Below are 72,089 nucleotides of genomic sequence, written 5' to 3' on the forward strand. Positions count from 1 at the left end.
TCGTGTATTAGTCCTTGTTGTGTGTAGCCTTGGCCTGTCATTGGTTCTGTCTATATCCAAAGAAATAAAGTTTTTATCCAGTTTGTAAATATGGTTTATATGATCGCATATTTCTGCATTTTATGTCTGTGTCAGTGCGTGCACTACAGGTAGTGAATGTGCTGACCAGTTGCTATAGGTTTTCTGGAAATTGGTAGCAAGGGAAGATGTGCTGGTGTTCCCACTGAGGGAAAGGTGTCAGGAGTCCTCACGGGACAGAGATTGTCCCACCTGGGGCAACACTTTCCATTGGAGCTTTGCAGTCCCTGGAGTCCAGGGAATCTAACTATGAGCACAAAGCCAGGGGAGAACAGGCATCCTTCATTCTGCTGTTCATGGAAGTGCTTGTATTGTAATTGAAATTTAATCTGAGTTCATGAAATGTTTATGAACCTGAAACAATTGTATAAAGTTTCAGTCAGTTGCACTGCAATTTGATTTGCATATTTGTTTTTGGAAAGGAGCACGGGCCTTCAAAAACCACAAAAGAGAATATTTTTTCTTTATTTTTGAATTTTTAGTTGATCTAAGGTAGGTTACTGGAGTCTCTTGGGTGATGCCCAGGATTAAGAGGGGCTGTTTGGACTCCATTTTCTCAAAAGAAGTAGCTACAAGCTTTCAGCCCTTGTGTTACCTTTGAATCAGTTGAAAAATAACATGGCAATAAGCAGTGGCAGGCCTCCCAAAGTGTCAGCTGAGGGCTTCGTTATGTATTCTTTCCCCCAGAAGGATTACCCAGGAGAGTGCAAGGGGGAGTGCAACTGCCTGAGTGCTGCTCTAGAGACGCTGGAATGTGTTTAATTCAGCAGAAGCTGAAGGCAGTTAGAATGCTGCATATTCGTTTCCATAAGAAAAAAAAAACCAAACAACAGAGAGAGGTACTATCTGAGGACTTTAGATTATGTGGCTTCTTGAGCTGCTCCGGAGATGTAGGTAGTTTAGAAAAATCTCTTGACCTTTTCAGGCTTCCTCTGCCATGATGGTTACACGGAGCTGTGTAAAATGATAGGTAGTTTACAGCTGGCCTTCCCTGGGGTGAAGCTGATTTACAACACGCTTTGTGTGTAATTTGGCTGTAGAGAGACAGTTTTACACCCAGCTTTGCGTTTTGGCTATGATGAGGACTGTAAAAATGCCGTGATCCTGGAATGTGCATGTTCTTGAATCGTTTCTTCTTGGAGATGCAGGGCTTGCTTAGGATGGTGGTAGGCTGAGGTAACCCACTGACTTAATATCTAGATCTAGACTGATTAGATAATCTTCTGAATGAATGCATAATTATTTTTCTGAGTCAATGGAGTTACTGTGTCTGAGCCAGTCCTGACTTCCACTCAAAGGAAAGATTGGGCAGCTGCTTCCCTTCCTCCTCCTCCTCCTCCTCCTCCTCCTCTTCCTTCTCCTTCCTTGAGGTCACTAATTCTTCAACTTAATCATGCCTTGAGTGATCCTGAAGTAGCAGGCCTTGCAGAGATCTTATTTTCTGGAAGGTGGAGAGGCACACATCCTTGTTTATAAGTATTGACAATCCAACGGGTTCAGTGCCAGGAGTCCCGCAGTGTCCCCTGCTGAGCCACAGCAGCGGTGCTCTTGGTGCTGGGCTATCTCTGCTTGTCTCTGCTGGGTACCCTGACCCCTTGCAGCCTGGCCCTCAGCTGAAAGCCTGCTCATGGGGCTCTGGCAGCTGCTCACCCCACTGCCAGTAACACTGTCGTATTCTGGGGACCGAACCCACAGAATAGCTCCCAGCAGCCACCTGTAATCAATATCTGTTATCCTCTACCTTGTAGGACAGAGTGCTGATGCTGAGCTGAGCACTCATACTTTGGACCATTTGGTTGTCAAGGTTAGATAACATGGGGTATGACGTCCCACATCTCCTGAGCTCAGGATGTAAGGCAGGGGGGTTGCACTGCATGAGCTCAGTATGGGACAGCTTGATTTGTAGGAAGGCTTGGAATGGGATCCCCCTCCACCATGGACCAAGAGGGACCAGGACTCAAAGAAAGCTGAATGCTTCCCTTTTCTTCACAAATACATTCCATTCACCTAAACTTTTAAATATCTGCCCAGAGAATTGACATGCTGGATGCTTTGTGGACTACCCCTAAGAATCCCAGCTGGCAAAAGTAATTACAGCATATGTTATTACTGTGCATTAATTTTAATATCTGTTTTTTAAAAAAATTAATGCCAAGAGTCTGCTTATTAACAGGTATTGCCACAACAGCAAAAAGCTAATGTACTGATTTTGGAAAACAACTCTAGCATAACACTGATGCTGATATATTTGCAAAAGCCTAAGCCCACTACCTTAAATATTCATTAAATTATTACCTCAGTGCATGATAGGCATTTGAAGAATGATTTATATACTTGAAATAGAAAAGAAAGTACTGCTATGTTTTCCTCTCTGTTTCATATATATATATATATATAAATATTTTTTGTGTGTGTGTGTGTTACGACAAAATATTCTATCTACACATGGAGAATGTGTGTGTCTGTCTTCCTGTGTCAGAGGAGAAGACTGTCCGTAGGTTCATTCATCCTCTCCTAATTCTTAATTTAATAGAAAAGTCAACCTGGCCTTTAAAAAATAATTTGCAATATAATTGTTTTTAGAGGGGATTTTTTAGATGACTTTGGAAACAAGCTGTTTAAACCTCTTTGAATCTGTCATAGTTAGTCAGGATAATTGATTTTGATATTACTTGTAATGTTTTCAGTAATGTTTTATAGAAAAATGGACACATGTTTTATATTTGTGGCTGCATATATTTGCAGTTAAAGAGGTGGAGAGCAGAATTTGAACTTTTCTTTTTAGTACTGAGAGTGAAAAAAATTAACACAGCTATGGGAAATTTTGTCCAAACAAGCTTTACTGCTGGCAAGTTAGCAGTGTATCTTTCCTTCCCCTCCCCCCCGTCTGTTGATTTTATTTTTTTTTCCTGTCTTGGCTTTTTTTCTTTTGGTTTGTTATATGTTCACATTTCTGGGCCGATGTTTCTTATTAAATTACAGACACATGTTGAGTTGAATCATTTAATCTTGCAAGCTGGAGTCCAGTTTTCTTGCATAAGAAAAATCTCTTTAGATTCTTTAGGACAAAAAGCATCATGTCTTTAAGTTCTCCGAAAGCATTTAATAAAGCATGAAAAGATATGACATCAATCCCACTAAAACACAAGGGCAAATGAATGATGTTACTGTAAATCTTTACATCAATCACGCCCAGGACTTTCGAAACAATATAGTTTTGTTTGCATTTCAGAAGTGACAAACAACTCTACTGACTGGCTTTACATAGTCACTTTCCATTAGTCAAGACCAGAAGCAAGTCAGAATTAAAATGTGGCCCTTGGTTGCCAGGCAGCCGAGTTGTCTTGACATGGTGGTTAGTTTCCTTTTCATCCAGTGACAACAGTGAAATGAAAGAAGTTTTGAAAAACTTGATAATGGTTTTCAAAGGAGGAGGATAATTGGTGGGGCTAGCTTGTGCAGCTCTGTGTGGAAACTTTCGTCTGTGGTAAGGGAAGACTGTCACTAAAAATTTAAACTCTTGTACACAAACTTGACCTGGAATCTTCTCCAGGTTTTCACTGGTTCATTTGTAGAACACTTCTCTCAGCCCAAGGGGTGCTGGGATGAAAGCGTTAGGACAGATGGGTAAAGCCCCAAAGGAAGAAAAGAATCAATAGTTGTGATTTAATCCATCAGTGAAAGGGAGGAATTAAGTAAAATCCTTAAAATGGGGAATTTGTAAAAGATCTTTTGATAGTACCTATAGCTGAAAATAATTTATCGTCTGATTGCTGTTGAAAGTTAATGGCATTTGGGCCTAGAAAAGCATATTTTTGACACATTTTGCCAGATATTAAGCAATTTTCCTGCTGTTATTTTTGATATTCTTTAGACAATAGATAATTTAATTCAAACAAATTTCCCCAAGATGACAAAAACCTAAAGCATAACAGGATGATTGCAAGATAAGCTTTTGCTGCTGATGTTAATAATGCAAAAGCTAATGGGACATTAATATTAATAATAATATAAGTTGATATGAAGCAATATTTGTGGTAAACTGTTATAAAAGTCAAATGTATGCATAGCTGTCCATATCATTCATTTGTTAAAAGAAAAGGGGGGGGGGGGGGAAGCTCAGCAAAATGTACCCATAATGAAAGAAGGGACCAATTAGGATTGGATTAACATTCATGGTTATTTACAGTTGTTTTTGTACTTGTTCTTGTGCTCTGACTTCCTAAAATTTCACAACCCAAAGATTTAGAAAAATGGGGTTGTTTAGACGCGAGGTGCAATGAAGTGGCTGCAGCCATTGTGCAGACACCACCTCTCTCATTATACCCTCTCAATCAACACTCGGCACACAGGAAACCGCAATAAAGCCCATCTGCCACGGTTAATCTGCAGGCAAACCCACACCCATGTCTGTGCCCGTTACTCTCCAGCCTTATTATTCTCAGATCCAAAGCTTCATAAGGGATCAGCCAAAGTCCATTAAAGTAAATAATAGCTAGAAATGACAGGCTTAGCAAGGATTGGGAGGAAGTTGAAGACCAATCTGAGCTGTGAGCTCTGATTAATAGAGAAAAGCATTAGGAGAAAAGGGGAGAAAAATGACCTCAGCCTGCTCCAAAGAATTCCTGAACCTTGGTTGTTAGGGCAAGTGCTACCATCTGAGACGTTAGTGATCCTTGAATTTCCTTCACTTTGATGCAGCTCAAATGGGAAAATTTTGAAGGTTCAGCAAGGCCCCAGACCTCAGCTGGAAAGCCGTCTGGAGTCAACCCTGTCAAAATTCTCTTGTGGAAAAGAAAGCCTTTATTAGCTAGATTGCAACGAAAACCCCACAGCCTCTAAGAAGAGAATGCATAATATAGATTGCATATACATTAATTATTGGAGGGCATTTAATTGTTCTCATCTGTATCCAAATGTGTGCAAAAGATCTTTTAAAACCATTCAGTATGTTTTTTTTTAAAAAACAAAGGCACAAAACCAAAAAACAAAACCAAACACCTTCTCATACCGTTTTTCTTTGTTCAGCTCGATTTTTAATAGAAGGTTCAGTTCATTGACAAGTGAGAGGATACCCTGCTTGGAGTACTGGTAGATAAAGTTGATGCTTGCAAGGATGTTGCATGTAATACTTGCTCTTCTCTGTGTCAATTGTGTGTTGTACATGAACATATTATACAGAAACCAGCATCAAGTGAGTCCTGTGCAAGGATTTCTTTTTCTAGTGCTGAAGAAAATTACTGCTCTGAAAACAGGAACTTGGGCAGTTAGAAAATATTTTCTGCTGTTTCTTTGCATATATTACCTACCTCTCTTCCAAGCATATGGTTGTAATATGTTTTATTTTGGTTACTGGAGAGAATGAGTAGTCATTTACTATTCATCAAAGTTATTTACTTTTTCTGCTTCTTAAAAATCCATTGTGCAATTAAGAAAGTGAATGTGCCACTGCACCTTTGCAACTTCAGCTGAGCAAAGCCCTAACAATAAGGAGCTTGTAAATGATTTTAGATCTAGCTAAGGAATAGCATTGAACTGATCAATCTCAGACAGCAACCCAAGCAGAACTATCAAGAAACATCTGGTGCAGCTGTACAGGTGTTTCTGTGTCCCTGATGAATTTTTTGGGGAAAATATTAATGATCTGAATGAGGGCTTCTTGTCAGGGCAGCTCTTGTGATGATACATTCCTTCTAAAAGGTAATGTCTCAGTATGCAATTTTCATAAACAAGATGAAGGGGATGCTGATGAAAACGATGACGCTGCCGTGATATTGCTGATCACTTGGCTGAAGCCCCACTCATGTGCACGTGATGCAATTTTCATATTTTAATCCTAAGTAGAACCAAAAATGACAATTATGAAAAGACAAAATAGATACCACCAACAGCTGTAATTGCTATCTACACTGCTTGAGGATGGGCAAAAGACACAGTAAATCAATATTAAGATCTCTACATATGCAGGTATCACAAGGACATCATATAACATCATTATAAGGAAATCCTAATAAAATTTGGACAGCTATTCCAAAGAATACGGGGTGAACATGGAGTGTGTGTGCAGCTAACTAGTTCTCTGTAGTTTCAGATGATGTCTTAAGAGGAAAAAAAGTCTGCCTTTATAAAAGGGTGTGTTTCTGTAGGAAGAAAAACAAACGTATTTTAGAAAAAAGCTTTTTTTTTTTTTTTAAATAGATGAATACTAGTGGCAGCTTCAACATTTTTCTGTTGGTCATGGTGGAATGATAAGATTGTGAAGGATGAAGTCTCACTGGCATTCTTTTAAAGTACATAAGATACAATGCCTTTTTCTGTCCTGAAACAGAGGTGACATGTTTTATTTGGAACATTGGGTCTAACTACTGAAACTGTGTGCCTTCTCAGAGAATTCCATATTAAAAATTAAAAATATTTCCATGTTCAAGAAAATGTACATGATTTTCAGTAGAGTGGAAGCAAATAATATTGCAATGTGACTTATGCATAGGATTTTGTAGTGATTAAAATACAATGAAATATGAAAATGTTGAACGTAAGCAGGATCTGTATGCCACTAAATATTCAAGACACTAAGATAACTGAACAAAAAAAAGCAGTAAACAAACAGAGGAAGCAAGCTATTAAGAGGAACAAATATTCTCCTTTGCTTTTTTTTAATTATTGTAAAACCAGCACTATGATATTGCGTAGAAAGCCTGCATGTACAGTCTGACTTTAGCAACAACCTTTTAAGATGTCTTTACACCATCAAGTTTTCTGCTTAATATAAACCAGAGTTAGCCTGTCATTTATCTCTTGGCATATGTGTGATGTTGTCCAAGATGTGTTTCCTTTTGACTAAGTGCTATCTAACAGAGTTTTCTGTACTCATCTTCTCACAGTATTGAAAGCAAGGGTCTCGTAGCACATCATGGGTACCTTGGTTAGTTTTCTGTGCTGTGTTTCACTGAAACAACTGGGGTTTCACATGTACTTTTTCTCTTGTTTCCAAGTAAAAGGCTGGCTAATACTAATGATATGTCCAGTAACTTCCTCTCAGACCTCAACCTCACACTGGAAATACATTTGGGTTTTAATGTAGACTCTGCCCAATGCCTAACTGGAGCTGAACTCTTTAGCAATAATGTTTGTTGTTTTTTTTAATGAAGGTATAAATAATACTATAAATTTGAATGGGCTTTGGAATTCATTAGTTTACACAGAAATAGAAATAATAATCTCTCAGCTACATTTGATCAAGTGATCCAAAGAGTCCATAGCTGAAGTCAAACACCTTTCTGTCTGTGAGAATTTAAAAACAAACAAACAAACAAACAAGAAAGCAGGTTGTGGCATTGAATCCATATTTCTCTGTTTATTATACAGGAACTCCAGTTTACAATTTCCTCTTATGTTATTGGTTAGCCTCCCTTGGATATTTTGTTGCTGGTTATATACTTAAATATATCTGCAGTTTACAGATACTTCTATAAATTTTGTTTATTTTACTCTAAGCTCCTTATTCCTTACTAGAAAGAATATTTTTAGTGACACATTTAGTGTAGGCTTGCTGCTTATAAACATGAAGTTGTGCATGCAGAGACAGATTTGCCCAATTTCCAAATATAAAGACAATAACAACTTGTACTTTTCTGTCATTTTCTGTTAAGTTCACTGAAAAGCAGTGAGTTTTTTCCCTGTGGATCACCAGGAGGTTGTATTTGCTCTAGCCCAGTCCACAGAATGATGTCACCTCGTGTTTTGTTTAACACCTGGCATGTTGCACAGTCCCCTATATGTTACACGTACCTGGAAAGTTGTAACGAGTGACTGTCTGGGTGTGTTTCAGTGTGGTGCAAATGTACAAAGTGCAATTCTGGTTAAAGTTACTTCTCTTAGTGAATTTCTGCAGGGAAAAAACCACCGCCTATGCTGGTAAGATGACAGTGCTGTATATTTTTAATAGATGCTGCAGTGATTAGATACTGCAGGAAAAATGGAAATCTATCAATTCTAACCAAAAGCTAATGACTGTAAAATTTTCTGATCAGCCTTTGGCATAGTTTGGGGAAGTTAGGGCCAATTCACTTACCGTAAGGCATCTCTGGCCTTTATGTTCTCTAGCATTTCTGACACCCATCACCTCAGGGAGCCAGTTCTCACTTTGCCTTATTTACTTGTGGCAAAAGCCCCATTTCTCATTCTGTTACACTGCAAGGGGTAAGTGCAAAGCCCTCCTCTTCCTCTTTTTGTCCCATTCATTTCCATGTCCCAGAGCAAAGGAATAGTGCAGGGCACTGTTGCTGGAACCATCAGGAACTTTTGCATCTGCTGCCTTCCTGAAATAGAAGGAAAATATAAATATTTGGCCCCAAGATAATTTATTTATATGGGAACAGAAATTTGTTTTAGAGAATCCATGTCAAGGACTCCCGTGAGTCTTTTAGACACCTCAGGATTACCTCCAAGAGAGCAGGGACTTCATTTCTACTGTAAACATGCTTGCAGTTCACCACAAACATGTCAATAATGGTAACAAATAGCCCCACTATGTGTCGTACATTGGGAGCCAGGGGAAGCGCGTGCGAAAGCTATTTTTAGAGATGAAGCAGGAGGACTCATTTATACTTCATGAGTAACACAAAGATTAAAACAACTAAAGTTTTTAAAGATTGTGCCCACGTTTGGGGGGTAGTGTACCAAAAATCTGGGGGAGTAAAGGGGGAGAAATAGGAGAAATGAAGTGCTATTTATCCTGTCATTATCTTACCAGTCTGTGTTTCTTTGGACAGTAATCACGGGACCCAGATGCTAAGGGTAAGTGATATTTTCCCACAAGCAGTTTCTGGCTCGTTGGCAGCTTTTGGAGGCAGTTGTGTTGGCAGCCTTGGAGCTGCCTCTGGCTCTGTTTTGTGCCTTTGCTCCTGATGGGCTGCCTGGGCTGCCCTGTGCTGCTGGATGCCATTTCCCCACGTCAGCCCATGGGCTTTCTGCAGCTTTACCCTGCACAAATCCCCCGTGAAATAGAGAAACGGGCTCTTCTGAGGCAGAAAGGGAGTCTGTTTCCTGGCTGTTGTAGACATTAGGAGAATTACTACTTCAGGTACTTGGGGAAACTTCGTCCATTTTGCAGTTTTTGGCTTCCCCAAACTGTGATATTGGTCACAAAGGCACAGCCAGGTACAAGCCCAGGTTAGTCCTTCTTCCACTCCTCTCCACCCCACCCCGGCCTTTTTTTTTTTAAACTGTCTTTTATCTCTGCTACTCTATTTTGTGGTCTTTTTAATTGTACCCTATTTATGGTATATTAACAACACCACACCACCAGAAAGTAAATACAGTATCTCAAATATGACTATAAGAGTAAAAAAAAAAGATGAGTTCTCTACTTGGCAGCAATGGCAGATTCCCTCCCCCCCCCCCCCCCCCCCCCCCCCCCCCCGGTTTACCTGTAACTTGATAATGCTTTAAAATATAAATATGCATAAAATACACTGTTTGTGAGTAATTCTGCATATTCTGTCTGGAGCAGGTAGATAAAACTATCTTAAAATGTTTTTAAACGTTATTCTGTCTTTTAGATACATGTGTTGCTGTGCAGTCAATATACAATATTTCTTTTACATATGTATTATTGAACAAAATTGGAAGAATTATATTTCTAAAAGAGATTTGTCAGTAGGACTCCTGGGCTTTTTAATAAATCCGGTAATAATATTATACGTGTTTTTGCATTGTTTCCCTTTTTTCCCCTGGTTTGATCTACTTCATTTGCAGCTGAATTTAAAAAAAAAAAAGTATTTCTTGAGTAGTGATTAATTTCTCTGTGGATTTCTGACTTCCAGCTTATTAATTTTGGATTTTTTGTTATAATTAGTAAATTGCATATTTGTCAAATTATGACAAATAAAATGCAGAAAATTCTGCTGCAGCTTTACCTGCAAAAGCAGATCTGTAGAGGTTTTTTTCCGCTGAGTTCTCTATGTGCTTTCTAGTGTGCTAGTTCCCAGCTAGAAAGCTGTCAGATCACTTGTTAGATTTGACTGGAATTGCGTATCATTTTGAGATTACTGTTGTACACCGAATCGTTTCCTGGAAATTCATATACTGAAAATGTTTATTAATTGTTTTTTCATATGCTGTTTGTTTGGATTTTTAAATAGAAATAATGAACTCACTAGAAATAAGAAAACAGAAACCCTCTCAACCAATTTGTGTGAGCTCTTTTACACTTTGATGTCACCAAATCTGTGTAATTCTATCTCTGTCAGGAAATTACCAGATGCCAGAGATTCCTCAATGAAATACTAACAGCCCATACTCCTAAAAATGTACGATTCTTAAACTTTACTTTTATTAGCCTGACATAAAAGACCACTGTGGATTTCTTGGCCATTTTTTTTGTGAATTGATCAATAATATTTTTGTTCAATATTAGTTATGCAAGAATCTAAAGGAAAAAATTACTCTACTTGCAAAGGGGTAGTCTTGGGTTAAATTTGCAAATTTTTTTTCTTTTTTAAGTCAAACACCAGTAAAGACTATTCAAAATCTAGACATATTTAGAATATGTTTTTCCTACAATCCAGTTTTATCAATTTTCTTTCAGAACACTGTGGCTTGTGACAAAATCTCTTTGTGGTGACCAATCCTTACTGGGTTCCTGCTGTTCAAAGATTTGTGCCCATTACCTAGGGTTTGCAGAACTGGACTTGTAGGTTATAAACTATTTGTCCCATAGTTTTTAGATTGGTTTGAAATGCTGTGAGATCAGTGGAAACTGTCATTTAACATGTTTACATATTTAAATGTTTACAGCTTTTCTGCACAGGTGAGCTTGTACTACACAAAACCAAACCAACAAAGAAAGAAATCAACAAATGAAAAATCGAACCAACAACCCCCACTAAACCAAACAAATAAACAAAACCCGCTAAAAGCAAGAAAGCCACAGTGTCTAACGTTCGCCCTGCACTGTGGGTACAGTTATTGGATACATCCCTAAACTATTCTGGAGCACTACTTTCCAAACTGAATCCCCCTTTTTTTTAATGAAATACCTGAAGGATAATATTAGTGTTTCATATTGTCCGTCCACATGGCCGCTGGTTCCTGTGCTTTCCTCACTAAACTAATGTAACTAAACAGGATTGTTCATTTTCCTCCCTGCAGTGCTTCAGTCCCGAAAAGTTTCTTCAAAGGAACTCCCTTTGGGGCTGGGACTGGTGCAGCTCTGCAGACTGGAGCTCTCACTGTACTTCAAAGCAGAGCAGGTCTCGCCGCTGCCTGGAGCCCGCTTGCCCCAGGAGGTGTCACTGTTGGGACTAGCAGGGCGAGCTCCAGAGCTGCTGTTTATTTTTTAAAGGCTGCATTGACCATGAGGTAGGAATTGACCTGTATTACAACTCCTTCCCTACCCCCAGCCTTTCTGGTGAAAGGTAATCAGAGGGAAAATTAGCTGGTGGCTTCTATGGCGTGATGGACACACAAAAATTGTACAAAAAGACAGTGAATGCTGGGTACTGTGGGAAATACAAACTATATATACAGGCTTGTTAAAATACGGATTTTTTTCCTATTCTTTCGGTGCTTGTAAATTATACTGGAGAAACTGGCATGCTATAACTTTTTTGTTTTTCATTTTAATAGTCTTTCAGCTGAAGGACAGATGAATTTATGTGATGTGAGATCTGTGGTGTGAATGTTAAGATCTTACTAGATAATGCTCTTAGGATATTTGATGCTTATTAAATCCTTTTCTATTTAGAAAAAAAAAAAGTATATTTATAGATCACCCAAGGGTTGAAAATTTTCTAACCGTAAGTATAATGCAAATAATCTGTGTGACTTCCTAAGGATTTACTAGAGACCCTAGACTTTAAAAAAAAAAAAAAAAATTAGGAATTACTGTGATGTGCATTCTGCACACACACACACACACACAAATCTTAGTAAGTTAGGCTAAGGTTTTGGAGCAACCTATCACAATCTGAGGTAAGTTGCTTAACTGATTAATTTTATTTGCCATCAACATTTTGCACTTTATTTCTGGAATCAATTCTTCTTTCAGCCTTCAACTTTGGGATTTATTTCACCAGACCTGTCAGTTTGCCCATTCTCCATAGGTTTTTAGAAGTTTCCTGTCTATACAGGGGTAAGTTAAAACCTAGTGAGTCGCATTCTCTGCCTAGTAGATATTTCTTATTCCTGTGGTTTGTGGTTAATAAGTAGAATAATAAGAATTAAAGAAAGAAAGTCAATTTAGTTTTAAATGTCTTCAAACTCACACTTCATATTTTCATTTAAAGGATACAACAGAAACTTTTTTTTTCCCCAGAGAAAACTGCTGATATTAGCATAAAGCACAACAACCATTGCCTGAAACACTAAATTTTACCTGAATGGGGGATTTTGAAGTTCTTTGTCTTTATGTTGTCACTGTGAAAAGCCCAGAGAAGCAGGGTTCCTCTATCATTCAATAACTTCCTTTTCTTGAGCTCTTGATTTAATTTCTCTGAGCTTTGATGTGTGTTTTAGTCTAGTTGTGACAAATGCATATATAAAATGCCACATGCATATGAGAATTTCAAATGTAAATGGATTAAACCCCCAACTTTAAGGAGAGCCCTGTCCACAAAAGAAAATGATTACCCAATAATTTTTAGACCTATAATCTTAAAATGTCTCAAAATGTCATAGAGGCAAACACATCACAGCCAGGATAAATCTTTCTAGTCTTCTTACTTTTTTTTTTTTTTAAAAAGCAAAGTTATACCTTACATGATAGCTTCAAAAAAGCACAATTATCCTATGTTTTGCACCATATATTTATCAGTAATCCGTTCTGTGTGCAACTTTAAGATAAAAGCTTGTAGCTACTTCAGTGCTTGCTTTTCCAAGTCACTTAAAAATGGAAAAATTGCAGCTGGAGAGGCTGGCCAGTAGAGGCCTCTCTAGATTTGCCTTACAATTAAGGACTCTGACTGCCTGAAATCAGTCGCAGTGAGCAAAAGTACTTGAAAAGATTCTGTGGTGTATGGGGGGGTGGAAAGATCACTTTTTAATGCCCTTTTAAGTTGCAAGATGTTGATTAATGTTGCCCTTTACATTAATGATGTTTCAAGTAAAAGAAAACAAATTTAAAATGGATAAATTCTATTGAGGATGCATTAATTAAACAGAGACTTTACCATATGCTGTGGCTGGAGTGCTTGCTGGCCTTTCTGTTGTTGTTACCTGTGTAAAATCCACCCTATCCTCTACATGAATGCCCAAGCTGAATAGCCATTTGAATGCAAGCTTTAGTTTGATTCGCCATACAAGGGGTACTGTGTCACTGTGTTTTCTTTCTAGGAGTCACTAAGTGATTTCTATATCTGTTGTCATGGTGATATAGCAAAGCAGGGGAAAATGGGGGCAACTCCAGGCTTTCTCTACACCCTCTGCACTAAGAACTAAGATGTTGTTAGCAGGCCTATAAAACATTGGGCTTTATCTGGGCCTTCTTTTTGTTCTCTGATTGTCAATAAAACTCATTTTAAGGGTAACAAGGACATCTAAATGTCATCTGTCACAGTGTTAGAGAGATTAAGTTTGTTTAGGAACTTGTGCTGGACAAAAGGCCACTATTTGTTCGGCAGATACAAAGCGATGTTGGCCATCAGCAATCGTGATTTAGAAGGAGGCTGCGTGGAGCATCCAGGAAAGATCAGCTCAGTTGCAGGTGATAGAAGAGGCTCCTTGACATGACAGCATTTAAAACAACACCAAAACAAATATGGTTTTGAGTCAGGAGCGGTTTTATCAAGGTTTTGTTCTCTTGGGTTGGCTTTTTTTTGTTACTTATCAGCATTGTAGATCACACATTACTAGAGTAGCTACATAGACCTGAGGGAAGAAAACAGCCATTGACAGTGAACAGCCTGTTTAAAAACATGACACACACACCTGATAGTCCTTGAATGAATAAAAAAAGAAGAGGGAAAGGAGGTTTTTCATGGAAAATCCAACAATAATAGGTGCTGCATTAACTCAGCATTTACTTAATAATGAGGCTAAATGGAAAGTACAGATTAATGAAGACATTGGTGTTATTAGAATCAAATCCTGCGGTTCATATGCTTTTCTTAATAATGAACATTGTGGCTATTGGAGAGGAAGAACAGGATTTTTTCTATTAATTTGGCACAGATCCCAGATCTCATTGAACCAGAACCTATCCTGTACAAAATGCAACCCATGGCCTTTATGTTCCACAGTCTTGCCGTTTAATATTTGCGTTAATCCAGAAAAAAAAGCTTTTCTTTTTTCAAATTAAAGAAAAACAAAGAATGATCTTTAAGCCTAGACAATAATTAAATAACACAGACCAGCCATGTTGATTTTAGCACAAAGATTGGTTGAAAAATGTCCCTAGAAGGGAGATGTGATGGTGTTAATTGAACTACAACTACGTTTGATTCTAACATTTGTGTTTGGTTAGTAATATGGTGTGTAATGCTGACTGAAATACTTTGTGGGTTGTTGTGTATTTAGTGAGACATAAAGGAGAATATTCAGGACATTTATCTTGACAGGTAAAAATATTTCAGTCTCATTCAATGAGATTCCTCTGTTTCAAACACCAAACAAGGAGGATTTGAGATGCAGCTGAACAATGGAGTTGGCAAAGCTGAGTGCTCATTTTGCAATATGCTCCATGTAAAACGTTTGTTTGACATGTGGAAGGAAGCTGCATAACCTACTCGGTGGTGGGTTGTGTGCATCGTGGAGTTACCAGCTCCCTGCTGAAGTGTTTCCCGTTGTGATGCCCCAGCCGTGCTCCCTGAGGGTCAGCAGAGTGAATGGGGGAGGCATACAGCATGGCACAGGAGAGCAGGGGTGACCCATAGGGAGGAAAAGCATGACAGAATGTGGCTTCTCAGGGAATTGGGCCTTTCCCTCTAAAAAGCTACTCCAGATCAACCCATCAGCTTGGCTCTGCATGTGGATATGAGTAACTATGGCTGAAGAATTAAGAGCACCCAGAGCATGCTGTCTAATCTTCTGTTTTCCCCCTATCAATCACAAAGGAGCATTCAGAGTGAAATTAAATGCAAACACCACAGTAAATCCCCTAGAAGTAAACTTTGTCTGATATGATGAGTATATTGTCTCATCCCCTCTCTGGATATGTGACAGTAAAAATTTAACATGTGCAACTAGGTGTATAGTAAAACTCACTACAACATTTTCAGGTCTTGGACACTGTTTAAAACAATTTCTTGTCTAGTTGCTGAAAAGTTGTGTAGAGGTTGTTTCTAGAAAGGACAGAAACCACTTTCACTATTTACTGGAGGCCTGACATCCATTCGTGCCTCAGAGGGCAGCCAAAGATGCCCGATGGGAGAAGATCAGCATTGCTCTCTTGTCTCTTTCTATATCACTATATCCAGGGAATGTAGAATTGTGGCAGGGAACCTCTCTACCACCTACAGCTTCCTCCTGGGAAGGAGGCTTTCCCATCGAAGCAATTTACATGGTTTTCTGACCTCTCTGTGACCAGGCTCTGGTAAATTGCTTATTATCAGGAGGCCAAAATCCAGGCTTTAGTATTCAGTATTGGAATCTGTTGACAGAAAAAACCCAAACAAACAAACAAACAAAACCCACCAAAAATATACTGCAAAGATGTTGTGAGAAAAAAGAAAAGAATGGGTTTTTTTCATTTTCAGACTTCTTTATGTTCATGACCTGCCACTCTCCTGTCTTCTGTTATTTTAGGTATGTAGTCTGCTATTCATTCAGCTACTCTCCACAGTCTGCACTGACCTTCAAGACCAGACTTGGTCCAGAAGTCAGGGGATCCTGTCTCACTTGTTCCTGCTCTAATTCCACCTGCTTTGAAGGAGACATCTCATTTTTTTCCCTCTAGAACAGTTGTAGCATTTGTGAAATCTTCATGAGACCTTGTTGGACCCTTGTGCAAAGGGAAGTCTTGTGATGTGAAATGCCCTCTTACTGTGGAGCAAGCTAAGACAAAGGAATGAGTGAGTGATGTTTGACTCAGGTATTTGATCCTTGCCCACTTATCTTTATGTGTAAATTTAGTTTTTACATTTTCTTTCCCTGCCTCTGCCGTGAAATTCTGTGCAAGCTATCACCTTGGCATCACTGGGACAGCTAAGGGCTACTCAGTGTGAGAAAGGGCTGCAGAATTAGGCCTCAGCTAGGAAATGTTTTAGGGGCATCAAAAGCCTGACCCCTTCTCTGGCTTCAGAGAAGTTATTGCTAAGTATTATTAGACTGTTCAAACTGGGACACTCGTCATAGTGCCGGGAGCAGAGAGTGCTCCAGGTTCAGTAGGCATTCTGCATCAGTAGGGTCTCCAGGAGCAAGCCAGCAGCCTTTGAGCTTCTCAGGAGCTTTTGGCAATAAGTGGGCAAAGGTGCCTGTGAGTCTTGGTTCACGAAACTGCTTCATCAAGGCCTGGATGTAGATTCCCTTCCCTGCACTGAGAAGCACCTGGTGTCATTCAGTGTATTTTTTTGATGTGAAGTAAAGCCCTGTTGGTTGGTGAGTGCCTTCAGCACACACTGAAGTGGTCAGGAGCAGAGGGCATTTGCCCATAGTTGACAAACACAGACCTCTAGTTTTAAGTTGAGAAATTTCCTGATTGTACACGGACAACTTGAATGTTGTGGGAACGTTTTAGATGTTATTAGAGAAACTGCTCAGAAATGAAAAGGGGAATAATAAAATTACATTTTGTTCTTCTCTGACACAGATATTATCTTGGTTATATTTGGTAAGATGGTTTTGTTGGTAGTACTTGTTTCCATGTTAGTACTGCTTGTGGTTTAGGTAGTAAAAGAGCAATGAATTAACTGTCTGCACTGAAAGGAGAAAAGTGTGTCACCTTCTATTGGAATAGCAGGGAGTCAGAAAATATTTTTTTATTATTATTATTATGATTAATGATTACATAAGATATGTGACTGTTCAAATTCCCTTAGTAATGAGTTTAATGTTACATTTACTGAACCAGCCCAGTTAAAGAAGTTATTGCTGTTTAAAGTGAATTCTTACAAATAATAAGAAAAAATTAGCAAGACAGCAAAAATGAGTTTTACTATGGTTTTATAACTGTTCAGTTACTGTGAATTGCTAAGATTTGTAAAGATCTTTGAAGATGAAAAGCTCTGTGTAATATTATTATAGTGGCTTGTAGAAAGTAAAAGGAAAAAACCCAGTTCATCCTGTTATAATCCTTTTAGAAATTTTAACAAATCCAACAGCTTTCAAGTAGTGGAAATATTTCAGAAAGTGCTACCACCACTACTGCTGTTGCTCCAGGCTATATTATCATATACCATAGTGTGCATGCAAGCAAAGCTTAACTAAGGTCATTCTAATGAATTCTGAACGTTACATGGACTTAATTTAGCTTTCTGTCCTGTATGAAAGGCAACCTCTTCATGCTGCAGCACCCAGCAGAAACCCCTGAGTCGTCTTATCAACCTCATCTGCATTTTTCATCATCTGGAAGAGCTGCAGCATGAAGAGGTTAGCATGAAGTAGTGCTCAGTCTATGAACTCAGTGGACGTCTGTACTTCTTCCACCTTTAGCAGAGGGGCTGAACATAGGGGTTTTTTCAACCTAAAAAGAACTGAAAGTGTATTTTATTTGGCTATCTCTACTTCTGGCTCCAGTTCCATTCTCTCATGTTTGTTACCAAATTTGAGTTCTTGGGTACAAAAGGACAGTGTTTTGCCATATTCCTTTGATATCAGCTCTCTGCTCCATTCACAGGGGAGCTGCAAGGCTTCAGTGGCATTCCAGGGAGCCATTTCCCTGTTGCTGATAGAGAAGACAGGTTGAAATCCTGATCTCAGGAGTTCAGATCAGCGCTGCATGGCTGGGGAGCTGGTCTGGCTGGGCCAGAGCACATTGCACTCAATCCTTTCTGCCTGGATGGAGCTCCTTCCAGCCCCACTTCCTTCCTCCTACAGGTGCCACAGAAGAGGGTTTAAAAAAGTTTTAGTAAGTAAACACAGCTCATCATCCCAGGAACCAAGTCAGAGTGTCTGAAAATAGGGAAAGTCCCAGAGATTTAGTGTTCTTTACAAACTATAAATTCTTATTCTCTCTAATCACTGTGGATATTCTTTCCTTTGTAAAAGTTCAACTGTGGTAAATTCTTGCTCTTAAAGAAATCCAGTGTTGGTGAGCTCCAGAAATGAAAATTTCCTTTTTGAGAAAAATGAAATACAAAAATGAGAAGAAAAAATTCTCAAGATTTCCCCATTCCCACTTTTGGTGCAAATATTAATTGATGATCACTGAAATATTTTACTTTGATAGCATTTGACTGCGTCTTTTTAACTTTAATCTGATGCATGCTATGATGAAAGAAGCCTAATCAACCAGTTAAAGTTTAAATGCAATATTTTACTTTCTCTGAAAAATATTTTTTAGATTTATAACATTTGTAGATATTGCTATACTTTATTAATAATGCTTCAGTTTATACTACATTGCACTATACAACAGAAAATGGAAAATATTTTATTTATCTCTCTACCATAGTTCAATTATGAAACGAAAATAGTAAGTTTCTTGTTATCATAGTTGCATTTGCCATTTATTCACTTCAGTAAATCCCTTGTTCTTAGGTGCAGTTTTCAACCTTTCCCAGCTATTCAGTGTTCATACTTGGATAATGTCCTTCTTATGTGCCTCCTTTCTAATGTAAATAACCCTGTGCTTTTAACTTCCCTTCAGGTGAGGGGTTTGATTTTTTTAGATTCTTGGCTATTCTTAATTATCTTTCTATTTTATCAGCTTCCCATTTATCTCTGCATTATTATCCTTTTGCTCAAAAATGAGTAGAAATAATGATGTATTTTCAAAAGTGCTTTATCATTGATAAAGTCATTTAATGATGTTTTTATTTTTGCTATCATGTTCTTGCATCATATTTGCTTTTTTTCACTGCAGTTCAATACTGTTTTGTTCAATACCATTTGTGTCATCTGTCTTTCTGAATGGATGCTAAATGAAAACATTTTAAGAATCACTAGAAGAAAAAAAGTCACTGAAAAAAACCCATATATTTGCACATTAAAATATATTTATTATCATGGCACCTCTTCACCCATCTAACCTACATCTCTCCAAGGGTGAATCACAGCCATCTTTGGCTGCTCATGGTTTATATAACAAAACCAGGTGCGTTCTGCATTGCTTTTGATTCTGCAGCAAGAGCACATAGCTGTAATTTTACTCAAATCCCCAGCAAGATTTTGCTTAAATTGCTCTGTATTTGTGTACTAGCTTCTTGCATTTCAGCTATCTGCATTTTCTTCATAGTGAATATTGCCAAGCTACTAAGATGCTTAATGGATTCTTACTGAAATGTGACTGTCTTTTCACAGTCTCACAGGAAACTGCAGAAGGACTGAAGGCACCTGTATGTGAGACTTGGAATGGTTTTCCTTACCTTTAGAGATCCAACTCTACCAGGAGGCTGATCTTTCCTGTCCTCCTTGAGGGGGTCTGTTCTCGAGCCAACAGATCGCATCTGGTGGTGCTGGTTTGCAGAGAGACAACGGTACAAGCTCCTGGGAGTAAATCTCAGCATTACAGGTATGGCCAATTGTAAATTCTCAGTCTTGGTTTGTTTCATTAAGTATTAAGTTCAGTGGACTTTAGCACATATGTCCTACTAATATTGCACGATGTTTTGGCTTCTTTGTCTGTGTTGACATAAAACAGAGTTGCAAGATCAAGACACGTATTCACCTCAAGACAGAACTGTTATTTCCAAGTATCAAGCATGAGGAGCTTTTTGTGTGGATACTTTGATTATTTTGGTTCTTGGAGCCCTTGCCTACTTTATATTTTTTATCCAGTGTACTCAATGTGGCAGTCTTTTACTTCTCATCTTCCAACTGCTACCATAGGCACCCTGATTTTTTCCTAAACATTCCGTGGCTTTTTGTGTGTGATCCCTTCTTCTCTAAATAATGAGCCCAAAGGGTCTGACTTCTCCTCTCAAGTGGCAGCTTGGGAACTTGCTTGAGATTAAACATAATGTCAGTCCAGTGTCTTGAATGTCTACTGTTTGTTACTGAGTTCTCAGACCTGTTCAAAGAATTACATGGCAGCACATACCCTCGACTTCTAAATAGCAACAAATGTTGAGCAAGAAAGATTTGAGAGAGCTGAATTATCTCGTTAAATTAACTGGAACATTTTAATTTTTACCAGAGTTGAGTGAGCTTGAGTAAATATGACGAATTGGACGCTCACTTCATTTAGCAGACATCAAACACACACAGAACGTTGCCCAATTTAATTTAGCCCTGCCAAGCTGGGAAAATGCTTGTACAACATCAGTGAATAAGAAAAGGGCTAAAATTTACTCTCGGTTGAGAGTGCATGCATAAATTCCCTTGACATAAACTGGTGTTGTGTATGTACTTATGTATACATAAAACCTTCCCTCAGGGAAAATCCTCCAAACACCTGCAACCAGAATTTGTGCTACTATGAGTTATTCCCAATAAAATAAATAATAGTTTTCCTTATTGTTCTAAATAGACAATGTTTATCTCCTGTCTCAAAGTCCAAGGTTTATCTCCTTTTCCTCTGCTATCTCTTATCAAACACATACCAGCACAGTCTCTTGTTCAGTCATGCTCAGTAGAGTGGTTAGCTTTTTTTTTTTGGCTTTATCCCCTGAGCTTAATGGGCACATTTTGTGAAGAGTGAGCCAACCAGGTAAATAGCTGCTACTATGGAGCTTAAGAGCTACAGCTCTCAAATTAGGAGGTGCTTTTTGTCAAATAGGCCTCTGTAGCTCTAATATTAGTAACAAAACAAGGGCTTTTCAGACAAGAAAAAAAATCTTTAGTCTGACTCTGTATCACACTTAACTCTGTTGCCTTGTCAAATATGTCAACGTTCATATTATACAGCAGCATTCATCTGTGGATGCAAAAGTGCTTTCCAAATATTACCTTTTGAATAGTTTTAATTTATACTTAACAACCAGGTTTGTGAGATGGTACTCGAAAAGAATCAGAGTGAACTATTTAAAAAGTTAGTATAAATAAATTATAGTGATTTGCTTGCTTTCCTGTTGCTCTATAGAAGGTTGTTGGCTTGAGTTCCAGAACAAAACTACCAAAGCATTTTTCAAAGAGATTTTTTTTCTCATTTTGTTTTAGCTCCATGTCCACACAGATCTACATGCCTGTTTAATTCTAGTTTTAGCTTCTCTGTTGCTGTAATTTGTAAGCATCTTTTGGTAGAGCACCAGGAACGAGGTACACAGGAGGCAGAATACAGAATACAGCCCTGTGTAGAGGCATTATGATCTCGGATACATACGTCAGGCAAAAATAGTCATCCTGTTTCTCCAACTTGTTTATGGAATTTTATTACTTTTTTGCATGCTTCAGAAACATTAGCTAGAAACATTACTGAAGGAGTTCCTTGCCTTCAGGCTATGCAACTTCTCACAGTGTTTTAAGGCATTTTTATTGATTTTTTAAGCAAATTTGCTTTGAGCACAGTCTTTCATTTTCTGTTTTCTGAGGACAAGGCTGCAAACCCGTTTGCAGAAGGCAGATGTCACAGACACACGCTGTGAGTTTTAAACTGGTCCATGGAACACTGCAGTAGGATGGCTTTTACTATTACCTGTCTGGAACCAAAATAATAGTGAGTTACTTTCTTTCTTACTGATAACAAACTGAATGTTAGTCATTCTTTATCTCAATTTATCAGCTCATTTGTTAGTTTAAAATTATTAGGCTTTTTGAAAATTCCCTTCCCTCAGTAAGTCTGTAGGAAATACTAGTTTTGTGTTAATGCAAAAAAAAAGCTGCAGGCAAGCTGTCTGTGGTGCTCTGGTTCTTGGGTTCCTGATTACCGTGTTCTAGGTCTTGAGTATCAGAGCTGGTACGTGATCACAACATTGGCAACTGTAGGGTATTTCTCCCTTTGAAAACCAGAATTTTAGTGCCCAAAGCTGGGTTCCCAAACTGATACATGGAAAGTCAGAGGTCTTTGTTTTGATCAGGGGTGTGCACAGACAGTGAGTGAGTGAGTGAGTGAAACAGCATTTAAACTGTGTATTGAGGAATGCCTGAGCAACGTGCAGTTGCTGTTGTGGAGCACATTTAATCTTGATGCTAATTTGGTGAGGATGCTCTCATGCCTGCTGACGAATGCACAGGGTCTGCTCGTCCTTGGACCACAAGGTTGCTTTGAGCAGTTTTGTTTTCAGGTCTGTTTTAGGATAATAAGTCTGCTGACAGCTGGGTTCTGTAAGAAAGCTTCCATTCAGGTACATAAGTCTAAAATAATTAGGTGTGTTCCTAGGGCAGAGATAAACATTGCCCTTCTATTTTTTGAAAGCAGATGAACTTACTAGACCCACCCCAATACTCTGGGGTTGTCTCCTGCCTTATGGGCTGCCACGGAAGCTCTAAAACCACAGCACACAAAAGCACTACGGGACTCCCACCATCAAGATGAGCTCTCTGCCTGCCCCTGGCACTGGCTGTCAGAACTGCTTCATCTGAAATCAAGGTAAAGAATCAGCAGCACTAAATACTACAGGACAAAGGCATAAACTAGCTTTGTAACCCTGGGCAACCTGGATGTTTGCTGACAGTGTGAATGACAGCCCAGTTGTCAGTCTAAAATATCGTCCTCTAATCATTCCAGATGTTATCCGACAAGGTGATGGCTACTAAAAAGGGAATAATTTGGGAAAAGTCATAAAGCCCCTCATCCCCTGCTGAAACCATTTCTCCTTGCCATTTCTGAAGTCTCTGCAAAACAGATCCAGAATCCAGTATGTAACACAAAAGTGGTTTATTGAGAGTGTCCACTCAGAACTGCACTGGGTATCCCATCACATCCTTAGAGAAAGGGACCCCTGAGCTATGCCACTCCCTCATGTCTTGGCAGGTGACTCCAATCTGGCCATACAGTGTAGCTGAAATATATTTACCTGTTTCAAAATCCGACAGGGAGCAAAAGCTGCCGTAATGGCTGCTCACAGACACAGCCTAGCAAATCAGAGAAAGAATGGAGTTGATCGCAGCAGAAACACCGTGCAGGTTCTGGCTAGAATTCTTAGGAATATTTTTATCCTACTTAACAAAGAAATGTCTGAAAAAATTGTAAATCCCTTTCCATTCTTGCCCAATTTATTCAATGGCATTTTAATTTCAATATGAAGAGAGGATTTTATTCTGGACTTCAGGCTAAGTGAAGGGCTGTATATGAAAGAAAAATAATAAATAAGAAGAGAAAGTCTCTTTTGAGAAGGACAGCAAATTATAGCAGAGGAGGTGGAGGAGAAGGAAAATGCAGGAAAGGCAGAACATTATGGTGTCTGAATTTTGAGTTTTAAATTTTGAAAACATAACCTGAACCACTGAAGTTAGAATATAGTTCTAATATAGAATATGTCATCTAGTCATGTCATGCCCTTAACCATGGTTTAATTTCTCATTTCTATGTTTTAGTGATATGTTTTGAACTGCACATTGTACATACCACTCAGTTTTCTATGGAAATTGCGTCTACCTGTGCTCAAGACTAACAAGTCACTATCCATCTGGATTCAAAGAAGTAATATTAAAAAAATTTATTTTTGTTTTTTTAAATCACAACTAACATTTTTACGATTGAAACTGCATTACAGTGCTTTGGCATCACACTAAACCTTTATGACCTTTGAATCAGCCTTCAGTGACCAAACCAACGCAATTTGCAATTTCTTTTGTGGAGTTAAGAACCTCTCTTCTCTGGTTTGGTCCTTGAGCCAGCACACTGCAATGGCCTCTCTTCCAGTGAATATCCTCCTCCTCTTTACTCTCATTGATAATCATCTCTGTTTTGTCTCATACTATCCTTTGACAACGGTGACAGGCTAGTGAGCAAAAAGAGAGGCCGTGAGGGAGCCATCAAACATCCTGGCTTAGAGCAGTCTCCACTGAAGGAAGCCCAAGCGTGCTGGCAGCCAGTGGTTGGGGAAGTACAGGCAAGCACAGGACTCTTTATGTACAAGCCTGCTTATTCTCCTCTTCCTCCCTCCTCTGCCACTGGCTGCTGCTGGAAGTAGGACTCTGCCTGAGAGACCTTTGCTCTTATCCAGTTGTTCTTATGCTAAAACTTTTATGCTGTGCTTTGATTTTTCTTCTGTTTTTGCAGATAGTTAGGTTTCTGAAGGATAAAAGGACCAGAAGAAAGTTTGCAATTTTTTCACACTTCTGTACTTCTCAGTTTAGTCTGTTCACTGCCTAGAAGAAGAAAAGAGAATGAAGAGAACAAATGTTATGGCATCCCTGCCTTCCTGAGGCTGATAATTCAGCCAGTTGCAGTCTGAGCCTCTTCTAGCTTAGTTTTCCCAATAGTTTTAGGAACTTTTCCTGCAGCCTTCATTCTCAGATGTCAGAACTGATAGAGAACTATGGGAAATAAGTTGGTACCTAGCAATCTCTCTTAATTTTTCCCAGGATCTTTGAAATTTTGTATGAATTATCCATAAAATACAGTTTCTGTAGAGCAACTTTATTTATTATCTATCAAAATACTTCTGTTTATCCTTAATTTTCTTAATTTTTGCTTACTTGCTTAAGCACCATGCTCTCCTGTGAAGTTTGGGTAGGAATATTCTTGAATGTTTTTTGCTAGTGGAAGTTCCAAGATTGGATCCATTGCTACAACGTATGGGTTCTTTTGAAAAATGGGAGATTTTAACTGTTTTTTACTTTTCAGCAGAGGAGTCCAACACTGTAATCCACAAATTAAGAATGATTGAATGCTTTAACTATTTGGTAGTTCCCCTTGGATGTGTATTGTATTTAAAGGTTTAAGTATGCCTTGATGGAAGTGTTTGCCTTTAGCTGTTCTTTGCTATTTTATCTATTGCTTCAGCTGTGAAAAGCTTTTTTATTTGGTTGAGGTTTGTTTATTTCTCACTGCTAAACTTTTCTAATATTTTAAAATTCTGCATTACAGAAAGGTTTGAATTTTGGCCTCTCTTTGGATTATTTTACAAGGACAGAGATTTTACACACTAAAATGCTTTCCATAAAACACAGCTGTAAAAAAAAAAAAAAAAAGTGAAGTAACTCAGTCTATACTTTGCCCTCTTGTAACTTATTCTCTTTAAAAAGGGTTTATGTAATTTTACATAATTGTTTTGGCAAGAATGTTTATTGCCCAGCTGGGTGAAATTATTAATGTACCTCTCAAGCTGCATTTTCAAAGATCAGTAACACATATATAAACCTCTTTGAGTCTCCTTGATATGTAGGATTTTTATTGGAGACCCTTGTTCCACTTCAGTAAAAGGATGACACAAAATGTTTACTTTAAAAAGTCTTTGACATCCTCCTGAGAATGTTTTGATAGGATGGCATACATTTGGTTACAATTAGTAAGCCAAACAATTTTCCATTGTTATCTCACTGTGTTTATCTAGAGCCTGTAAGGAGCTTTCAGAAAATATCCATCTCTGTGTTTCGGTTAATTGATTGCATGTTCAGTAGGATTATTCATTTTTATAAAGCTCCTTGTCCTTTTAATTTTATCACAGGGATTCTACACAAAGGCATGTGGTAGAAAGCAAAAGGGAATTACTGGCACGGTTAAGAGATATTGTAGTTGTATCAAGGCTAACATTTCTGCGTGTGGGGAGAAAATATTGGTGTGTTCCTGCTACTTCTGGGTGCAAGATGTTATACCTGAGGGCTGAAAGTAATAGTTGGTGGTGTGAAAGTATTCACCAATATCAAGTGCAGATGAATGCTTTTGGAGCCAGCTGAAAGCTGAGTTAATAATACTTTAGCTTAATATTTGAGCTTGTACTTTGGCCGGTACAATAAATGAAGGTTGACTTAATTTTATTCAACCTTTATTAGCAGTGTGATTAAAGGACTCAAATGCTTATCTGCCACCTTTGCTGTGCTGTGATTTGTTTGGTTATTTGCCATTTTATTTATAAACTAGAATCTCGTCTTTCATTGAACATCTTGCTTTCTAAATAGAGACTGATAAGTCTCAGCTAAGATCACTGTCTGTCTTTTATAGGTAGTGAACATATCTTGGTATGTACATCCCATCTTGCTTACAGCTGTTTGGTGGTTACATGATTAAGCTGAATATAATGTGAATTAGTGTCTATGTCACAGAAATTCCCCGTGCAATTATCACCCCTTGGAACTGCTTCAGTGCCAGGTTTAGGCCTGATAGCAGGAACTGGTGCTTCTCTGCCTCCTTTAATCATCCTCTTTTGTTTACACTCTTTTTGGAGAAATCACTGATCACAACTCCTGTAAGGGTAGGTGCACAGCAGAGAAATGCAGAGCTTATAATGCTACTGTGCTTGATAAACCTGTGTCCTTGGAGTCTCCTGCGTCCCTACCCTGTCAGACTGGTAAAGCTGTGCTGCTTTTATGAATTCCTGGTGGGAGTGGTCAATACCAAATTGAATAATTCCCTTTTGAATTACATCTTTAACAAAACAATTCTTGAAAAGCCTGCTCGGTTTTGGATGGGTGCACAGGAAGAAAAGGGATGGTACTTGAAATGCTTTCTGCAGTCCCTCACCAGGGTGGGAAATGACAGAGCTGCACAGGGGTGTCCTCTGTTGCTGTCCTGTCCTACTCTGCCCTCCAATCAGCACTGGAAGAGGAAGTCGTTGTCGTGGGTCTCTGCATGACTGGCACACAACTTGCACCTAGGCCAACACTTCTGTGCAACAAAATCACACTGCCTGCTGTCTCCAAAGTTGGAATCAGGAGTTTGTGCCCCTCAGTGCATGTCAGCATCAGATTTAGCCCTTTTAATTTCCTTTTCATCAGAGCTAAGTTATGTCAGTTCATGTTCTCTAGAGCAGTTTGAATTCAATTTAGCTGGTGATTAAGTTACTTGGGGTGAATTGGATGCTGGTAAGAATGTTTGTTCAAAGGGTTAACTTAACCTTCCCCAAGGTTGTAATGGACACTGGAAGATCAAAAGCTCCTCCAGACTGTCAGAGAGAGGGGAAAAAAAAAGAAATGCTTGCTTTTACAGTTTTCAGTCAATGTCTTTTTTCTGGAAAGAAAGTCCGTGTTTAACGTACTTAAACTTATGATACAAGCGGCTCATTTTGTTTCTAATTGTAAACATAATTTGTCTGGTCTTTCGGTTCTTTGGATTTATGCAGTAGCCATGTTTGTCAAAGTATTTGGCACCAGTGACATCATTTCTGCTGAAATGCCGGATGGCGTGATGAGTCCCAGATGTTAACGCACACCAAAAGTCGAGAATGAGTAAAATATAAAGATCAACTGTAACAGCTATGAAGGTAAAAAAAAGTGATTCTGTTTTCTTCTAGTATTCCAAGATAATTATTTATATTTGTTTGAGGTTTGTTTTGCATAGATGATCAGTTAGGGACTGTGCCCAGCGCTCTGCATGTACAATATAAGGGCAGACTGAGAAGTGAATTTGGATGAAGCATGATTTAACTTCATGATCGCACTATTTCCTTTGTGTTTTTTCCAATCTTTTACACTTTGCATGTGTAGATTATGATATATGCAAATATGTGTGCTGAGACCTAAATGTGCCTCCTTCTGAACTGCCAGAATTTAACGTGTCATTCAGATAATGGTCATGCATGGGTATGTCAGCACATCATGTTTTCTCATGTACTGTAACATGACATGCCAATGTAACCAAGAGTCGCACCATTTCCTGGTGACATGTCATGTCTGTGAAATGTAAAAAGGATATGACTTGCTGAGAATCAGGCTTGATTATTTTTTTTATTTTATTTTAAAATAAAATATCTCTCTGTGCAGTTTATCCAGCTCCAAAAGTAGCTTTCATAAAAGTGTGGTTTAGGTGCTTAAGGGGAAAAATCATAAAAGTACCCAGGCATGGTTCCATATTAACCACATTTCTACCCAAGTGTTTCATGCTGCCTGTGTCTGGTACAGGAAACACTAACAAATAATGCATCCAACCATCCAGAGCACTCTCAGATGGATAAGGCTTACCTGACTAATACTGTAGTGGAAAATCAAGCAGAGGTACTCCCTTAATTTTCTTCCAACAATGAACTCTCTCTTTAGATCATTCTGTTGTCAAAATAGTGCTCTCTGTCATGAAAAATTCTCATATACACACTTTAAAATTGACTTGGAAAATGTCTACTTATTTGTCAAATATGTTTCCTTAATTTATTGCACCAGTTCTCCAGGCTTTCTAGGCATAAGACAAATTGTATTAAAGACACAGAGAGAAAAAAGAAATTCAGACTTTTCATATTGGAGTACTGAGTCCAATAAAAAGGAATGATCAGTTCAATGTATAATGCGTATGTCACTGTCTTCTCTTAAAAGACTTCACATTTGAAAAAAAATATAGAAATATATCAAAGTATAAACGTGTTTCAGTTCTCAGTAGATTATTCCTAACCTCTTTATTTGAAGTCAAAGCTTTCTCTCTAGTCTCAGTACAACTTTTCTGAAACCTGAAAGCAGGGGCAGTAGTGATGGCATTGTTGTGGTGCAATTTTCTCTGTGCTGCTCGGTTTTGAGCCAGCCATGTGACATTGATGTTGCTGAGTATAAGGGAATTCTGAAATTATTTGGATTTTTCTTAACTTTTCTTTCAGGCTGCGTGGTATTTCGGGAATAAACAATGAAAACAGATCAACTTATATTGTTCTTGCTGTTTACAGGACTGTACTCAGTTTACATTCTGGTGCTGATACAGGAAGACTATGGGATTTTGTCAAGGGCTCCTAAAGCTGTTAAGACTTTGAGGTGAGTCTTTCAGATACCTTTACTAAACCCAACATATCTACAGGATTTTGTTAGATCTCGTTTTCAAAATCACTTATGTTATTTAGGGGTCTAATTCACAGTTCTGAAAGCAACTGGGATGCTTAGTACATCAGATCTGCCTGACCTTCAAAGGGACATCTAAGCATTTATGGTCAGATACTGAATGTAAGAGAAGCTTAGTAGGATTCTTTTTATAGTGTTTCATCACCTCAATCCCTTTGAAATCACTTTAAACACTTTCCTTCAATTTAAAAAATGGGGCATGGATTTCTAAATCATATGTGCATTTATGAAAATATTACCTATAATTTATTTAAACCTTGTGAATACTCCAGGAAAAATATGTGTTGTGGCTGCAGTGTGTTAGTATAAAAGGTGTTCTATGAATTTTGGGACAAAGCCCGGGTTTTGTCACTAATGTGTCATTTTAGTCATTACTTGCTGAGATATATCATTAGAAATCTCAGTCATATAGGCCATACTTAAATTACATATCAGAGGACCCAAATATTTAAGGCAAGATGGTGTAATCACTTTAAGCAATTTATGCCACTGAAGATCAACACCCTCAAAGTCCTGCATCTTCCTGAGTGGAATTATTGCACCTTCTCAAGTATTTTCTTACATCTTCTCATTTTAGTCAGGACCCCTACCTTCCCATCCCCAGCTTATCTGACTGGCTTGAGATACTGATGCAATTACTGTCTCTCTATACTCTCTACAATTGGTCCTAAAAACCATAAAACTTTCACCTGAAACACAAATGTTTTAGTTAGTTTGTGAAAATACTGAAGGCGAAAATCTCAAGGGGGTAAAGAAACAGAGAGAGCTTTGCTGAAGGGTGATCAAAGTGTACCTGTTACTTACATAAAGTTATAATAATACAGTATCCTATCGTGTGATATGACACAAAGTAATATTTTTGTATGCTTTAGTGTCAGTTTTAATTGCTGAACATTTAATAGGTTTGCAAACAGAATAGTTAGATTTGCCAATTTTGCTTTTCTTTTTGTTTGTTTGTTTGTGTGGGTTTGTTTTTTGTTGTTGTTAGTTTTGGGTTTTTTTGTTTGGTTGGGTTTTTTTTAATACTTCCATCCGTTTTCTGGCAGTCATTCCCTTTCCTTTCCATTATGGTCAGAAAACTGTGCTATGCCATGCTGAAAAATGTTTACTAACATTATTAAAGGTCACGTTCAGAGCTGTTGATTTCAGACCCAGTGACTTCTTGCCAGGCCACTGTGTTCATGCCAAACGGTGTCATCAGGCTCTCTGCTAGCATAGCTTCAGTGGCTTTTCATTGTTTCTGTTTAAAAAACAAGGCATTACATTTGCCAGAAACCTTGTATGTGATGTTGAGCTCAGACTTTGCAGCTGTCTCTGTAGTTCTTAGAAAGGTGAAAAAGCAATGACAACACTCTGTGCCACGCAAGTCTGATTTTATTTTTTTTTTTGTCTAAGGTCACCTTATAGTTGTAGATCTTGGAAAAAGTTCATGAATATTTATGATGGCATCAAAAAATCAAGCAGCTGCAAATTGTTTACAACATTTTTAAGAGTATGAAACCAGCTTCTACTATAAATCAAATACATCTGTTAGAACTGGATGAAAATTGAAAGCTCTTTGGTTCCATCCTATCCTCTTATGTACCTGAGAGTTGAAAAATCATCGGTACCATGATTCCAAAACACTAATGTGGGCTGCATAGATAAAAGGTAAAACCTGAAATAACATATCAAATTAATCATTCTAAAGATAGCACATGAAAGTAGTTTAATGAAATATTAATTTGAAATAGATGCCATAATACTTTATGGAAACTTCCAAAATTTAGAATCATAGTCTGCCTAAAATTTTATCTCATTATGCTTTTTTCCTGCTTTAAGAAAAATTCTTCCATAACACAGCACCTTAGATGTGCATATTTGAAGAAGTGCATATTAAAAATGTGCACAATATTGTCTTCAAATATTTGTTGGATTTTTCCTCTATGCAGCCATGATTTGCAATATGCTGCAAATTTATTAGCTAGCTGGAGAAATAGGCAGAAGTAATCAATTTTAAATCTTGGCACTTCTGGTAAATTGGTATTTAGATGGCATTTATTGTATGAAAACATCAAAACATTTGGTTTTGTTCAAACCAGAGAAATAATGTGTGTCCTTTAGATGAGGCACACTACTTGCCTAAAAATTATCTTGAATGAGAGGGAAAACTGCTCATTCCTTAGGACTATGATTTTCAAACTTTTTCTTGTCAAGTACTGCCATCAGCAGCCTCAGCCTGCAGCTCTGCACAGGCTCACATCAGGGCGTAGCGTTCTCTTGTGATATGTGGGTTACAACTTGGGAGTGTCTATACTGGAGCCCTTAATTTATTAAAATACAACTGTGCTAATAAATAAACTCTCTGATTTAAAGAGACTACAATTGCATTTTACCTCTCCTTGGGAGGTTTCCTTGCACTTGTACTGTTCCTCAGTTTTTTACTGAAATACTTTTGAATTGGGTAGCATGTGGGATTTTTGGGTTCTTCCCATTTCATGTTTAAAGGATAATTCAAAGACCTGTATGGTCAGAGGTACCCCTACACTTCACGTGAAGATCTTTTTCAACTGCCAAATACTGCCCCCCATTCAATATTCTGAAAGCAGACTCCATTTCTTCTCCTGCTGCCCAGTGTTACAGATTGCCATAGAATATCCATCCCTGAGCAGCACTGCATTACAATTCAAGTAAACCTCCTTCAACCAGCATGCAAGACTTCATCAGAAGGCAAAACGCTAGTCTGAGAGGATAATAACTGAGACATTCTTTTAATAAGGACCATTTTTAAATGTTAAGAATGACTTGTTTTAATTAAAGGAGAGGAAGGGAACTCCTACCAAGAGTCAAAGAGATCCCCCAGCGCTCTCTGAAGTCTTCAAATTGTCTTATATAGAAAGGCCTGAGAATCAGAAATTTTAAAAAGTTATAAAAAATTTCCAGCCATTTTACTGTAAAGTTCATCTGAGGAGTTTATTCTCTCCTGAAGTTAAAAATCTGGCTTTAGCTTAAAATAAGATGCTTGACCACTCTATTTACTGAAGGCAAATCATAAGACTCATTTCATAGACCCAACTTTTGCTGAGTTTGTGTAAGCAAGGATGCAGAACAATTACGATTCCAACCCTTCTTTTCAGTCTACAATACAATATCCACCTGTTCTGTCAGACAGCAGGAATGTATGCCACAAATACAGACTACTGTGGTGACGGCAGCAGGTGTGTGGCAGCAGCAACTAATCAAATCAGCTGAATCGGAGGTGTGAATCACATTGCACTTCTGTGCAATGAAAATGATCAGAAAGGAGAAAGCTAAATGGTGGTGAATTTTTGTTTTGTTTCATTTTTAAGAACTGTCTTTAAATTATAGGCAGTGCAGCTGTTAAGTACAAGAAAAAAATAATGAGGACTTGAAAGGAAAATGACACTTCATCCTTGCTGCAAAGGACAGGCAGAGTGAGACAGGTATAAGAGACATCCATTGTAATCACTCTGAAAAAGCAAGACATGGGTTTTGATTTTCCTAAAGAAGCAAATGCAAAAGAACTCTTGTCTGTACCATATGACTCATGATGCTTCTTTACTAGGCTTAAAGAGAATTGAACTTGAGTAATAGCACCATTAGAGCTCTTTACCAGGAGCTAGTTCCTGTGGTTTCACTGGGTCCAGCTGCTGATGACTCACAGAGGAAGTGGCAGAGATTAGGTGCACAGGGAAAAAGTCAGAACAGCTCAGAAATAAAGCAAATCAACCAAGCATTACCTTTTGTGCACAACAGAACAATGGCTTAACAACTAAGGTTCAAAATGATCCGTCTTATTACCCTCATTTATGCCATTCCTGTTGGAAAGACCACCAGGAAACATGTGAACCACTGTGGAATACACACTGTAATCCATGGAACATCTCAATTAATATTCCCTCTTGACTACAACTAGAACAATACATAGCATCAAGCAGTTTAATCTCTGGCAATAATGCCTTTTGTAAGATCAAGAGGTCTTTCCCTTGAATTAAGGTTTAAGTGAGGATTTTGAAAATTAGGTATTCTGCAGAGCATCTAGTGGTGGCTACAGGTTCCGTAAGTAATAGCTAGGTAAAATGGCTAGACACAGCCTGGTTTTCATTAGAAATGTTGTTATTAGTAATTTCTCCTTTGTAAATTCACATTGGGTTCCCTGTAGAAGAGAGTTAATTCCTCCAGCAGGCTTTGTTATGAACAAATATGTCCAAGCATGTATAAAATTTAAATATTGCCTCTAGTATTGAGTTTTGCGCTACAAAACTATGTCCCCAGCAGCAAAAAGTTAAAATACATAACTTAAAAGGGGAGGTACAGGAGGAAAAAGTCTGGATCTTGTTTAAATTACTAATGTACAGTAGTAGTCCTGCTGTTGGATCACATCACTACAGTCTCGGTCACATAGCTCAGGGGATGTTTTCTTCTTGAAAACTGCAAACAGTTTAGGCTCTCTGAGTTGCTATAGATTGATAATGTATCTTATTACAAAAACATAAGACTATTTTGACTAGATTATGCCACTTCTTTAAAAAAATTTTTGAAAAGTATGGTTAAGTACTAAGAGCACCCTAGGAAAAAAAATTGCAGATTTTTCTAGATCAGCAATTTATCCTTGTTTTTAAAAATAAATTGGAATAGATAATTTCACTTACATTCCACTTTCTATTTTCCATAAGAATTTCAGAAGTAAGATTAGTAAGTTAGTTATTATACAGAGATGCATTTTGTAAACATTCGCTTTAGTGATTAATGTAAAACAATTCACAACCATCTCTTCAGAATATTAAGTAATGCCCTTTGGGTGTTTACCATGAGCTGGCGTTTCAAACCCCCCAAAGTGACTGTGTGACACTGGTGCATGGCCTCTGCCACACAGAGTTTTGAGAGGCCCATACTGCCCTCAGCTGCAGTTGCACTCCAGCTTGTGCAATGAGCACTGTTTAAATATTTTCAGTCATCTCATTCACACTGACTCTTTGGCATGTATGTGAAGATGAAAGGGATGAAACCTTACTCCTATCAATGCCATAAATATAGAATATGGGAGGGGGGAAAGTGAGATAGAGTTAATATACATTAGAAATTGTTTATTTGATACTATTATACTATCCCTTTAAGATGTGATAATATGAACTGGCTGTCAATACAACATCACTTAGTTGGTTTTTGTCTGGACCTTAGTGCACAACAAAATTATTAGTACATAAATCTCTACTAATTTACTCTAGATTATGATTCTTTCATCAACATGCACATATAAATTATATCATTAATCATAATGATTTCTTTCAGTATTCATATGTAGTTTCTTGGGAATCCCACTGTAATTCAGCATGAATTAATGTCCACTTATTGGAAAACACTACCTACACTGATATTTCTAGGGGAAAAAACCAACAACTGTGATGAATCTTTAACTACAGCCTAATTGACCGGGGTGCTGGTAAACAACCGCCAAAGGAGCGTCACTGCAGGTAAACGAAAGTTGTCTTAAAGGCAGTTTGTTCCAAAGCTCATTAGGCCAGATGGCAACCTGTCTTTTAGGAGCATGTAAAGCACTTATGAGGGAAAGGGGGAACTTCTCTCTCCTTCACCCTGCCTTGGGGGAGAAGGGTGTGAATATGCAGAGTGAGGGCAGAGCTGAAGCAGGGGGGCATCACTGGATGCTGGAGAAGGCAGTGCAAAACCATCTGCTGCACTTTTTTGACAGGGTGGGAGAAATGCTGGCTACATCAGTCTTAATGGGTAACACTCTCTAATTGGCCTCAACAATAAATTGCACTGAGAGAAGCAGCAGTATCCATCCACTTTTCTGCAGAGTGTAGTTTAGCCATGAATTATATGCTTGGAAGTGGCTGACCCATAGATTGAGCAGGTTGAGGAGGTTGGAGTGCCTTGGCCTCAGTTTCCCCCTCCTAAGAAATGCAGCTGCCTCCTTGAGAAGTGCTGTGCCCTTTCTGGAGGTGAAGTAGGATATTACTTAATCTAGCTCTCAAATATATAAATGGAACATACATATATACATATGCATGCTTCATAAGTGAGACAGTGAGGGGGAAAGAAAGGAACTTCTGACTATAACGAAAGATTCATTAGGAAAAATGAACTAATCAGTGCTCTCCAAGGAGAAATTCATTCTGTTTAGGAGGCCGTACCCTCTGCTGCTGCACATGCTTAATATAATTTATATTATTATTTAAATCACTGCGTAAATTTTAGATACTTTTAAAAATCAAGTTAATGGACCATACTTTACTGCTTAGCATCATTTATATCAAGAATTAGTGGCTGTGGAGATAATATACATTAACACAGAGGAGAAAACACAAACAAGCAAATATCATAAAACTCATCTGCAGCACGAGCTTAAAATCCAGCTGCAGAAATGAGCCCTTGGAAGTTTTGTATTGTGTGGTACAGCCTTTCCTTTCAGCTGTGTGCATTCCCGTGTGTAAGTACAAGGTATTCTTGACATTGCCTACCACCACATCGGGGGCCCAGCCTTGCACCAACCTGTTATGGCAGAATATTTATTCTTCTGGGAAATATCTCCCTCTCCTCACTTCGGATACAAAGGAAGACAAGAATATAGCATGGCTTTGCCATAGCCATAAGGGGAAGTGGCAAATTAAGGAATCCTTGGGGAGAACACAGGCACCTATAAAAACTGCTTAGGAGCTGAAGAAAGAGGCTGAGACACTTTAAACATCCACAGCCTAGAAACAAAGAAAGAAGGAAATAAAGATAATAGGAAACTGAAAAAGTAAGAGGATTCTGGCAGCTGAAACAAGAGCTGGGCTCTTTAAAAGACAGAATATATTCCCTAAAATGTCTTACCCATTTCTCTCTCTCTTTCTTTTTTTTTTTTTTTTTAACAAGAAGCCCAGTTTCTTAAGCTTTGACACAAAGTCTCTGAGAGCCCTGGATTCCTGTCAGTGCCATACTGTAGCTCATGTCACGGAAGCAGCTGATCAAACTGCCATGGGAGAGTGCTGCAGAGATGGGATGGCCGAGGGGATGCAGGGGAGGAGAGACACAGACCCTTGGGAGGTGGCAGCACCTGTGGCAGCAAGTCCAGCGGTACCAGGTACAAAGGGATGGTGTTAGCACTTCTTATTTCATAGGATCATAGAATAGTCTGGGTTAGAAAATATCCTAAAGATCATCTAGTTCCAAACCCCCTGCCGTGGACAGGGACACTGCCCACTTCTCCAATTTATTTTATGTTGTTCCTGGAGTTCAGGTAAAGAGAGAGTGGTATAACCTTTGGAGTAGAAAATAAAACAACCCACAGCTGTGTCCAGGAGGTGTGAGAGGGGATCTGGAAGGCAGTGATCTAAGCAGGTACAGTACTTCTTGTCTCACTGGAGAAAGTGTCACTTATCCCATCAATGAGGCACCTTTCTCTGCGGGGAAGGTAGAAGGTTTCTTCAGACTTGAACATTACTTTCTGATTAATTAATTATGTACAATTTCAATAAACAAAGGTCTTCCGATACAAAAAGATTGAAGCTTGAGAGTGTTCTGCTTCTGCATCTCATGACTCAGGCCTAAATTAGTCCATGTTTCATGTTCCCTCATTTGCAATCTGTTTCTTCCTCCCTGAGTTATAATCATTCTACTTAGTAAAAGTTGTGAGGTTTTTCCATCTAGCATATGAAGCTCCAGGTGTAAATTCTTTGCTGTTGCCACAGTGCAAAGACAGACAAAAAAGTAAACTTTTATTAACAGAGATGAACTTGGGCTTCTGGCATCTTACAGCAAGCCCTGACAAAGTAGCTGTAGTCAAAATCTAACTTTAAACACAGAGAGCAAAATTCATAAACTGCACATCAGCACATCCTCTTAGCACTGGCTGAACTTGTGTTCTGCCAAGGAGACAGTGAGAAAAGCTGCTGATTTATTCTACTTAAGATTGGTTCCTTTGGGAAATGCAAGTAATTTTTTACAAAGCTGTGTTTTACCTTGCAGTTTGGAACCCAAAATTCAGTTAATTCCTGAATGTGATGTCGGATAAAATTGTTTTCTTCCAAGAAACCTGTAACAATTATGTTTTGGTGGGCTCCTTTTAGACGACAGTAGTTGTTTAAACAATTGCTGTACCTCAGTTATTAGTTGTTGCCTGAGTGACTGCCTGCATTGCTGGGTCACCTGACAGTTTCGTAGGAGCATTTTTATTGCCTATGCGTAAATAATTTTTTTTATTAATTCATAAGCTGCTGCCTCAGATTCTCCCTGTGTATCATCTGTGTATTACTTGGGGTCTGAAGCTAAGTGGGTAGGTTGCTCACAGCACCGTATTTCATCCACATCCTTTGGGTTTGGATGCAGCAGGCACTTCCAGCTGTCCGGGAGCGCCTCCATTACCCCGTCTCGTGGCAGAGCAAATCGCATTCTGGCCTCAGTCTTGGAGCAGTAGATTAGTGACAGCAGTAGGCAGACAACTTCTGTCCCCAGGGAATATTAGAAATCTAGAGCTAGAAATAGATGGATTAACTGAAATGCGACCCAACCTCTGATCTGCATTATTGTCTCTCTTCTTTATCTCACAAGGGAAGCAGAGATAAAGAGTGATAGACACTGATAATGATGGAAGTCCGTGATAATACACCGAAGTGATAAACTTCTTTGTGGCCCTCATTGTGCCCAGTTGTCTTCAGCTGGTTATGAGCTCTAGCCTCAAGCTATTTACACCATGATCAGGCTAGTAATTAGCAAAATGTTTAATATAATATAGAAGCAATTAGGAGGTGATAACACGCAATTAAGATGTGTTTTCAGATTAAAGATTTTATAGTGCTCTCTTTCTTGAAAAGATAAAGTGCCTATCTCAAAATGTCAAACTGCAGTGATTTAATCTGAGTTATTTTCAATTAATATGCATGTATTCTTGCGATGTGTTCACCGTTGTTATTGACATTGATAAATTAAGCTCATCCCAGCAGAATTTATCCTTGAGTCGCTCTATATTTCCTGAATGTCAGTTCTTTATTCGTATTTTTTTTATGCCTACAAGCTGTGCGCGATCTAACTCTTAAGTCCCTTGATTCATCCCTGGGATTACAGTAATGTGTCAGTCTGAGTGGAATAATAATCTGAAAGGGCATTGTTATAAATAGTGTGTTAGAATATAATTGTTTGTCATGTCGTTTCTCCCCTTTAAATTCCTCTGAGTCCTGTTTAAGTAATTTAGACAGCTAGAATGACAAGAGTCTTGAGACTTCACTTATAGAGTTGTCCAACCAGTCTTCAGCCTACCCTGTCTTTTGAGACTGTCTCATCTGCAAAGTAGGAAGTGCAAAGAACAGATGAGTTCCGACTACACTGTGGATTTGTTATGAGATTTTGCCCAGGCCATTTATAGAACAACATAAATTCTACTGATACTAATTTTGCCCTGGTTAGTCAATAAAAATGCTTATGTGTTTCCTCTCATCATTAAATAAGTTTAAATCCTAAAGATGCCTTTCAGTAAAATTCCTAATAAAATAATTTTTTTAAAAAAGACCAGAGACAGGAAAGACATAGGTTTTTTGTTATTGTTTTTAATGATGCCAGCTTTTTAGCAAAAGTAGTAGTACTTCCAAGGAGAAAAAAATGCTAGAAATTAGTGTCCAATTAGATTATCCAGTGCAGTTCCTGGATTATGCAGCATTATTCTTTGTAACACATTTTTCTGCTGCTTGATGCTCTCTGGGTTTTTCAGAAATGCAGCAAAGCATCCAAACATCAGAGGATTTGCATACAGCATGTATCAAAAAGGTTTTTCTCAATTGAATAGTTATTTCCTCTCCTGTTTCTGCTAAGTATTTCCTCATAGCTAGTCCTAACAGTTTCTCAGTATTTGTGTTTATGTCTTTTGTGTCTTTCTAGGGTTCATTTTATGATATTTAGTTCAGATGTGATTGCAAAAAGGCAAGTTAGCTGACAGTCTTTGCTAAGCAAGGCAATTTGTATTTGGCTTTATGTCATCCAACTGTGATTAAACTCTTTTGAGACTATGGATTTAGTAAAGTAAGATGATATAACTTGTCACAGCTTATGCTGACTGGCCAGTCACTGTTATCATTTAGTCAGCTAACCCAGTTCCTCACAGGGCTGCTTGAACACGTTGAAATGTTGCTATTTGACAATCCCTGAGTCACTGTTGGTCAACCCAGGTGTATTTGATTCTCACCTAGAAATAAACACCTGTAAAATTCTTCATTAATTCTGCAGCCCAACTTCCAGCCTCTCAGTGTCTCTCAGGTAAGTCACTTGGGACACAGAACAAAATGCAGCTCTTGAATGTTATCTGTGAAAACCACGGTGTTGCATCCTTCAGCTCACCTTCACAGAGCTTTTATAAGATGGGCAAAGAAAAAAAACCAACTCAAGTAAAGGAAACTGCCAAAAATCTATAGGAGTGTCAGCTGGCACCACTGCTCATTATGCAGATAAAAAGTTATTGACTTTTACATATATAAATGATCTGGGAAAAGCTACATGAAGACTTGAAAAAAAAAAACTTTCTTTTGCCAAAAGGAAAAAAAGTATTAAGAACCTCTGCTGAAATCTGTTGTTCGATATGTGAACATCTCACTGTCCCTGAATCAACAAGGGATAAAATTATCTTTACTGATTCACCCTGTCAGTATTGAGCCAGACAAAATGTGGTGACAGTGTAGTGGCAGGTCCTCATAGCCTGGTTTGTCTTGGATCAGCACCAGAGGTATGACCAGTTATGTCCTCTCTACACAGAAAGTCTTGAAGCATAAAGAATTATACTATTTCCTTCTCCTGGTTGATGAAGATATTGTGTGGGAGCAGTTTTGCTCCATGGACCGTGGCTGGGACTTGCTGGGTGCATCATCCAGAAGGGGTGCAGCAGTGGGTGTGAGGTGGAGTCTGCAGCACGGGGACAGATTTTCCAGCCTGTCCTTGCTGGGCTGCTTCAGGCAGCCTGCGTGTGAGGGGGGTCAGCTGGACTCGAGCATGAGATTTTGGGGTGATTCCCTGTCTGTTGGCCAAGCGGTGCGTGGAAGTCAGGGGAGCAGCCAATGTCACCTTTCCAAAGATCACCCCCTTGTTTGTGTGAAGCACAGGAAAGTCTCTGGTTTCCTGTGCTCCCTCCCTGAACAAGCAGTGCAGTAATCAGAGGTATTGACAGAGGGAGGTAGTAAATAAGGTTGGAAAAGTGCAGGATAGGAATAAAAAAAATCTTAATGTTGACCATACAAGACTAATACATAAACAGAGCAGCCACACAAACGTGTTAATGCAATTGGGATATTAACTGAGAGGGATATTTCTGTTCTGGATTTGCCTCTAGCTACAAGACCATTTGTACAGTATATTTTTGTTTAATATTTTTCTTTACAGGCACTCCATCAATGTCATATACAGAGTTTACTAAATTATGCCACTCACATATTTAATAACAAATAATCTCTGCAGAAACTATTATGGATTTATGTGTGACTATGGTAAGGATATCCAACAGCTACTGTAACTTATAAAAATATCTATTTTACAAAGCTGCATACTTAATTATACTGTAGCCTAGAAGTGTATCATTTTTAATTGTGCCTCTAACAAGCTCTTTTACTTTTTACTAAAAATTATTTGCATTACAAAATTTTCTCAGATAATGTTTGTGGTCATTATATTATCCCCTCATAGATGAGATATGTGACATTCAAAATAATTTTACAAACTGTGCTAAAGTGAGTTTTGCTTGCTGCTTCTATTTCTGCATTAGTGAATTCAGAATCTGGTCCAATATTTCATGCAGATTGTCTTTCCTGTGTGGCAAAAAAGGAAAGTGAAAAATTTTCACTTGATCAGCAGTGTCAGCTAGTAAAAGAAAAGGTGGTGTTCTTTTTTTCTTGTGTCTGTTTCTCTGTTTTCACATTTATGTAATGCACATTTAAGAAAAGAGAGGAAAACAGATTTTTGCAGCGCTACCTTTGAACCTTGGAGTTGCTTTCCAACACTTATTGCATTACTAACAAGCCACAGGTGTACACTACAGGAGCGGGTGAAAATGTAATTGAGGGGTATGATGACAGTTAATTGTCCATAATGTATTTATCCCAAGATGCACTTATGCATCTGTTATATATTTAGATATTTGTTACTGGTAGCTTTGGTGATACTTAAGCAGAGGGGCATCTATATCTAAAAGACAATAAAAAAGGAAAATGCTATCAAGGGGCTCTAAAGTGGCAAGACAAAGAAAGTTTGTCTCTTTTTCACTGTCTCTGAAATGAATAGGTCTATTTATTTCAATGTGGTTTGGTTTTTTTTTCCATATTAAGGTTTGAGTACAAAACACTTGACTCCTGTTTCTGGGTGTACTACAGAACTGAATTACTTGATTACCTGCAAGCATTTTAGTAGTGATGTATTTTGATATAGTTTCTTCTCTGTTTCAGCTTATTGTTGTTATAAAACAGCTTTGCACAATAGACTAAAGGAGTGTCTATTCACCCATTGACACGCAGAGGATTTATGTGTGGGAGTAACCCACAAACTTCCCCTCCTCTTTATTGCTTTCCCTCCATGCATGCCTTGAGAATAGATGTGATAATTAGTCATCTACTTTTATCTATATTTGTATGCCATCCAGACATTTAAGATGAGAACAACAAGTCACTGTATTGAAGCAGTGTCCTGAATTCAAAATGCAGTGATACAGCTTGGATGACTTTGGAAAATTATACATTTTTTGGACCTGCTTCTGCTCTCTTGTGAAGTCAACAGCAAAACTCCCACAAGAGTCAGCAGTGAGGTGAAACAAGACTCAAAAAAGGAGGTTATACTTTTTTGGGATTGTTCAGCCCAAGTCAAATAGCTGAAACCAAACCACATATCTTTAAAATTCATCGTAGATTAGACTAATAACAAAGTCCTTTTAGGGCAGTGTTTGGTATCAGTAAGAGACACTCAGTGAGTAGCTGATGCTTGCAAAGGTTAGAAGGTAAATGGACAAGCTGTATGAGGGGATGGCTCACCCCACATCAGGCAGAGCTGTGCAACATGTTAACTTTCTAATCAGTCTGTCTTTCTTGATGTGCTGCTGGCCTTGCATTTGGATTTGCTTACACAGACTCCCAGCAACTTGAACAGGATTCTGTGAGGGGGATAGTAGTCCCACTACGTATAAGATTGGGGCCTGTCACCACATTATCTTAAAAGACCAGAACCCAGTTCCAATCAGAAGCTCTTTGCTGATTTGAAACTGGCTAAACATTAGCATCTTAGAAATATTATCTGAAGTTGCTGAACACTAATATTAACCTGCTGCATGCTTGGAGTGCTCTGATAAAATGCATTTGCGGTGGTAATTGTTATATTATGTTCAGAAAAGTGCCAAGAATATAATTGCTTGCAAAATGACTGTGCAGTTCAGCTTTAATCTACAGGGCAAAATTGTTTACTAAAATAAAATAAAAAAAAAACAAATCCAAGTCTTTGCATAAACAAATATATTCAGAAAGAGACTCTTTATTAAACTTTTAAGACCAAAATTGTAGTCATAGGGTTTTTTAACCAGATGCTATTTGTTGCATTTGCTGTTTGCTGAAAACAAAATCAAAAAGCACATAGCACCCAAGAAAACCCAACAGCAAACAAAACCCCCAAAACACAACAAACCTAAACCACCAGAGGATGATTTCCTTAAGAATGTTCTCTCAGGTATGTCCAGAATATTAATTAGGCCCATCTATTTCTGTCGGATAATAACAATGTCCAAGAACTGAATAGAATCTGTGACCTGTGAAAGGGCCATTCATATGCTTTAGTCTGCCCTAGCGCATTCTTTAACAAGTGAACATAGACCTTTTTCATAGTCATCCCAAATGTTTCAACTGTGTGTTTCATGGTTTGCTTCTTGTGTCTCCAAAACACATAGCTTCCCCCCCCACACATCCTTTCTTTCTTTTCTTTTCTGTCTCTTTGCTCTCCCCCTCTCTCTCTCTCTTTTTTTTTTTTTTTTTTTTCCAGTCTAGTGGGAAGTATTCCATGCTCTCCTCATTTAAATGCTTATGCCTTTATGGTTATTTTTACTGCCATACCTATGGGGCTTCTTACTGTATTGCCTGTAGCTGAAGGATATTTTAAAGGAATTAAATTTATTCAGTTTAAATCTTCAGGGGGATACAACAATATCTTAAACAATTAGCAATAATTAAAAAGCATCTATTCGAACTGTGCAAAAAGCAAATAGATTTAATTTAAATACAGTAGTCACCCCTAAAGGTTTTTTTTCATTAAAACCAGGAAGGGTCTCGCCTCCTTCCAACCCTTTCTTTTTTTTAGGCAGTTACATTTTTTAAGTTACATTTTCAGCAATTACATTTTTAAAGTTTTTTGCCCGTTGTTGGTTCAGAGTGTTTCCCAGAGGGAAAGTGTTAGGTATCACCAAAGCCTCCACAGGGCTGACCTAGGTATGCTGCTTCATTGCCTGAGCTGAGACCAGAAGTTAAACTGCTTTGGAACCTTAAGAGCCTGCTCTCATTAATATGACTTTTCTGTGTTCTCCACACTGGCTGTAAAAATATACCTGCTGTAGCATAATCTAATGGAGATACAATTAAATGTATGTCATTGCAGTGTATCCCAGTAACTATAATAATTACAATAAACACCAAAATGACATTAGAAATATTTCAAATCTCTGCTCAGTGTGTGATCCTTGGATTTGGTTGGATTTGCTGTAGTGACTCTGACACAGCAAGATGTGTGAGCGGAACCATTTTCACATGAGTGCCAGAAGCAGTTTCTCCTGCCACCAGTCACCAAACACAGTGGAGGTACCTTCAAGTGGAACTTCAGAAGCTGCCTGTGGCCAGACCTCAGTCAGAGCTCCTTCCCCAGGTAACCCCAAGCCATCCTGCTTGCTTATAATGCATGTTTGGGAGTGTAACCGGATGGAACTGGGACATTTTAATTTGTGCTGCTATGACTGAATTAGGGTCGTCCCTTGCTTGTCTTTGCTTTTCTCTCTCCCTCTCTGTTGAAAATTATGTTCATGTTTTTCTTGAAGACTGTAGCACCAAAAATGCTTCTGGGGTACAGTGTTTTACTTAAATATTTTTAGTAGCAGTTGTTGGTTAAAGAGGCTCATCCCTACCTGAATACTCTTGGTCTCAGAGCACAGCTCACTGAACAGAAAAGAAACATGTGCTGATACATGATGGAGGCCAGTGCATGGACCCCAGTGCAGGGACAGGGAGGATTCCAGAGGGCTGAGCCTGAGCAGCAACTGCTCATGACAGTGGGAAACTGTGCTTGTCCTGGATTGTAATCAGAATAACATAGATTCAAACTGAGAAAGTTTTGCTTGCATACTTTTCAAGGTGCTTAAAAGCATTTGGATTCAGATAGCCTTTTTTTTTTTTTTTTTTTAATTTATCCAAAAATGTATATATTTTACTATTATGGTTTGGGTTTTTTTCATCTTGGAGTCTGAGAATATTTTCATAAGGAGATGAAAGGGAATGGATAAATTCTAGACAGTTTGTTGTAAGTGCCAAAGAAAGTGACAGCTATCTACATGAGCAAAATTTCTAACAGTGCCTCACATCCAGTGGAAAATGCTTAAGAGTTCACAAATAGAAAAAGGTTAAAAACTACTGACCTAAATAATTGGTTCAATTTTCAAGACTGCTGAGCATCCAACTGTTCTCATTGATTGTAAACAGATGATGATAACGAATAACAGCTCCCATAGTTGATGAAAGGCATCTTTTCTGGGGAACTTCTCCACAGATGCTTAGAAGAAGGATACATCTAATACAAGGCTTTGATAAGGAGGAACATTTCTCCCTTGGTTGTCTATTTTGTATGCATAGCGTACATAAATATTTTTGCTTTCACACTATCTTATGTTTCTTAGAACTCAGTTTAGAATTGAACTGTAGCTGATAAGAGAAAGCATAAGACAAGATCTTAGTTTCACATGTGGATTGTATGCTGCCTCATACTTCAGTCCTGAAACTACTTCCATATTTACTGTATTAATTTGACCACCTTTTTAAAACTTCTTAAATTCAACATTCTATAATACAGGAGAGTTAGAAAAATGTATAAATAATCCATTAAATTTTATACAAGCTTTAGATCTTTTCTTGGTTGCTGTATCCAACAGGTTTTGTGTTTTGATTCCATATTGTTGTGGTAAATACAGAAGAGTTGTGTTGTTTACTGGGAGAAAAATTATACCAAGCATTACCAGGAGGAAATTGAAGCTTGCATTTTAATTTAAAATTCTGAACATTCTCCCTTAAGTTTTTCTTTTTGATGTTTGTTGTTGTTCATATACTTCAGATCTCTTGGATTTTAGAGCTTTGTTTTAATTAATCTTTTGGAAGTTTTTGCAGGATTGATGTGGGCAGTGATTTTTTTTAGTCTTGTTATGCAATACTAATGCTTTTGTCTGGGAAGAATCTAAGCTGAAAATGTCTGCAGTCGTTTGGTCAAGGAGGATTGGGTTAGAGGACACCCAGAGAACACCACAGGGAGGTGATCCCACCCCTCTACTCAGCTCTGGAGTGCTGTGTCCAGTTCTGTCCCCAGTACCAGAGAGATGTGGAGCTCCTGGTGCGGGTCCACCTGGGAGCAACAAAAATGAGAAGGGCCTGGAGCACCTCTCTTACCAGGAAAGGCTGAGGGAGCTGGACCTGTTCAGCCTCATGCAGAGATGGCTGAGAGGGCACTTCATCTATGTCTGTAAGTCTCTGAAGGGACAGTGTCAACAGCATGGAGCCAAGTTCTGCTCTCGAGTGCCAAGCAATAGGGCAAGTGGCAACAGGCAGAAATTGATGCTCAGGAGGGTCCACCTGTATATGAGGAAGAACTTTACTGGGCAGGTGACCACATGCTGGAACAGATTGCCAGGAGAGGTTGTGGCCTCACTGGAGGCCTTCAAGAACCATCTGGATGCAATTCTGTGCCAGGTAGTCTAGGATGACCCTTCTTAAGCAGGAAGGTTGAACCAGATGACCCGCTGTGGTCCCTTTTCCCCTCACCCATTTTGTGATTCTGTTAAAGGCTTATCAATCTACTCAAAATATCTGTCCTGTAAAATAATAACCTTGGTCCATCCTGTATTATTCTATACTGCTCTGATCTATCAGTATTTTGGGGAGCTATGTTACACCAAAACTAGCTTCTTGCAAAAGAAGCTTCACCACTTCCTGTAAGTGAGGGCATTAAGTTGCAATACTGACACTAGCTGGAACCAGTTTAAGTTATACACAGATGAAGCCATCTGATTAGAACCCCACCAGGAGAGTATTTGTATAAACTCTTGACTAAATCAGTAATCTACTTTCAGGAACTTTTAAAGACATTGAGCTGAACTCCTTCCCCCAAAATCTGTAAGACCCTACTTAAAAACAGATATCCTGCATTTGGAAGCATTTATGGTCAGTGATCCATTTCCATACAACTTTCTAAGCCTATCTATTTGAGCAATGCTGAGCACAGCCTGTGGCTCCCAAGCCTAGTACATCTCAAGTGGCAAAGCAGAATAGGATCTGGACCTAGTTAGTCACTGACAAATCATAATGGGATGGTGCAACAAAAAAAATACTCAGATGGAGAGGAGATCTCCAAGGCAGCTCCTGATCCTTGTGTCCAGCAAGTGAATTCAGCCATGCAACGGGTGAAGGCAATGACAGCTCTGCAGGTACTGCACTGGCTCTCCTCACGTACTGCTCCTTTTAGTGACACCCAAATGCACTTCAAACCACCACTTTCACATTGTGACTTAATAATTAAAGATAAGTTGTTTAATGAATATATTGATCATCCTCTCCCTTCAGAAGAGGGAGCCAGAAAACCAAACTCAAGGAATCCTGAGGGCCGTGGAAATACGAAGATTGCTGAGAACACACACATGCAAATGGCAAATTTGATTACAACGATGGGCTGTCTGCTTTGCAGCTCCTGGAAGCCCACCCTCAGCCATAAAAATGCAAAAATAGTGCAACAGGCAATGTGGCAGAACAGGGCTCTCTGTATTCATTCACAATTAGGTGTTCTATTCTGTTGTCACCAGATGCTGCCACGCACATTACACAACAGAAATGGGATTAGCAGGAATAACAAAAACCTGTCAAAGCACAAAACCATGGCCTAGTAGTCCTGACAAATTAAACAGCCTACAATGAGTGCCAGAGCATGAAAATCACTCACCCTTCCTCTTCTATCTCTCAGAGGTAGGCAGTGAATGCCTTCTTAAAGGCAGGCCACCATGCAGTCAACACTACAAGTAGAGGAAAAAAAGGCATTTTCATCTCTGATTGAGTGTAAATTATGGACAAACCACCTGACTAGTGAAATCCTGAAAGATAGATGTTTCATTCTGTTAAATACAGAATAATTCAAATGCTCCTGCTATGTCCTAAGTAGCCCATGTTAAAAACCCTGTTAAGCCTAACAATCTATTTCTATATGTAGGAGCTTCTGTGGAGTGCTGTTAGTTTTATTTCTATTTGTGTAACGCAAGATCAAATAGGTCCAAAAGCTATGTAAAACTCATGTTTTGCTAACCATGCTCATGCTGGTGGGTCATCAACATGGGATGCTGGAGAATTCAGAGGATGTTTTTTGTGCATTGCTCTGAGATGACTGTAGTCTTTATATGTTTTTAAGGTAAGAGCAGGAAGCTCTGTCATAGCCTGTTTTACTATCTAGAGTTTAATAATGGTGTCATTAAGCTGAGCAGCCAACTGTGCTTGAAATTTTTTTAGAGCTATATAACAATTTGCTTTTTGTAACCCACTTGTCCATCCTGTATCAAACTCATGTCAAAAGTGCTGACTTGTAACAAGCTTTTTCATGTGCAAGGCATCTTTGGATTTTGTGGGTTGCCTGTCATTCATCCTACCTTAATATTCCCTGTAGATGGTGATCATTGTCTATTCCTATTGCATCTGTACAGCTCTTCAGCTAGACATTTTTCTCCCAGCCACCCTCAGATATTATTTTCTTGTCCTAAACTTGGTGAACTTTTATTCTTGCCGTAACCTCTGCTGTACGGTTCTTCATTTTTGCTGTGTGTGGTTTGTAATAACAGAAGTCATGGCCATATCCACTATAGGGAAATAGGAGATAAGAAGCTGAAAGATCAAAATCTTTAGGCAGCCTTCTAGGTGATACTTTCACAATGTGCTTTTTTTTCTCCTTATACTTCTTTATCCTCACTTTTCGTCCTCCCTAAGGGGTGGCAGATAAGTCACTCAGCTTTAGTGCTACTGTAAGTTTAGATGACCAATTCAGCAAAGGTGACAAATACTACTTTCTTGCCTCTTGCCTGACCCCATAAGATTTCCAAGATTTCTTCTGGGAATTCCTTACAGAAGATGTATTTCTTCATCTGTGCCACAAAACCCATTTTTCCCCTTTATTTCCGCCCTCTGAGAAAGTCCTTGGAGTAATAGGTAAAATGTCAGAAATAATTAAGAAAAATACTGATATACACTGTGGCAGAGAATTATACCTTTTGAGATGGTCGTTGCCATCATCTGTAATCAGTCCCCTGACAATATAAATACCAGCTTTATCACCTTGGTTTAGATGATGATGTGTTGAATCAATGTTGATGCAGACTATATTTTGGTAACTTCAGTTAAAGGGAAAGAATAGTTTCAATTGCGAAGCAGAGCATGTAAGTTCAAAGTAGAGTCATTGACACAGAATACAGACATTCCTATATAAAATATAAACTTGATCCTAAAATCAAATCCTATTTCATTTTGGTTCATTCATAGAAAATCTTCCTCCTCTTTTTCATTATTAATTTTCCTTGTACTTCAAAATTGGATACCTCTATACATGGAAAGTAAACTCTGTAAAGAGTACTTAGATATCAACTGTTAGTATGTTTAACATTTTCAACTCCTAGAACATCATATCTACTGTGGCAGGCAAGTGGCAAAGTCCAAACTCAAGATATCATTTTAATGTTGTGGAGTTAAAAGCAGATGGGTTCTGCTTACACCTTAAGGAATTTTCTGTGTTATGGTGTGTCTGTAGTATGTATAATAATATTGTCACAACAACAAAACAAAGAAAAAAAAAAACAAACACAAAAACACACCCAACCCCCCCCCCACACACACACACAAAAAAAAAACAACCACAAATGGACCAGAGACCTTTCTTATGGCATATGTAGGAAATGTGTAGTATACCATGGGGTTTACTATAAAAGGTGACAGCCTAAGAGATAAAGGGGATTGGAGGATAAGAAATGGAGATTTGATGTTAGCATGACTGAAAAGGCAGAAGACAAGAAAAACTACAGGAAAAATAGGTGTGTCAAGAAAATATGGGGAAAGGCGTGACAATAGCACAGTTCTGTCCCTGAAAGATTCCTAAGAGTTTGCTTTTTGCTTGGCATGGAGACCATGTATCCAGTGACTGCCCATGTCCAGAAGCAATGTCTTTACTTTTGGGGCTAAGTGGCTATTTGAATTATTAGGTATTTATGTGCTTAAGAAAGAACCTTTTTGTCCTGCATCTTAAAAGAAAATGTCATATTTATCTTCAGGGGAAATGTATCATGACTAGATTTATAGTACCATGTATTCAAAGATCAAATTGCATGACCACAAGCATTTGTATTTTTATTTATAGGAAATAATATAAAGGAGTAAGAAGCATATGTGCAGCTTAACTGTTGGGCATTTATCTTTTTCAAAATGCATTAGAAAGGCAAATGGAGTTGGAATGCCAGTTAAAAAGCTAGGATAACTCACTGTAATTTATTACTTTATACATTTAGGTAGATTCGAAGTACATGTTATAGTGCCCTCAGTTCAACTGCTCTACTATATTTTATGAGGTACAAGGTAGCAATTGGTTACATAAGGGACTAAAGATCTGGTGCTAAATCCTCTTCAACTTTTAAATGAAACTTCCATATTCTTTGATTTTTTTAGAAAAGCCTTAACAGCTCTGTCTACATAGTAAGGAGGTACCTTAACATGCTTTGGAATGGATCTCCATATAAAAAGCCTTGCATCCACATGCAAACCTCTACAGACCAGTCAAAAAAAAAAAAATTTTTGCAGACCTTGAGAATTCTAGGATATTGGGACAATGCTCGGGGCCAGAGTTCTCATGGTCTACATTACACTTAAGAATTAGCTGGGTCCAAAATTCTCAGCAGGAGTATGCTGTGTTCACATGTGTCCCTCAAGCCACAAGAGTATAAACAAACTATTCAATCTTTTATACTAAAAAAACCCATATTCTTTCAGAAATTTTTCTAGAGTTTTTCTGGTGTGTTTTGACCTCTCTCTTTCTATGCCTTTAAATTTCTCTTCTCCTTTTCTATCTATTCAAAGTAAAACTAACAGAGGAACAATTATCCTGTTTGCATCACAGATACAGCAGGTCTCTGATGTCAAGCAATAGCTCAATGTCCATTTTCATTACACAGGCATGTAAATCCACTGAAGCTGACTTGAGAAGTCTACAAGTTGCTGCCTTCGTAGACTTCTGTATTCTGGAAGCATGGAAAAGTCCCTGATGCCTGAGACGTGCATGCACTCTTATGGAACGTGATATGTGAGTAGAATCTAATACGGATACAAGGCAGCTGAAGAGTGCACTGTCTCTTCATGTAAATGTATCAGCAAAGTCCCCAGAACTAATTTCTGGAAGTGGTTGGGAAAGCTGACAGAGCATAGCAGGGCTGGAGACTCTTTCTGGTTGCTCAGCAGACTGTTTTGAGTGGCTGGGCTCAGCAGAGCACTGCACACATTCAGTCTGTAAAAATTGTTGGCATCACCTGAAGATTATTGTTATCTCTGGAAGACTGTCTGTCACGTGGATAGCTTTCATGCACAGCATGATGTGTGGTATGAAGCAAGTTTTGCATGTTTTCAGCCAGAATGAAAACCCAAGAGCTGCAGAGCATATCTGTGCAGGAATAGCTGAGGGCACCTGGCAGGAAAACCTGGTGGCCCAAAACCTGGTTCTGCTGGAGCTTCTGGAACTGCCTCAGCTCCTCAGCTCACTGCTGGCTCCACACTGCTTTGAATCAGGCTCTGTCCAGGTGACATTGCAAAGGCTGAGTCTGCCTTTGCATTTTAGCTTGGATCAAGACTGAACTTCCAAATTAAATCTTGCGACTGTTTCCACTGTTTATGCTTTTGTTCATGTTGAGGAACTGTCTCTAGTGCATGAACTGGAATTAATTTTGGGTAAAAGTAAACCAACCACATTTGACATAGTCCAGGTAGGAATAGGTACTTAGTCTGTGGGACTAAACAAGAGACAGTCCTAAGTAAAAATAAATAAATTAATTAAAATTAAAATTGCTGGTAATGTAGATTTCTGGTCCTTTCTGTCAACTGTTTTGCTCTGCAGATCTGCATCTTCTGGTCTGTACTATTTGCCAATGTGGATATAGCCTAAAAGTTCAACTGAACTTTCTTTTCAGTGTAAAAAGAACTTTCTTATGGCTTCAGAAAATGTTTAGTCTATCAGTGATTCAGTCTTAAAGAGTGAAATGGGGAAGATAAAACTTAACCATCTTTATCAAACAGTACACATCTGAGATAAAATCCCAAGCAAGTCCAAAGTGCAGTAATATATTTTAAGTGTTACTGCATGTCCAGGATCCTCATACAATTGTCTTTAATATATACATATATTTTAAAGTTGCAAATCAGAACTGTTATACACCAAAACTGATGCCAGTGCACATGACCAGATCCTCTAAATATGAGCTCTGCTTGGTTTCCCATATGATTTTTATGCCTGCTAATTGTTTATGGATCAGTTTCTGCTGCGATGCTGCTTATATATATATATATATATGTATGTGTATGTGCATATATGTATATATGTGTATATATATATGTGTGTATATAAAGGTAAGGGAGAACAGCATCCTCTTGGTGTAGCAGACAGTTCCTAAATAAATCTTTACTAAGTGGGTGCCCTGTCACCCTAAATGCAGCATAAATAATAAATTAAATTTTAGAAATAACTGTTTTAACTAGGACAGAGTAGTGCTGTGAATCTTTCATGAGAAAGGAAAAATCTGTTTTGTAGTGTTTTGTTTCAGTGGGTTTAATAATGCCTTTTTTTTTTTTTTTTTCAGTGAGGACTTCAGGTCATTTGGATTGTTTTCATTGAAATGAGAAAGCAAAGTACTCCTACCCAAATGAAAATCGATTTAGGGTTTTTCTCCCTTTTTTGAAAAACAAATGTACTTAGTAAACAACACAAGAACTGCTTAATACACTGGCATATCAAGCCATTTTTGTGGAATTGCAAGAAAGCGTGATAAAGCACAATTTGCTATTACTGCTGTTGGCAGTACTTTGAACTGGTGAAAGAGATACATTCCTTATTATTCAGATGTATTTTGCTTTGTGTGTTAGTAGATGAACAAATATTCAACTAGTTCTATAAGTCCTTGAAAGATTTGATATTTTCTTCAGTATTTTAAAATTAAGTTTGATCCATCCTAAGTTTCAGCATGAGTTCTCACTGGCAGCATGGCGTTAATAAATCATCAGAGCACCATTGATCAACTGGCTTATTTAACCCTGCACAAACAGCAAGAACTTTTAGTGGGCTACAAGCCCCACTCCATGATTTGCCATTAGTAAAGTTAATTATTTCACACTGACAGGTTATTAAGTTCTCTCTAGCCCCAGAATTAATACAAAAAATACTTAGAAGAGACTTTTGGGCAAAGAGCAAGTTGGGTCAGGTCTGATCCCAAATCAGATTGATCTGTTCTGGGTGAGAGAGTCGCTACTAGCTCTATTCAGAGACTGATCTTCTACATCTGAAAAATGGGGGAAATTATCCTGGTCCTTACAATATGGTTACAGATTGACTGAGTCCCATTCATTTTCAACCATTTTCTACTGCTGCTGTAGGATAGCATTTCCCAAGTGCTGTAATCCTTGGGCAATTATCTTAGCCTTCAGCCTGACTTGGCTCATTACGTGTTTCTCTGCTCTCCATTCCCTGCCCATCTTTCTTTGATGTTGTGTTTTTAGACATTACTTTCCCCACATGAACTTGTAGGATTCAGCCTGTATTGGCTTTATTATAACTTTCACTATCTTCATAATGAACTGGCTCTGTTTCCTCATTTCATGTAATGAAAAGAAACCGCTGTCAAATAGCAACCATTAATGGCACAAATTTCTATATCTCACCAAACAGAAACACTCAGATCTTCACCTGATAAATTTAGTGCAATTTGATCTGTCTCCTTCAAAACAGCAGCCTGGTATCTAAATTAGGTCTTAGGCTAGAATTATCATCAAGACTTTCTACTCTAGGGAAACCCAGAAATATTTGGAGAATAATTCAGCCCCTTAAGTACAAGGTGAGGGTGTGTGAACACCCTCCATGGAGCTGGAGAGCAGCCTTGGACCCCTGGAGTCCTGAGTTCATGTCCTTTTCAGAAGGAGCATTCACACGGGCCATATTCTTCAGACTGCTGAAAAGGTAATGCAGAAGAAAAAGGGTCAGAAAATCATGATTGCCATGGAGAGGAAGAAATACCCACTATTTTTTTTAGATACCAGAAGTGTGGGGATTAAATGAAGGCAACATGCACAGCCCCAGAGGGGATGATGCTGGTTCTGCACAGTGGGGGCCCTCATGCTGTGGGTATTGATCCTTTATGGGGCCGTTCAGCAGGCAACTAGCGAAGTTCATGGAAGAGAGATCCAGCAAGGTCTGCTAGTGGGAATCCTCTAAGTTGCAGATTTTTGGTGGCTGGCAAAGCTTTTTGGGTAAATATCAGTAAATGTTTGTTCCTTGCTTGCACGAATTGCCAGGCACCCGCTTGGTCACTGTTAAGGCCAGCTAGGCTAAATGCACGTCTCGCACCGCTGGTTTTATGCTGTTCAGTGCCTCAGCTGGCTGGCTGCAGTTGGTGCAGTGGATCTGTGTCTCTGTTCACAAAATGTGGTTGTGGGTTCCCTGTAGGGGAACGTCTCTCCGGACCTACCAATGGGCCTGCTCTGGTGAGCCAAGATTCACGTGTGCATTAGTGTTTGTTAAGGCAAAGCAAAGTTTCTCATTGAGTTTTAAATGAATGAGCTGATAGAAATGCTATCCAAATGATCACATTTCAGTTCAGCAAGACTGGATTTCTTTTCATTTGAGAGAGCTCTGATCTAATGTTGTGTCTTCCCACTGGATTTTTATTCCTCCCAGTCAGCAATGTAATGGGTTACATTCTGGTAAAAGACACAAATATTTTCTGACTGCAGACCATCATGTTTCAGTGGTTTCAGCTTTTCAGATTGTTATCTGCAACTGTTATTACTACACTATTGTAACCACCACTTTTTTCCAGATTGAATGTGCTGCTATTTGAACTCTGATCCCACGGATAGAACGAACAGCACCTTTAGTAGGTTGGCAAATGCTGTCTGTTAAACTGTGGCCATTAAATGGACATAATTTCTTCATATACATCGACCACTGAAAAGAGAAAATAAACTCTCTCTTTTTTCTAATGAATGAATCATGTGAATTAAAATATTCAGCCATTTTAAAGCATGGAGAGTGTATGTGCTAATTTGTTTGTGGGATTGAATTTCTATTAACTTTTTTAATTGGAGGTTGAATTCAGGTCCAAATGGGTAGATCTTAATAACCATATAAACAACTAATCACACCACCAGGCAGATCTTGATGTGTCTTCAATAATTAATTCAGTCAGATATCCTTAAATAATTCAGTGATTTTTAATTAAAGAAAATAGAGTATTTAGTTGTTTTTTTTAGTCTGGGGAATATTTATCAACATGATTCCATGCCTTTACTTTTCACTAATATTTTTTCCTTCCCTGCTTGGTATTTTATGGCTTTTAGGTTCTTTCTTAGCTAAATATTTTTCTAAAAGCAGAGACTTTGATTTGTAAATGTGAATGTGATCAATGAAAACCTATGGCTTCAAAGTGTCCTTATTTATATTTAAATCCTTCCTCTCACCTGTTATTTGTTGCTTTTTAGTTATGTCACCAATCCCACTGGAGCTCAAAAAATTTAGCTGGTCCTCTCTAAAGTCTCAGACATGTGCTTTTCCCATGTACTCTTCTGTCCCTGCAGCTTCTGATGTAAAACAGATTTAAGTTTGTGTAGAGCAGAGGTCAACATGAAAGCCTAAAACAAAACAAAACAAAACAAGCTGGCATTCAACTTTTAGCTCTGGTTCTTATTATAACTCAAAGCTCTATTTTAGTAATTTAAAAATGGTAGTATTGTTCTACATCCATACCCTACCTTTCACTGAGTTTCTTAATGACGGTGATGCCAAGTTTAGATAAACTTCTAGACTAGTTAATGGCCACTTGGATGAACTTCAGCCAGTTATGCCACAGTGGTAAAATTGCCAAGTATTTTTCAATATAATCTCTGTGAATATTACAATTTAGATTGTGGCCAAGGGCAAAGCTGTGAACTCATTTTTCCCATACCTGAGTAGTTATTTGCACAATCACTACTTTGGTAAGGAGTAGTGGCTGCATGAGATCACATCAGGGACAGATTTCCGAAAAGGTTTTTTGCTAACTGCTTCAAATTTTTTTTTTTTTTTTTTTTTAAGCAGCACACCTTTTTCACTTCTGTAGTTTGTAGTATCACATCCCTCTCTGAATGGCTCAGTAAATAATCATGAGTTAAGTGTTTAACGAGGATTAAATATGGCATGCTGTGGCTCAGTGTGTTAGTCCATTTACCAGCGCTGTAAATATGTACCAGCCTTCTGCATTTTTTGGTGTTAATCAGATGGAAATAGCAATTGGAACATTTAATTACATGGAACCTACATGGTTCATGGAACATGTCTAAGCTGACAAGGATCTATACTGAGTACCCACCAGCCTCTCCTCTTCTTGGGAGAGGTGTGCACCCAGAACAGCCCTGGAGCTGCTCCTTGGTGAACGCTAAGTGTTTGCCTTTCTGCTCTTCAGTTCAGCATCCATCTAAAAGTAAATTTCTGAGGAAAAACTGCCCTTTCTCGCAGGAGTTTCTTTCATACAAAGTGAATCCTGAGATGAGATAGAAGGTAAGTTAAGGTGTTCACTGTAATAATTAATTATAAACCAAAATAGAGAAAATATTGTAAAGGTTTAGGCTTTATCCCGTAGTGTGTTGGCAATTAGACTGAAGTTAGAAGAGTACAAGAGGAATGTGGCACTTTGTGGAAGCTCAGTAAAGACTGTAATCTGTATTCTGCTCATACCAAAGTCTAAGGTTAGGTCTTAGCTGTGAATTTGATATTAATTTAGCACCTCTTTTGCTTCTGGGTAAATGTGACCACTCTTTCCTCAATGGTCATTTATTGCCCCTCTAATAGGGAGGCTTCTTTGTGGAGGTGGAAGATGGAGGTGAAAGAGGAGAGCAGATAAAACAGGAGTCCTCTGGAAAAGCAGAGGGACAGTTTTTTATACCTGATAGCTAAAAAAAACATCATGGCCCTAGGGCCTCCAAATGTGTTTTATTCTTTTGTCTGCAGTAAGGAATTTGAGCTCTTTGAGCATTTTGGGGAAGGTCAGGTGGTTAATTTTGAAGTTGTTTGCCACAGCTGTGTAAATCTTAGAGAATCCCAAGAGGCCTTGAGTTGCATGTTATAAACTCAGGAGCTCTGAGCTGGGCGTTGTAAGAGGTGGGACTTTTTCACAAGAAAACTGTCGATGGCGAGGGAGAGTCATTTAGACATGATTCAGAGATGGATGGAAGGAGAATAAACTGGCATGCAGTTTGGATCTAGGATGCCATGGGGTATTGAAGCAACAAATACCTTTAGAATCCATGGAAAATTTAAGATTATTTTAATACTTCTCATTCCTTGCACAAGAGCTCTGTAAAGTATGCCAAAATGTAGAATATTTTAGGAATTGCAACAAATCGCATTTTTAACCTCAAAGTGCTTAAAAATCATCAATTCATTTCCAAAAGCTTTAGATGAAAACAATAGAAGCAATATGTGCAGTGCATGTGTTTGATAGTGTGGCACATTTTCAAGCATTCTGATAATATTAATGGTTACAAACCTTGCCTTTTATTGTTAGGCAATCTATTGCATATCCTCCATTGTTACAGACAAACACTAAATAGACTTGCATATAATTTTAAGCTAACAGTATTGTCCATAAGGCAGTCTTTTTCCTCCAAATTCTGATAATCCATCTTCACTCTTGTTTTCATAATAATTACTCCTCCAATAGTTAAAACCCCAGAATTTTCCAGTCCTATTCCTCCCCTTTTGCACTACAATATTGAAATATGGTTGCTCGTAATTGTGACTCTTTTTTTTTGTGATGAAATCACCACAGAAAATTTCTGGTACTCTGGTTAGAGCTGAAGGTGATCACATTCAGTCTTGCATATGGTCAGTGGGTCAGTGGACTTGTTTGGGCAGTGTGGAGGGTTACCATGTGAAAACAGGTTAAGTTGAAGGACATAGGAAAAGATTTTTTAGTTGTTTTGGGTTTCATCTGTAGGAAAACAAAATTTTCAAATGTTGTACCTTTGTTGTAGATGTAATTGTTTTGGGGGATATTCTGCACAACCCTAGAAGTTAACCTTTGTGTTTCAATGGACTTGCAATTCTTCCTTTGGAAATACAAGATACAGCCCCAAAACAGCTACAGGTCTTCACTTAAGTGTTAGATCACATGCCTGTTTAAAGAACCATTCTCTCAAGAACGTTGTTCATAGGCTAAATTTCGTCAACATGAAGGGTTCAGGTAAGAGTTCGTGCTTTAGGGTTGTCATGTTCTAGATGTTGTTGCATAGAAATATGGCAATGCCCTTCATTTTGTTTGCTGGAGAGTCAGGTTCTGTTTCCTCCTCTATTGTCCTTCCACAACTACTTTACGGAGGTTCACCAAAATAAATACTGGTATTGGCTGTCTCCACTCACAAGCAGGATAATCAAGCCACTATTATTTTCATGCAAATTCTTGTAATGCTTAAAAAGCTGTTTTATAATTACTTAAACCTCTTTTTCTTTTCTTTCCTTTTTTTTTTCTTTTTTTTTTTTTTTCTCCCCTGCAGTTGGAGTTAAGTAAGTGAAAATTCTGTCTTCAGAATCTCAAGTTTCAAAAGAAACATAACTCTGGATTTTGGATCGTCTGACTTCCTTTTCCAGTGATGTGTCAAGTCCAGTATTTCAGTGTGAAACACTGATGTGACAGACTGCCATAATGCAATGTGTTTAACCACCTCAATGATGCATCAAGTGAAAGGAGTTCCCAAAGATTCAGTTCACACATGCACACACACACAAAAAAAATGAAGGATAAACAGTTTGGGGAAGCGGAACATACATTTTTCACATAGTTTGGCACAAATTCAATTATAATTTGTAAATGTTCAATCAATTAGACCACTCAGTTGTTTAACTTTTAACTTTGAAGGCAGATTATCTTTTCCGAGAGAAAATCTTCTCTTAACCAAGAGCTTTTGTGTTAACTGCTCCAGAAGGAAAATGCTGCATTTGCCATAGAATATGAATAGACTCTCAGGAGAAAAGTCTGTAATACCATGATGTCTTTGGCTGAATTTCAAGATTTTCATAGGAATAGGCTAGTTAAACCTTTAAAGTTCCAAATGACACACAAACACTTCCCTTCCCCCCCAAAAAGGAACAACCCACGTTTTTTTTTCCTTTACATTAGAAGTAATAATATGATTTCTTTATCATATTTAATATTTATAGTGGTAATTCAGTATTAATTGCTGGTACATTCACATTTAGAATTGAAGAAACTTCATGAAAGCCCATCAATTTTTCCTTAATTTTCAAATACTTTTCCAGAGTCTCACTTTCACACTTATTTTACTTGTAGCCTATTTAAGTTCAAATCCTGGCAGTTCCTATACAAGATATTATAGTCTTCCTACATTATCAACAGTCACTTCACAAACATTGCAGACTACATATGGGTGACTTTACTGGCATCTGGGTGCCAGGGAAGGAAGACTTGTAAACATGGAGATACAGAAAGCTGAGTGCAATGGGAGGGAGATCCACACCAGGTGAGTACACAGCATGCACTGCTGTATTTTTTGAGTTACAACTCTACCACTGGCAGTGAAAAAAATCTTCTATTAAACATTTTTTCCTGCTGCAAGGACAGCACGTGCCTGTCAGAGAGCAGGAACACTGATGGGTTTGGCAGCCTCATGATGGCACCAGAAGAAACAGTGAGACACTGGAGGTATGTCCCCTCTGCTGTCTTGCAGGACAAATTTATTGAATACATTTTATGTGGAGAAACCACAACTGTCTGCAGTCTGGGAGCAGTTCATGAGTGGCTGTGGTCCACTGACAGAGCAACAAGCGAAATATTGTTCAAACAGAAAATGTTGCGTTTACTCTCTCTCCTGTTGAAGCAGTCGCTGTGCTGGCTGCACAACAAGTTTGGCTGAGCACTGAACATGTAGACCAAAACTAAATCATAACCAGAGTCTGTCTGAAATCTTGTCTGCCAGCAAGCACAACAGAAACGATGTCTGTCCAAGCTCTGCTGCCTCTGGGTTAAGATGTATGGTAATCATGAGCTGCCTCTCTAATTATAGCTGAATGCAGGAGTCTTGGCTGCCTGCTTGTGACTGCATGTAACCTTTATGAGAGCACCCAAATATCTGAGGAGCCTGAATCTCATTGAAAGTCAGATAGCTGAGGGGTGACTAAATAGAAAACAGTCTAAATGCAGTGAGATTGCCTGGAATGGTCTCATAAATTTCAGAGCTCTCCTTCTACCCAAGTTTTGGCACTTGTACTCTGTGGAAGTTGCATAGTGGCTGGCTGACCGTTAAATAGTGTTTAGCTGGCCAAATCTGGATGATTTTTGGAAGACTGAGTGGCTGCTGATCTGCTGTGGGATGGGCCGTGCAATGTTGGTCTGTAGGTGTGTGCCTGTGCCACATACTACCCAAGGTGGTGAGGAGCATGGAGTGCTCCCACAAAACATGCAGCATGCCAGCTCTCTTTAGTTCAGTGAGGACTGGAGGATTTTTTTTCCCTGTGGATCTTTTACATGCAAGTCAGGCTCCATATAGCCCACAGTTAAAAAAAAAAAGAAAAGGAAAAAAAAATCCTTCACTACAGAGACAAATGGCAACATGTGGCTGGAAGATAACAAAAATGTACATGCAAGTGCAAAAATTAAATATGGAAATATGAAAATGAGGTTTTGTGTTTGGGGTTTTTTTAAGCAAAAAAACTGATTCACTTGTCGTTGCTGGAAATTACATGAGGTTTTATTTCCTTAGCAGCCCATCTCAGAAAAACAAAATTTTTCACTATTATATTCTGCAGCTCCTCCCTCCCTCCATGTCCCTTTTCCCTGTCCACAGCCTACATCTTTGCCAGATATTTAATGCATAAAATGATTAGCTCAGCTTCTTGCATGCTCTGCCCCTGCTCTGTGGTGGTTTAAACAATCTGCCTGGTTGCAGAAAAAAAAATCACAGTGCTCACCAACGAGGCTGGGTCTCTGAGCCACCATCCTGGAGGTGGCTGTTAAGAGCTGCCTCCAGGAGCAGCAGAGAGAGAGAGACACAGACTTCAGTGTTAAAGATGCAGACTGCTGGGATCACTCTGTTCCTTCTGTTAATGACTCAGTCTGTATTTACAGAGGAATAAAGTAGGGAAAAAAAACAACCTTGGTCCTGTAATTTTCATTAGTCCCCAAGAAATTGAGTTACTGAAGTATTCTTTGGTAGGGAAGAAAATTAGTTATCTAGGCTTCCTCTTCCTATGCAAGGATTTTGTATGATATTTGCCAATATTGCATTTTAAAGTGTGTGGTTCTGGGACTGTCCTTCTCCAGGGGCCTTTGCTGTGTCAGGTACAATTAGAAACTAAGGCTAATTGGGGTCAATATTCCATTATATGAAGCACAGTGATAGGGAAAGGAGTTTTCACTTGAAGGTAACTGGCCTGAGCATGGAGGCAGTCCTGACTGGAAAGAAACACAGGCCCATTTTGAACTTTCAGACACCAAATTTTTGTGGTGCAAAGGTAAGCAGTGACTTACTGAGTTTTCCTACCAGAATACATCCCAAAAACTGCTAGTGCTCCAAGTCTGAGGTGCATTTTTTGCCCTTTACAGTACTAGAAGACACTTTCTATTAAGAAAAAATAAATCTATATAGAGTGATAGTTAATTCGCTTCAACATTATCTAAAAAACCAGCTTTGACAGCTTTCCATTAAAAACCCCCTAATAAATAAGATAAAATTAAGGTGATTTATCAGTCCCATACTATACAACATGAGCCTCATGACAGCCTACCCTTTATGGAGGGGAGCAGGGCTCTGCGGTTCACTAGAAAAGGCCATTAGAAATAATTAGGGAATCTGGTCCCATCTCTTCCCCATCTGACTAATAACAAGTTGTGCTTCAGAGCATGCTGTTACAAAGATTGGAGAAGGCAGGACTGAAGTTAAGCCTATAGGTGTACGTGCCAGGGATGCTCGGGCGGACAGGGAGGAGAGAGAAAAGAGTCTGGTCCTTTTTGTGTGCGTGCTGTAACACCCAGACTCCAAAGGAAGCAGAACATGAGAGCCTTAATGTCCTTGGTGAGCAAAGGGTCCTGGCTAGCACTCCCCTTACTTGACTATTATCACTGTTGTTCTCCCTGGTTTTTGTTTGGTGAAATCTGGAAGAGCCAGTCCCAGCTTGCAGATGGTGTGGCTGCGGCTCAGAGCACCCAGAAGAGGTTTGTGCTCATCAGGTCAGTGTCTGATGGGCTTCGTGGTTAACCAGGTGCTCAGGACCCTGATTCTGACTGACCAGTGCTCAGCTTTGAAGAGTGTCTTTTACTATCTCAAATGCACAAATTGTGGAGTTTAACTTGTCTTCATTTTCTTCCACTGTACAGATCAGTGCCTCTAACCACTCCTCCTGGTTTCCCCAGGTCGACTGATCGTATTCAGAGACCCTGGAAGGGTAACCTGTTTTGAAGATTGATGCTACCTGCTCCTTTCCTGATCAGGAAACTGTTGACTTTCACCTCCTCCCTACCACAGGTAAGGCTGGGTATTCATTCAGTACTCCATGTTGTATGAGTCAGAAGGAGATTATAAGATAGACAGTTTCTTGCCTTTAAAGGGTGCACAAAATGGTAAATGCTGTTCATTTTACCTACTCCTGATTGGCTCCAGAGAGGTGGAAAAGTGGAGATACAGACACCTACATACCTACTTGGAAGGTTTCAGTAATGAGAGGGGTTTGGTCTGGTCCATTCTGCACCTCCCCATTGTGTTGAGAGGGCAGTGAACATCTTGAATTACTGTGAACCCTGGAGTAGATTATCCTTTCCCAGTTTGCCAAGGGCTTGACTGAGACCTGATCAAAGTACTGTGCACACTTTGAAACCAAAGGCAAATCAGATCCCTTCTTTAATACACTGAGCATTCATTACCAAATTTCAGACCACAAATTTCTTGGAATGATGGCTTAAAGAAGACACAGATAAACGAAGGAGACCATTTCAGGTATATAATGTATTCTTTGTATATGACTCCTCCTGAGAAATATGGGGAGGATGTAAAAAACTGCACAGAATTAACATGCAGTAAGTTAAGTATGCTCATACCTCATACATTAAATAAATAGCTGCTCTACTAGAGAAGTATATACACAGAGTATATGTTAATGCTCAAAAAATATACAGATAGGAGGCTGTTTCTTGTGCCTGTAAAGACTTTGTTGTCAATAGACACACAGAATATTCTGTGTCATTCCAGAAATAAGATCAGGGATCAAAAATGTTTCCACGGTTGCAAAAGTAATAAAGAAAAACCTGCAACCTCTGCCTGATGGCAGCAGTAAGTCGTGGTGCCCACCTTCCCTTTTAATAGAGAGATAGATGTTATTGGGTGGGTAGGAGTATTTATCTCAATATTATGGTCTTAGATAACTTGTGGGAGTCTTCCATGGACACTACAACCAGAAGAACTTTACCAGCTTTTATGAGAGCAAAACAGGCTAATGATATTTACTCAGCTCTTTGCTCTATTTTGGAAAAATTTTGGAGTTATCTATCTTTAAAAAAAGGAAAACAAAAAACCCAAACAACAAACAAAGGAAAAGAAAAAAACAAACACACAAAAATAAACACACTTTATGCTCTCTAGTTTTTGTAATTTCACTTTTTGAAAACAATAATCTGTGAATATAACCCAACGATGACCAAAGGTGGGGGATATTATTAGGAATGCTGCAAGGTGAGAATTGCTATATCGTATCAGGGAAGTGTCTACATATTGCTGCATCATTTCTCTGGCAGGAGCCGGGGTCTAAATATTCAGCTGAAGACACAGAATTTTGTGATAGCAAATGAGGACTACACTGCTTCAAACCCGTGTCTTTTGTTATTTCCCAGTAATTCAAATTGACTTTTGTAATGCTGGACATCCTTGTATCATACAAGCATCAGATTTTTATTTATTCTGTTGGATTTAGCCTGACTTTGGTGAAATAATGTGATATGGCATATCGACAGCCTAAATACCCAAAGTGAGGAAAAAAAGGGGTTTATTTTATTGGGTTTGCATCTCTTTATTATTGCTCTTTGTCCTTGTATTGTAGATGAAAGAGAACAGAAGCACTAGGACTGTATTCTCCGAACCAGCCATGGTTTCTCATACCTTTTTTCACGTTCTAGAAGATGCTGTGTTATTGTTTTATACAATACCAGTAGTAGCAGAGTACTTCAAACAGGTATGTGAAATGCAGCTCCTTCTATCCCCACTATTATCATTTCCCAGGATATTAGAAGATATCCTGAGCCCAAAAAGTGGGATTAAGATCTCCTCCACCTCTTCAGCAGCTGAGGTCACTGGTTCCTGTCATTTAGCCTGCAGTTCTTGCTCAGTCTGAGCCAGGTTTCAAATGGACTCCCCCAGCCTAACAAGCAAGCAGGTCCAGAGGCAGCTGTTTCTGCTCTTGTGTCCTAATGAGTGAGCCCTCAAGACACTAATTTCTTTTCTCTCATCCATTATGTGGCATCAAAAATTAAATTCAAAACTTCCTTAAGTTTTAAAAGGTCTTCTGTTATTGCTGGGGTGGTGTTTTTGTTTTTTTTTAATAAACTGTGCACCTGATATGACTCAGACCCTAATTACTGTAAGTCAGGCACTTATTTCTTTCCAGGACAAACCCTTTTGTGTTGTTAAAATACAAAAATGTCTAACTGACTGACTTCCACAGAAAGGGGGAGGGGAAGGAGCCACACAGAACTTGAGTTACTCGAGCATAAGCTATTTTTATTCAATTGAGCCCTTTAGTTCAAATTAGGATCATAGCTTCCTTTGAATGTACAAGTTACTTTGAGTTCTTAGTTCAGTGTTGAAAAACTAACACTTCCAGACATCCCTGACAAGTTCAAATAAAAATCCATTAAGTTCTTCTGAATATAAACCTCACTGAAAAGTTGAATTTACAAAAATGCCTGTCTACAGTGTATAGGAAAACCAGAATATACGTTAAGGCAGCATGGGAAAAGTCTTGTTTGTATTTTGCATCTTAATATTGGGAGAAGAAGAGTTGTATGTTATTGCAACAAATTTCTAATGGATTCTGAGGAAACAGTGGAAAGTTTGTGATGATGAAGAGTGGTATGTGCATTTTCCTTATATCTCTGTGTAGTAAGAGGCAATGGTATCAGTGTCAAGTTCTCTTAGAAGACTATCGATTGGTTTATTTATTTGTCAAATATAACAAGGAAAATATGACATATTTCTTTATAGATTATTATTCGTATAATAATAATAAATGACACAGTTCTTGTGCTTTTATTCCATTGTCTTTATAGAGAAAGCCACTATTTTAACAGATGGGAAAGTCAGAACTGACCGGGAAGGAAAAAAAAAAAAAAAAGCAAAAACTCTTCTCTAAATCTAATACATCTGAAGGTAGTTGTAATTATTTCCTTCTCTGTGACTTACAGCAACGTATTGAAAGTTAATAAAGATAAATGTAACATTTACTGGGTAATAAGAGATTGTGGAAGGAAATAAACAAACCTAGGATATAGTGCATTTAAGTAAACACAAAGGTTGTAAAACCTTCAAACTCAAATATCAAGAGCACTGCAAATTAATGCTGCACACAATAGACCCTTTGGAAGCTAACTTAATCCACCCCCATGTATCTACATGAGGGCCATGCATAACAATGCATGAGCTGGATTTCCATTAGAGTTTCCTCTGCAGGCTGTCAGTTGTTTGAAGAAATAACAATTTCCTAGGCATGAAAGCTTTTTCAGAATGTTCCCACTGATGTGTAATAAAAGTGACTTTACTTTTTTTCTTTCCCCCCTCTGCTTCAGCCCCTCCCCCCGAGATGTGACTCTGAGGGGGGAAAAGGGGATGGACTTAGACCTTCAGCCCCCTACCAGTTTACCTTGCCTGGATTATCAGTGCAGGTGTTAAAATAATTGAAGGTGTGGTAGGAGATACAAGCCCTAATAGCTTTTCCTATATGGAGATTACCTAGGTAGAGAATGCCGGAGTACCTGAAGAATAGGCAAGTGAGTACCTTATTAACATAGCACCATTCAGCGGCAGCTGCATATCTGGAAAAAAAAACCTTTAAAGAGCCTATTCATCTATGTTAATGGGCCCATTGCACAGTACATTGTGTGGGAAATTAAGTCTCTGGCTGTGAACTTCCTGTGCTGTGCAAGCTGCCTTGACTCTTTTTTATTGCTTCAGTGTTATTATCTCCTCCTGGAAATAAAAACAATCATGTTCTCACATTTGAGAAGCCAAAACATTCCCAGATAACAAACTGGTTGAAAGTTTCTTTTGTTTCCCTTATTAAGTGAAAAAATATGTTTTGAAATTAAAGTAAACCCTAAATTAACATCAAAGCCCATCAAATTAGCTGAGCTGTCATACGCATGACAATGTTGGGTTTTCTTTTTTTTTTTCCCCTCCCCTGTAAAATACACAATTTAAATTGCTTTCCTATTTATTGTTCCTTCCTTGGAATTAATTTTTGCCACAAAATATGTTAATTTATTCAAATGAGACATGATTTTTGAATGTTTAACTGGCAAAAGAACTGCTTTCCTGCTGAAAGACTGAGGTAGAAAATAACATTTTTTTGAAAGCATTTCTCAAAAATACAGTCCCTTTCCATTTTAGTGCAGAATGGACCAATTCTTTACGAGTAGGTCTGGGAAAGTACTAAAAAATATTGCTTGTTCAACTTCTTTTCAAGCTTTGTCATGAATTTGAGAGTAATATTTGAGTGCCATGCAGCCTATATCACCTTCAAGAAAGAATTATCATCAAACATTTAAACAATTTTCCATCCTCTCTTTATGATCCAAGCGCTGCACATTGCATCATCGTCATCATTATCGTCATTATCTTCATTATGCTCATAAAAGGAAAGACTAATGATCAATACTAACTGATTACAACTCAATTAAGGAGGATCTTTTCTGTGTAAAATTTTTTTTTAATCTTGCCTCTTCTAGTCCTTCTGCATTTTCAAGGTAACTTAATATGTTCCACTGTTTACCGTGTTTAATGAGCATATCAGAATATAAGTAAAATTGTTATTTAATGAGCTGTATTTCTTCCACAGTACATACTCAACTTCCTTGGGCAAAGACAATATATAAAAAAGCAGCCAAAAAGCCCCCCAAATCTTCCAGTTAGGAAATGGAAGTTCTTGATGTAGACTGCAGTAGAATTTAGCTCTTAAGATAAGCAGCTATCTCGAAGGCCTGTGAAGATGGCCAGGAGAAGCTCCAAATCAGTTCCCACGCAGTAGGGAGAGGGTGTGAGGAAGCCAGCGTGGAGGCAGCTCCTGACACAAATCTTCATTTTCTCCACTCTGTTTGCACACATGTCCTTTGCAACCATCCTGTTATTTTTCATCAGAATTTTGTCCGTGAGCTCTTTGGGGCAGGGGTGGGTTGATGCTCGTGGTACCTTGCTCTGTTTTCTGTGCTTGATAGTGCTCGACGGTGTTTTCATAATGCAAATTACTGTTGTTGCTGGTAGGGACTGCACTGAGTGCTCGTCGGGTATCTGCATGTCTGACAAGCTGTAATACAGTAATATCAGAGAGGAAATCAATATTTCATATTAGTTAATGATTTAATTATGGAAATTCTTCCCTTAATGCCATTTGTTAACTAAAGTCACCATAAATTGTATTCTGTTCAGCTCATCTTTCAGTGGCACTCTGAATGACACGTTCCTGACATTTAGCTATTGGAATATTAAACAGATTTCTCTTTCCAGTCCAGTCCAACACTTTGTTCACAATGCAGGCCATCTGGGAATGTGTACCCATTAATGATCTGGGAGGCACTGTTAAGAGTTTGCATATTTTAAAAAGTCAGAGAAAATTAGAACTGCAGGAAAACCAACGTATCGCACTCTCATTTCATCAGTAGATTTGACATCCACAGGATTACTTTTTTCCATTGGTACTTTGTATGTTTTTCGCCTTTGCTCATGTATTTATTTTTTTAAATGACTTACAGGTTTGTTTGGTTGTTTTTTTTAAGGCTGGCATTTTTCTGGTTTTATAGTGTGTTGCTGAGAGTTTAAAAATATGGAGTGAAGTTCCAGGCTAGCCATTCCCATTTGGTCACTTTTACACAGCAATATTGTTTTTATATAGCAAGTATGCTGTTGGCATTTCAGGAATCACAGGAGTGCCAGTAATTTGGGTGCAAGCAAAATTTTTTGAAACAGTTCCTGTAAAGATAATTCAGATTAATGGGCCATTTACAGTCTTGCTAACTTACTAATAGGCTATGTGCTCTAGGTAATCAGGGTGACATTACTGCCGGCACAAAAATGACATCTCGTCATCAGAAATTTTCTTCATTGGCACAGAAAATGCCAGGCACATCACCTCTGACTGTGTGGCCACCACATCTATTAACCTTATTGATTTGGAGTCATGCTGTGCCACACTGGAAAACTGCTCCCTGCTGAAGGACTCGAGTGGATCAATCCTGAACCATGAACAAAAACTCAATAGCTAAATGTAGTAGGCACCTTTCTCCATTAAGTATTCCTCAAAGTAAATCACATTAGAGAACATCACCATGAGGAACTTACTTTGGGATTCTGTGGTCTTCCAAAAACTGACAGGGAAAATAGCAAAATAGGAAGGAAAAGATGTGCATATTGCTAATTATACTTTATATCACTTGATTTTGTTTTCAAGTCTCTGTCTTCATATTGTGATAATTTGATTTTATATAATTCAGTCCCCCTTTCTAAACCTTAAAAATCTACCTTGCTGTTTGTTTTTCATTATGATTGTCCCTGGTAAGTCATCCAGTGACAGATGATAATGAAAAAGGAAGTTTTCTATCCTTTTTGAACCCTTCAGCATTTTCATGTATTTATCAGCATTCATTTTTTGAGAGCCTCATTGTGATGGGGCTTGAAAATGAAACAAGCCATCTAACTCCTTTCAGCCTCATACAGTTAACAAAGAAGGCAACAGAAGGACTTCCAAAGCTTCATATTTCCTGACAAAAGATAGAGGACTGCGGCAAGCCCCATTCATATTTAAATGTCCCTGGCTTTGGAATTAATAGTCCATCTTTCATGTTACCATTTCCGTTCCTCACTTTTTTGTTGTTGTTTGCTGGCAGTGAAAGCTCTGCCCCAAAACAGTGTGACTCTTCAGTTCAGTCTGCAGAACTTCTGTTCTTAGAAAATATTCCTTGTCACAGACAGCTGAAACTTTCTTAAATAGCATTTGTGCATCAGTGTAGCTTTTAATTGTCTTGCAAAACTGATTTAGGGCAAGAGAAGTGTGGGTGCAACCACTGCCTGCACGTGTGAGTAGTGACTGATTACAGCTGAGCAAGTTTACTAAAGCCAGCAGGACCCCTCTCCTCAGGAAAAAATTACTTATGTGAGTAGGGGGTACAGGGAGGGACGGGGTCAATGCTGTTGCTCAGTACTGTGGAAAAAGTTTTTATGCCCAAGGACCTGGTCTGACAACTTGACAGCTTAAACTGACTCACCTAAGTTTAAATTTTACTTCGATTTTGGTGCTAATGAACCAAAGTTCAGTAAAAATACTCCTTGCACTGTGTTCAGTCCTGCCTATAGTCTGTATAAATACCTATACTACATATTTTAATATTTTATTTCAAAGAAAATCCTGGATTATGCAAAAACGGCCAGAGAAAATGCAATGACATATTACAAAATATTATCAATTACTTGGGAAAAAGTGACTTCTCAAAGCCATGTAAAAGTCTGCAAAGTATTCTTTTTATTCCTTAGGAAATAACCCTGGGTTTCTAATTAATATCGTGAAATTAAGGCCATTTATCTGAAAAACTGAAAAAAGATCTATATATGCTCCAAAGTTCAGTGTTTGTCCCTGAGCTCTAACATGGGATATACTGTGTGAAAGTCTAACATGGGATACACCATACATCATCTCTATTTAGAGCCCCTAGGCAGGAAGTATGGATAAAAAAAATAATCAAAATTACTGTTTTTCTTTACTGAAAGCCCTCTAAGGAATTCATTGGAATGAGTTCTGTCTGCCCATCTAATTGATAATTATTTAATTAGCAATTTATAATGATAATGGGATTTTACCCCCCACCAGTCCATCTTGTCTGTAAGAAAAATATAAGACAACCTTATGTATTACTTTACCACTTTTGGCAGTTGGCACAAGATATTGTGGGCCAGCGTTGTGATTCCCCACAGTTAAACCATAAAAGCAATGTATTCATATATTTCCTTTGCCCACAGTGTTTCCTTTTCTCATTACCGTGGGTGACTGGCATTCTCACAATGTGTGTGGGTGCACAGGCTTGTTGTGTCACCGTGGACAGTTCTAAGAGCAGCTTCATTAGTTCTTTTTACAACAAAAGCTAGGTTTTTTTTCCTGCCTTCTCTTTCTTTCCCTTAGTTGGCATGCGGATTGAATTTTTCTTGGACCCCCTGCTTGACTTTTTTTTAGAGCTCCTTTTGAACAGTGCAGCAGTGTGAACACTAGGAATTGTAACTGATAGACTGTTTGCAGGAGAACTCATGAAAGTTCTCTTTGTTCACTTCACATCAACCAGGTTTATGCAGACCCTCCCCCATCTCAGCCAAACAGGGAAAAGGAAATCCACTTTTAATTATACATTGATGGGAATCACTGTATAGTGAAATTGCATCAAGTAGAGAATGCCCACTTTATTCTCTTTTATCTAAGAATCCAAAAGAAGCACTGGTGTAAAAAAAAATGGATATGCAAGCATAGGCTTTGCAATATAGAGCCAGGCCTGCCTAATTTAAATCAATCTGCCAACTCCACTTCCAGTCTTGATTAAAATTTTCAGCTGAATCTTTGCACTGTGAGAGTGTCTTGTCTTTAGTCCTTGAGCCTTGAGTCCTCTCTTCTTTCTGAGATCTTACCAAAAAAATTGCCCCAAACCAATATTTTTTTTTAAAGTGAAAAGGCAGAGTAGTAAGCATAAGATATTTTCAAAACCCTAAATGATAATAGAGATTTTTTGCTTTCTCAGACAAGCATATTGAAATTGTATAGAAGAATCCTAAGGGCAGGAAGAAAGGAGATCTATCAGGTGGCAGAAAGAAAAGATTGTGTAACCTGGGAAGAAGTGTAAGTAACAAGAGAAGGACTTTGTGTCAATTTATGCTGTTGTGCCCAGTGAAATTAATGGCAAAATTTTTAGCATTACTTACAGAAACTTCTGAGATAATAAATCATTTGATTAATCTGCTACTAAATATGTAATGTTAATTTTCTTAGATTTTTTTTAAAATTAAGATCACAAGATACCATTAATGCAGAGGTGATGAGGCAGAATATTCAGCTTTGCTTTGTGTATTATTAAAGTTTACAATGGTTATATTTGCCCTTTGAATCTTCCAGTACAGAAAGAAAATACTGGCACTTTTCTCAAACATGTAGTCAGGAAAGGAATATCTTTGAAAATGTTCTTGAAGGTTATTTTTTATTTATGTTCTTTCTTAAATAACTTTATCTTAGTTGTTCCAATTCATTTATTTTATACAATTTAGTAACTGGGTTTTTTTGTATTTCCTGACAAGAAATGTTAACACCTGCAAAAGAAGTGTTGTGAAGACCAAAGAAAGAGCAGTCTGCATGCAAACATCTTGTGATTCTGTCCTTACATATTTAGGCAGAGTCATGTAAAGGGGCTGGGATAAGACAGAAAAACTCTCCATGTATTTTAGGAAAGATTTTGGCCTGGCAAATGAAAGAACCCAGGCAATGCTGATAAATTTCAGCTCAAAGACAAAATCCTGATTACAAGGTCAAAGACAAGAGTGCAGTTATGTCTTGCAGAAACACCAAGGACATGTTGAGCTGTTGACTGGTCCTTGTCTGAGGGAACCAAATCTAGACACGAGATCTAAGGAGAGCCTAGGAAAACTCCACCCAGTTTCCACACCAGCACTGGCATCCTCTCCTCTGCTGCATGATCGAGTCACAAATGTGTGACTAATAATCCTGGCCCCATTCAGGCTGGGACTTCTACTCCTTTATTGTCTCACCACTGTCCCAGATTTTCTTCCAAGGACCTTCAGTAATAAGTTTATTTCTTCCTCAGCAGAAGTTTGCTCAAGAGGAAAGCATGTGAGTACAGCCAGGAAAAATGAAGAGCTGAATGAGGCAGAGATTAAAAGGTATGTTGGCTTAAAGGGATTGACTTGGAACGAGTCCATGACCAGTCTTCTAGTTTAGAGTAAGCAGTAAACAACCAAACAGCCATAAGCCTGGTCAGTCACCTCTGAACTTCATTGTTTTCCTCATCTGCAGTCCCCCAACTTGTCTGCAGAAGTGTGTAGTGACAATTGAAGTTCTAACTAGACCAGGAGTTTTCCACAGCTTTTTTTGATTTATTTGTTTGCCAGAGCCATGAGTTTCCAATTTTAAAGTAACACTGGACCCAAGTTTTTGAGATTGCATGAGTCAGTCCATCAAGGGTCTGCTGCACCAGAATGGGAGCATATCTTCCCAGAAGCTCATAGTTTCAAAGAATAAGGAAAAGAGGAGATATGTAACTGCTAAATACTAATTATTTTGGATATTATTATGGCAAAACAAATGTACCTTGT

At 38.4% G+C, this 72,089-nt stretch overlaps 1 long non-coding RNA gene across 1 annotated transcript; it reads right to left on the minus strand.

Moving 5' to 3' along the window:
• Nucleotides 1–24,019: 24,019 nt before the first annotated feature.
• LOC114057383 lies at nt 24,020–47,220 on the minus strand. Its single transcript, XR_003571204.1, has 3 exons — nt 47,158–47,220; nt 31,791–31,852; nt 24,020–24,366 (listed from the first exon to the last, which is right to left on the minus strand). It is a non-coding gene; the product is annotated as an uncharacterized LOC114057383 (long non-coding RNA).
• Between the last annotated feature and the right edge of the window lie 24,869 nt (nt 47,221–72,089).

This window comes from Empidonax traillii, unplaced genomic scaffold (genome assembly GCF_003031625.1).
Source record: "Empidonax traillii isolate 1590-97213 ecotype Southwest subspecies unplaced genomic scaffold, ASM303162v1 scaffold129:size1329583, whole genome shotgun sequence".
Classification (NCBI taxonomy): domain Eukaryota; kingdom Metazoa; phylum Chordata; class Aves; order Passeriformes; family Tyrannidae; genus Empidonax; species Empidonax traillii.